At 42.3% G+C, this 60948-nt stretch overlaps 4 protein-coding genes across 4 annotated transcripts in view; all 4 read left to right on the top strand.

Annotated features, from left to right (window-relative positions):
• Positions 1-434: 434 nt before the first annotated feature.
• On the top strand, positions 435-7253 carry scamp4 (secretory carrier membrane protein 4). Its single transcript, XM_072660275.1, has 7 exons — positions 435-507; positions 2675-2691; positions 2796-2924; positions 3073-3229; positions 3321-3422; positions 4574-4691; positions 5916-7253. Exons 2-7 carry the CDS (start codon positions 2685-2687, stop codon positions 6096-6098), a joined length of 696 nt encoding a protein of 231 aa, XP_072516376.1. The 5' UTR covers positions 435-507; positions 2675-2684; the 3' UTR covers positions 6099-7253.
• A 2806-nt stretch (positions 7254-10059) lies between these two features.
• pias4a (protein inhibitor of activated STAT, 4a) lies at positions 10060-17126 on the top strand. The gene is made up of 11 exons (XM_072660841.1): positions 10060-10086; positions 11296-11680; positions 11819-11903; positions 12039-12080; positions 12194-12284; positions 12620-12748; positions 13069-13174; positions 13400-13473; positions 13784-13944; positions 14619-14767; positions 15120-17126. The coding sequence occupies exons 1-11, from the start codon at positions 10060-10062 to the stop codon at positions 15383-15385; spliced, it is 1515 nt and encodes a 504-aa protein (XP_072516942.1). The 3' UTR covers positions 15386-17126.
• Positions 17127-22810: 5684 nt separating this feature from the next.
• Positions 22811-38346, top strand: map2k2a (mitogen-activated protein kinase kinase 2a). Its single transcript, XM_072660670.1, has 11 exons — positions 22811-23573; positions 23660-23870; positions 24220-24366; positions 24684-24761; positions 26364-26415; positions 32316-32440; positions 32660-32873; positions 33968-34032; positions 34155-34216; positions 34498-34543; positions 36376-38346. The coding sequence occupies exons 1-11, from the start codon at positions 23488-23490 to the stop codon at positions 36484-36486; spliced, it is 1197 nt and encodes a 398-aa protein (XP_072516771.1). The 5' UTR covers positions 22811-23487; the 3' UTR covers positions 36487-38346.
• Positions 38347-52068: 13722 nt separating this feature from the next.
• The window catches only part of zbtb7a (zinc finger and BTB domain containing 7a), a 12101-nt gene continuing 3221 nt past the window's right edge, over positions 52069-60948 (top strand). The window contains exons 1-3 of the mRNA XM_072660227.1: positions 52069-52527; positions 53208-54124; positions 60487-60948. The exon at positions 60487-60948 is cut by the window's right edge and continues 3221 nt beyond it. Coding sequence (XP_072516328.1) covers positions 52069-52527; positions 53208-54124; positions 60487-60928 — 1818 coding nt within the window. The 3' untranslated portion in view covers positions 60929-60948. The remainder of the gene's footprint in view (positions 52528-53207; positions 54125-60486) is intronic.

The raw sequence follows: 60948 nt of genomic DNA, 5'->3' as shown, positions 1-60948 counted from the left end.
TCAAATCGGGTTTTGTATATCAGCACATATTTTTAGCTGACTCAAGTGTTGTAGAGCGGAAAGCAAGGGTTGAAAGGAAACACATGCTGGCATTGCACCACATTCAGCTTTCCATGTAAATAGTCCATTTGCTGGAACAGGCCAATCACTGTGTCCTCTACACTAAACACCTCTCTCCGGTGAAGAGATAAAAGGGGATCTGATACGTGTTAGAAGATTTAACACGTTTGCGATCCCGTGCTTAAACGATCCAGTGCGAACTATCCTTAAAAGCTCAGACCAAACCAGCCAAGTTGCCTCTGTGGTGGTCACAAGCGCTGTTAACACACCCTTCGTTGTCTTGCTAATGGGACTTGTAGTTCTTTACGGCCACGACGCTACTGAACACAGTACGGTTTAGGACTCTATGAGAACTACATTTCCCATGAGTGTGACGACAGCGACATCGTTTTTTCCCTATCCACGGGACCGCTAGGACACTGCATCCTAAAGTTAGCGTCCTCTCAGGTAAGATATCACTGAATGGGGTTCATTTTCTTTCATAAACAGAATGATTTGGGGAAATATTTTTATGTTTATCTATTCCACAGCAGAGATTACATGCGCTGGACGATCTGAACAGCGGGTTCTGTAGTGCTTCGTTCAGCTGGCGATAATGCAGCCGTTACCTGCAGCATATCCGACAGGCCAACTTATCTAACTTGGTTTTCTGAGAGTTTTGGTCTGTCTATGTGTTGCAGACCCATATTGAACATATCTAGGGATGTCCATGCTTTAACACAGCCAAATTGGGGCCATAAAAGTGCAGAGAATGAGAAATCTGCTTGCCTTTATGTTGGAAATGAACCCGGACTGTGCACCATCGGGTGTTTTAGTCTAATCTTCATTATTGTAGTATTTACTCTGGTGTATGAAGTCACCCATTGCTGCCTCAGTGTAGGTAGGCCGTGTTGTAAACTGCTGGTATGTCCGATTTGTCTGTGGATGGACATAAGCAATAAATCCATGTCCATGCCCTGCAGTAAAAGTAGCCCTTAAATCAAAACACTCCCTCAAGAGACCACCAGTATCAATAATAAGGACACTGGATTAGAAAAGTGATCAGCTCGGTTAAACATGTTAGTTACGTTAACAGTGATCACTACTGAAAGCTTACACACTCACACTAGCAGTTGTCAAGTCTCTTGGCGTCTAACTTAATCAGCACCATCTGAGCTACAACCGGCTCCTGCTGCTATTAGGTGCCATGTCTTTTACTTGCTAACAACGAAACTAACAGTATGTTATTACTAGTTAGAGCACCAGGCTATTAATGACAGGGTTGTGGGTTCGGTACTCTGGCTTGATCAAGGCCCTTCACCCTCTCTGTTCCCCGGGCGCTGCAGCGATGGCTGCCCACCGTTCTGGGCATGTGTGCTCACTGTCACTGTGTGTGTTTAAACACTAGTGTGTATGTGCGTGTGTTCACTGCACAGATGGGTTAAAGGTCCAACACTAATGGTGAATGTGAGTGTCTTTGTCTTTGACTCCAGGCTACATATTTCTGAAAATCAGCAAACCATAGTTACATTTACACCAAGTAATGTGGTGCTAATTAACAACTAACATTACCAAGAACATTATTTTCACCCTTTCTTTCAATTTAGTTGATCAGTCGAGACATTTTCTGTCCGAAATGAATTTCTTTCTTTTTTATTTTGCACAAAATGTCTAATGTAGCTTTAAAGCAACCTCTCTCAAAGTTCACACTTGTGGTGATTTCTTCTTCCTGTGGTTTCTGAAGTTGTAGAAGGGTGTTCTCAAACACTTCCCAAACACTACATTTAAGCAGTGCGGAGTTAGGTGTACTGTAGGTCACACAGTGGGACATGTTGGTGATATTCTGTTGTGCTGTTTTGGAAATAAGAAAGTGTGACAATGTCAATCAGCCACAAAAATGCAGTTATCTGCTCTACATGCCTGCAGTCTAAATGTGTGCCCTGCCACTCCTGGAAAATTCAGATATATGCCACAGTATGCACAGCAGTGAGAACTGACCCCAGGACTGACCCCAGGACAATACTAAAGAACTGAAAACTGTGTGAATTAGATTTTTCAGTAAACCATTTCTTGCGAGGCATGCGCTATAGATTCAGATTAGTTCTGTTTAAATAAGCCTTTAAGCTGTTGGATTGCGAGAAAGTACAATATTAGCAAATAATAACATGTTTAACCTTCCTCCTTTCCCACCTCTCATCAAGGACCAAATCCTCAGCTAGCTTAGAGACTTGTTTCTCATGGAAATAATTCACGATTGTGTTACAATTTGCAGTTTATGCTTTTAAGAAACTCCATTAGTCCAGTTTCAGAGTTATGTACAGTACTGTAAAATACTGATACTGTGAATAAGATGGCCAATAGTTATTTTTATTATAAAATGGAATAAAATAATGGATTTATCAGTTATGGTTATTGTCCATTTAATATTTTTATTAAAATTACAGTACAAAGTACTGCCCTCTGTGAGCTTTTATAATGTAACACCATTCATGCTGTAGCATAGATTAAGGCTATATCAATCTATCTATCTGTCTGACTATCTATTTATCTGTGTATATGTATATGTGTACATACACATGTCTTGCTGTGATGTGATTGTGTTTGTTTATTGAAGTTTCTTTTTTTCACTTTTCAGAGATCTAACAATGACTGGTGAGTCCCCTGCTTTATTATATCGAAGGTTATTATTCTTTAAAATATAAGAATTATTAAAAGTCAATCCAACTGTCAGAATGATGATTTTTCTCTGTTTTCAGAGCGAGTTAACAACTTCCCACCTCTGCCTGCCTTTGTCCGCATTAAGCCATGTTTCTACCAAAACATTGATGAGGAAATTCCTCCAGCTCATTGCCAGCTTGTTCGTCGAGTTTACAACCTTTGGATCTGTAAGCAACTCCGATTTCCCACAATCCACTTACCTTACATAGCTTCTCCACTTAAACTTTGGAGCCATATTTTCAGAGTAGCTTTCACGTTTAGCAATAATTATGGAATAATAATGCACACTGATGACTGATATTTCTGCGTTCATAGTGTACTCCATTACGCTATGCGTCAATGTGGTGTCTTGCATAGCCTGGTGGGCTGGTGGCGGCAGCGCAGTAAACTTTGGCCTCGCTCTCCTGTGGCTGTTGCTGTTCAGCCCCTGCAGTTACACGTGTTGGTTCAGGCCTCTTTACAAGGCATTCAGGTAAGACCACTCCAGAGGGAGGAGAGAATGAGGAGGTTTGACAGTTGCTTCACCTAAAAATGAGAACTTATTGGCTTATCTCTTTCCACAGGGCTGACAGCTCATTTAACTTCATGGCATTCTTCTTCATTTTCTTCCTTCAGTCTGTTCTCGCTTTCATTCAGACCTTAGGAATATCAGGTTGGGGTGCATGGTGAGTATCATCCGAAAACACTGAGGATACGGTTAGGTCTTAGGTTGCGTCATCAGCTTATCGTACAGTATATAGACATGACCTCAATTTTATTTTCCATTGTGTTTACATAACTGGAAGAGCCCATTAACGTTACTGTGTTGGTATTTTGAGATAAAAAAGAAAACAACAAAGAAACAATGGTTTTAAGATATTTTTATATTCCAACGTCTGAATATTCTCAATAATTAAACATTCATTGCTCTTTAATGAAGTGTAATTGCATTAATTTGCTATTATATGATCATTATTTGAGTGTCCAAAAACGCTCTTAAAATTACAATAATATTATTTGTTGCAATTATTTCTGGCACAATATATCATCCTAAATAAATCGTTTTCGTGACAGGCCTAGATACATACATATTTATTTTTTCCAGAGCAGGGACTAATTGCTAAAAATATAAGTTCTTCAAATGGTACTTTAAGCAGTGCCATAGAAGAACCACTTTTGGTTTTATAAAGAACCACATTGGAAACAAAGATGTGTGAACATCCTCTAAATCAGGCGAAGGTTTTTTAGACCTCTAAAATGTTCTTCACACTCACTAGAGACTAGCCTCTCTTGACCATGCCTATTTGAGAGTTGTCCAGTGCCAGTGGCTTTAACCATCTTTCCTCATTACACGTCTTCCACTGGTGTATTTGCATGTATTTGCAGAATCAAAGATAATTTTGCTGTCATATCAAAGCATGTAAATGAAAGTGTGAAACTACAGCAGTTGCAGTTTAGCTACTAACAGTGATGTTATTGTGATTGTGGCCCAAAAAATATAGCCCCTACTTCAAATAATCAGTTTGAAATCCCACTAGCTTTGATATTGCTCTACTTAGTTGTTGACAATAGAATCCAACCACCCTCATACACTGACTCTAAAGTAATGGCCCTAATGTCAGTAAGTGAGGAGTTTTAAGGAATTTCCTTTCAGTTAACCAGAGAAGTCATTTCAGACAGTATGTTCAATGATATGGTCACTAAGTAAGCTCAGCTTTTCCTTCAGAGAAGATTGTGCATTCTGATTGTCATCACATGATTCAGATATATAGGTGAAAGATACAAGGCCTGGTAATGACTAACCCAGTTTACCTCTCTCCTTCATATCTCGCTCTAGTGGTTGGATAGCAACGGTGCTGTTTTTCGGCACTAACGTGGGATCTGCTGTGGTTATGCTCTTCTCAGCTGTGCTGTTCACCGTAGACACAGTGCTTATGGGACTTGTTCTTATTAGGGTGAGTCTTACGCAAAGCACACGTTATACCTGTACCGATCAGCCATAACATTAAACAATAACACCTCGTGCCACCAAAACAGCTCTGAACCGCCAAGGCTCGGACCCCCCAAGACCTCTAAAATTGCCCTGTAGTATCTAGCACCAACATGTCAGCAGCTTTTAAATTCCTTAAATTGTGAGACGAGGCCTCCATAGATCACATCAATGAGCCTTACAAGAGCTGCCTAGTGTTTTGAAGATGCTCTGACCCAATTATCTAGCCCTTCACTATTAAGCTCTTGTCAAAGTGGCTCATGTTCTTGCGTAGAATTTTCAACTTCAAGAACTGACTTCACTTGCTGCATAGTCTTGAATCTCCACCCCCTGACAGGTGTTATTTCAACTTTCAGTGGTTTTAATGTTTTGGCTAATCATTGTAAACAAGACACACCTTAAAGGAATACTCCAGCTCTTCCTTGAGCTCCTGGCCATTGGTTACTTATAGAAGTGTGTTATGCTGGTTGAATAAGGGAGGAATGTATCTAATAGACCCCATTTACACCTGGTCACTTCATGTGACTAGTATCTGGATTATATCCTGATACGATTTTAGCCCCATGCGTTTACAGTTGGTAGTCAAATGTGATTCCGGTTAGTCAGGCTGAAATTGGATTGCTGTGTGCTGTGTCGGGGAGGGGCAAATGTGTTTACACTGCTGTGACGTGGCACAAATGTGTCTCGGACCACCTCAGATTTGAATCGGTGTGTGTTTTCACTTGCACTTTTATGTGGCTTGGCTTAATGCATATAAACTCCAATGAAGTGACTATGTGCAAATGGGGTCATGGATTTTCCCATTCTCCAAGATCTATTAACATATGAATACAGTAAGAAGGAACTGCCCATTGCCTAGTGTGCAGTTTAAAGACGTTGGGATGTAGGTATGTAACCTCCCATTCAATAGCTGGCTATCTCTTAGCAGCAATAACTGCACCACTTTTTGTATATGTTAATTAGTGTCTCACAGCACTGTGGAGGAATTGTGGCCCTTGTGCTTTTGCTCAGTGACCTTTATTGACCTTCGAACATGAACTGCACATTTCATGTCCTGCCACAACATTTTAGTAGGATTCAGTTTGAGACTTTGACTAGGTTGTTTCATTTAGTTCCCATAAACTTCAATATTGCATATTAGGAGTTAAAAGAACTGCTAAAAGCTGCATATTTCCATGTCTCGTTTCAGGTTCACCGACTTTACCGTGGTGGAGGAGGCAGCTTTCAGCGTGCCCAGGAGGAGTGGAGCACCGGTGTGTGGAAGAGTGCCCCTGTGAGAGAAGCTAGCTTCAACGCCATCGCTGAGACTGGCCCAAGCCTTCCCCAGTACCCTGCTGCTGTTCCCAGTTATCCAGAAAGTGGCCCGTGGTGATGAACCATTCTGGACTCTAGGTGGAGCCAGAGTGCTCCTTTTTTTCACCCTGCTCATAGCAGATAGCTCAATAACTTCATGCCTCCACATGAATGACATAACAGCAAAACGGTGAAACGTCTACAGAAAGGGGACCAAAATATCCCCTGTAGGAATCCATTGTACTTTTGTTTACAAACCGCGTTTCCAAAACGGTTACATAAAGACTCGAGCCCATGTGGAGGAATGTAAATAATGTTACTGGATGAACAATCATGCTGATAAGGTACTGCTCACACTCAAGTTGTGGCAGCTTCCAAAATCTTTTATTGGAAATGTGAAAAAAAAATAATTGCACCGCTGAGAAATCGCACTACTTTGATTTCACTAAGTGATTCCTTACACCACATGTGCACCTATTAACTGTGCAGCAGACCTTATTTGACCTTTTGTTGGAAATGACTTGTATTTTAAAAGAAACTGACGAGTTAAAGGTGTTCCCTGTATTTATCAGAAACTGATATGACTGGCAGTTGCTAGGACCTTTTATACATTACAATGTGCATAGGAGTTGCATGCTTTTTAAGTTGCCAATAATATACTTCTCTCAGTGCCATTTATGCCTTTTCTGTCTGCTGCTTTGTGCCTGATCTCCAAAATTGACATGCGCCTTAATTTTCCTAGCATGTGCAAAGAATTACCTTTCCAGCTGCCTGAAAGTTATGCATTTCTGTGAACGGATACGTTCTTATTTAGTTATTATTATTAATTTTTGGTGAATGCAGTTCTTACTTTCTGCTTCCTCCTCGATAACCACTGCTTTTGATTTCAGTGCCCTGCTGTTGAAGTATAAGCATTCCTTAAGCCAATCTTTGTTCCAGCTCTCATATTTCAGTGTGTTCCTATTTGGAGCACAATGTTTACAGAGTGGCCATTTGAACCTAGGTTTGAGATATTGTGAATTTAGGACTTGATGTTTTTTACTTTTTCATCCTCTGTGGGATCACATGAGGTTAATATTCTCATCTCTTCCATTTCATCTCTGAGCTTCATCTTGCGTGTAATGATGACTAACAAATGAAAATGAAATAAAAATGTTGGATATGACTGTAAATGCATTGAATAATGTGTTACTGAGACAGCTAACTTAATAAAAACATTCCTTTTCAGATTCAATGTCTTTGTTTTTGTGTGTTATCAGCAAAACATCCCTAAACATTATTGGTTGGCTTTCATATTCATAAAGAACCACAGAGGAGTCCACAGCCTGGACAGTTCTGATCCTTGTATGTACAGACCAATTATTCCATCTTTCAGGAAGCTCTTTTATCCATGTTCTGCTGATTGCCAGTCTGTGTTATTTCTTACGTTCTTAAAAGCCAAGTTTGCTAAAACAATTAAAGAAACGTATTTTAGGTTTGTTCTGGTACAAAACATTTACCCCTGAATTCTTTAGAGCAGTGTTTCTCACCCTGGTCCAGGAGGCCCACTGCCCTGCACATTATAGTGCTTTTCCAGCTGTAACACATCCATTTGAACTTAATATTGGTATTGGTACTTAATATCAGGTGTGTTGGGAGCTAAAAAGTGCAGGGCAGGATTGAGAAATCATGCTTTAGTCACTTCTCAGATCCAAACAAATGCCTCAAGTCAACTAGTATTTTACAGAGCAGCATTTTGCTTATTAAGGCAGGACTAAAGGAAAAAAGCCACCTGACACAAGCAGAACCTAAAAATGGCAGCATTGCAGCCATAGTAGAGCATCACTAGGGTGGATTGCCAGCAACTGGTGCTAAAAATGCAAAGAATAGAAGTATATAAGTACTAATTATTAGGGTCTCCTTAAACAAGCAAATCATCACTAAATCATTAGTGTGCAACTGTCCTAAAATCTGAAAAGGTAAGATATTAAAAGGCAAGGGAACGCTACAGATAGAAGATAGCCATGCGCTTTCAGATTGCAGTTTGTACATTGTGAACTGTTATGTGGAACTGTGGGGGTTAAGATGAGATCTGGAAGACCAAGAAAACTCAGAGAGAACTGCTCATATGCTGGTAAGACAGGCAAAGCCACATATGACTTCCAAAAGCCTGCATGAAAGTTCAGCTCTACAGTTCCATGGGACAAACATAATCTTCAAGGAAAAGTCATAATAAGGAATAAGGAATTCACCTTTGTCACACAACACTATGTTTAGAGTATGCTATAAAACAGCTAGATGAGCCAGAGGAGTTTTGGAAACATTTAGAAAAAAAGGAACTACATGTCATCAAAAGCACACCTTGCCAACTGTGAAACAAAAAGGTGGGCCTGTTATGCTTTAGGGTCGTGTTGCAACCGGTGTGACACCGGTTGACAAGCCAAGATCAAGTTAAGCAGGAGCTGCAGGTATTCTGTACAAAATTGGACCTGAACTTTAGGCTTGGTGTCGGGAAAAGTGCTGCTGTTCTCAGTCAGTGGAGCTGTTTTGAACAGTCCCATCATTCATTTAACGTTAGCCACTACCCAGCGGCTAGGTGTGACACCGGTTGCAACACAACCCTAAAGCATAACAGGCCCACCTCTTTGTTTCACAGTTGGCAAGGTGTGCTTTTGATGACGTGAAGTTCCTTTTTTTCTAAATGTTTCCAAAACTCCTCTGGTTGGCAATACTGCACATTGGCAATACTGCACAAGTGAAGGGAAGAATGAGTTACTAAAAATACTAGCAAATCCTGGATGTAAATTTCAAACCACATGTTAAAGGCTGAGCTGAGAGGATGAGGATGATGATCCAGAACACCCCCTGAGATTTTTGATATTCTGAACTTCATCAGCTGATAAGACACTTTTTAATCTGGCACAAAACAAGTGTTTGCAAGCTGATTCCTTTCAAAATGGGCGTTACTAAGATTAAAAAAGCCATTCTGCACTTTAACCTTATTGCCACAGCTGCACTTGCTGGAGTACAGAACCACAACTCCACAGTATGAAACACCCCCACACGTCTGCACCAGGACAGAGCTTGGGTCAACCCTGTCCCTATACACTGTTCCTGAATGAGCGGATATTAAAAATAGCCACAAACACACAATCCAAGTGAGTCTATTGATTACAATGCATTATCACTTATCACATCACCAAGGATAAAAGAACACCATTTTTGCATCAGCCTTGACTAAATGCATTTGTGTGGCCATGAAAGTGGTGAAAGTTAGATCTGTTGAGTTGTGTACGTCCTCAGTGTGTGCTAACCAGATTTAACATACTAGTGGTGACAATTCATGGCCCTGATTCTTTCACCCCACTGTTCAACATTCTCTGTCCTCCCATCCCCCACCATTCGCGCTGAACAAGTAAAACACGGCATGGAGTTGGCTGCGGAATGTGCAAAATTGATTTTCCATTTTCCTGGTCTGGTATTTGATCAGTGCAGCTGATTAAGAAAGCAGTTAATCCACACCTTAATTGAAAACATCAACGTTTTATATTGACGAACATATTCGTGGCTGTTTTAATATAGGGGTGTAAAATAACCAGGGAGAAATTAAACAAAGCGTTTATTCCTCAATGTTTGGCTCGCCACAAGTCCCGGCATGGATTTTCCACCACGGAACGGAGCCGACGGAGCCATGCGCTCCCTTCCACTTCACGCTGGACGTCCTCTGCTCGCATTGAACCTGCACTGAAAATACACCGGGCTTTCGCCCTCACTCCAGACTATTAAAGCGGGCAAGTCAGACGATGGAATTCACACAGAGTTTGGACAGGTTTACCACAACCAGCGGCCTATGAGGACGAATAGACCTGCCTGCAAGTGCTCTTTTTTTAAGAGCGCTGTATCTTTAAACTCTCGAAACCACGCCTCACTCCGGACACGACCGCCTCTTTTTTGACGTCCAGGGCGCTGATTGGACGCGCCGTGCCGTCTCCGAACGCGGTCCGCGCTTTTCATTGGTCCGCTGCCGCCGTTCGCCTGAGGACTCTCGCTACTTTGTGAAGATGGCGGCCGAACTGGTAGAAGCGATGGTGAGTGGATGTGCGCTTTTGTTTTTCTTTGCGGAAAATAAAAGTGCTTTCCAAGACCAAAGAGAAGCCGGTTGATGTTTATTTCAGCATCAGCAGAAGCAGTGAGCAGCGTGTCGCGGTGGTTTTATTCCCGCTCTTAGTCAGTAAACTGCGTTGGCAGTTGGGCTGAAGCTAAGCTGGCTAGCGGCTAACGTTAAATGAATGATGGGACTGTTCAAAACAGCTCCACTGACTGAGGACAGCAGCACTTCCCCCGACACCGAGCCTAAAGTTCAGGTCCAGGTATTTACAGAATACCTGCAGCTCCTGCTTAGCTTGATCTAGGCTTGTCAGGCTGGTAGTCTGACAACAAGAATTAAAGCTAGCTAAGAAATGAGAGGGATCTGCTCAGCTCATCCGGTGCCCCCTCCGTACTCGGGAATAGCCTCCATAACACCGCTCCATGCTGCTCCAGTAGCCGTTTGCTAGCCTGCACAGTACAGCGTGTGTTTATGATGGGCTGTAGTGGGCTGATAAACTCGTGTGGTTGGTGATAGTAGAGTAGAAGCCGATGCACTGGCATTACGACTATTTTGTGTGAACGGATGGACTGGTATTATGGTGGGCTTGCAAACTGGCGGGCTAACGTTGGTTTGAAGTGATGCATAGGGGCCGTGCTGGACCATTGTAGTTATATGATGCTTTTATGATGGACTGCTGTATTGGGGGTCTGGCATAAACTGTTATAGTCCATAAGATGTGAGTTTAAAACCTGCCTGCATTGCATTATAAATAAAAAATAATAATAATAACAAGTAGCTTGTTAGATAGGGACAGTATTTCCAGTATTTTTGTGAAGGGTGGCATCATGACTGGCACAGTATTGTGATGGACGTACAGACTGGCAGAGCAACATTAGTGATACATTGGGGTTGTGATCGACTGGTGCAAGAACTGTTTGTCGACAAACAGGCTTTGTAGGTGAGACAGTTTCTAATGTTCTTGTGTAGGAGATGAGATAAACAGTACAGTTCGTGAGAGGGTGACATCATGTCCGGCTCTTTAATTTAAGCCCTCAACTCTAATGAAGTGAAATGAAGACTCCTCTGTTTCCAGTCCACTTTCTGATGGAGGACATAGCATGAGCAAATGACCCTTCATAAATGTTCCCTTTGTTTCTCTGACTGTTCTTCTGTGTATTTCTTTTTCTTTCTCCACTCCTGTGGTCAGAACATGGTGAAGAGCTTCCGGGTGTCTGACCTGCAGACGCTGCTGGCCTCGATGGGACGCAGTAAAAGCGGGCTTAAGCAGGACTTGGTGGGAAGAGCCTTGAGACTGGTGCAGACGGAATACAGCCCGGAGCTGCTGAAGAACGTTCGGCAGCTCTACGAGACTCGCTTTCCCAAGTCTTCTGGATGGCTGGCTGCCCGTCGCCCTGAAGGCGTCTCGGCAGTCTCCTACCCTACCCTCAACACCTCCCCCCGAGGCACAGCCCAGGGCACAGACTACCTCAATGGCATGCCCAAGCTGGCCGCTCCGCCAGCAGCCGAAGTTAAACTAGTGCCCTTGCCCTTCTACCATAACTTAGAAACGTTGTTGCCACCTACAGAGCTAAGTAAGCCATGGTTTTGTTTGGTTTGGTTTTTGTTTTGTTTTTCACCAAATGTCACTGGTTTCTGTTGTTGTGTTCCTTGACAATTAGAGGTTAAAAAAGCTGATGTTAGACCCTGTTCAATCTTGCCATGCTTTGCAGTTGCCCAGAACAGTGAGAAACTACAGGATAGTCAGTGTGTTTTTGAATTAACACAGAGCCAGGTGGACCAGATCCGAAATTCCGGGTGAGTAATAGCTGAAAAGGGGCAAAAAAGACATAAGTCTCTTTTATTATAGGTAGTTTGTTTACAGTATTTTGTGTTTGCACATGTATTGCTTATGAACTAAATGGAATGGGGAAATGTTTTTTGTGTCCTCAGTGAACTTCGTGCAGGGGTGAAATCAGTTCAGGTGGTTCTTAGGTATGTATCAAAGCAAGTGGGTTTTCTTTTGTTGTTCTTCAGAGCTATTGGACTGACTGACTATGTCAGGTGTGCTGTATTACATTTTTGTTCTTCCTTATGGTATTTTTCAGAATCTGTTACACAGACTCCATTGGTGTTCAGGAGGACCAGTACCCTCCCAACATTGCTGTCAAAGTGAATCAGTCCTACTGTCATGTTCCAGTAAGTGCATTAATTTCGGTTCACTGGACTTTATTGTGTTTAGGGGACGTGTGTATGTACATGGAATATACATGTTCTTTAGCCAGCATGCATTATTAGAATTTGTAAAGTAAACTCTTTACTTGTAACTCCAGATAATGTCATTTGATTGATTGAAATGGGAAATTATTAGCTTATATTTTCCTTTCTTTGAATAGGAATAGAATCCAATAATTTGACCGCAAATGTATCAATTGTGCTGTGGCTATAAAAAAAATAAAAATAAAATAATAATAATAATTATTTGTTGGTTTTATTTATTTTTGGTGATTTCTTTTGTCCACTGTCATTTCCAGGGTTACTACCCTTCAAATAAACCAGGTGTGGAGCCTCGCCGACCCTGTCGCCCGATCAACATCACCCCCTGGCTTCATCTATCTACAGCCACCAACAGAGTCACCATCACATGGGGCAACTTCGGAAAGGTACGTTATTCAGACTGAAAATATTTTCTCTCTCTCTCTCTCTCTCTCTCTCTCTCTCTCTCTCTCTCTCACACACACACTCACACACACACACACACACACACACAACGTTACGATCTGTTATCTAAGCATGCTGTTCCGTGAACATCTGAGATGTTATAAACACATTTGGGTGTGTATTATCAATTAATTGATCTGTTACAACAGCGCCGGATAATAGAACCAGGTTGATCTTGGTTAACCTGGTGGTGAAGAAAATGAATTGGCATAATCTGTTACGCTTTAAGAACATATCAAATGTGGTGTTTTCCCATGTGTAGCGATACTCTGTAGCTGTGTACCTGGTGAGGGTCTTCACATCTGCAGAACTCTTCAACCAGCTCAAGCACTGCTCGGTGGAGAGTGCAGAGCGATGTCGTGAGCGCAGTAAGTTATCTGGGTTTTTTTTTGTTTTTTTTATTATTTTTTATATATATATATATATATATATATATATATATATATATATATATATATATATATAATTTATTTATTTTTTAAGTTCGGCACCTATGACCTAGGTTTTGTGGTACTTTATTTCTTGTTCTCTGTAAAAAAGAAAAGCCTGGCTGGGTTGAGTTTTTCACTCAACTTTTGTGTTTTTGTTTCCAGTTCAGGACAAGTTACGTTTTGATCCAGAGAGTGAGATTGCCACTACAGGACTGCGAGTGTCCCTCATCTGCCCAGTATGTCTTTGTACTTTATTTTTTCTTTGTTTCTGTTTCTTCTTTTTCTGTGATGAGCCTGAGAGCTTTGTAGACTGCTGGCCATAACCCAATGCAGTGCAAGGTTTAACTTGTATACATGAATATAGTTAATGTTCACCCCAAAACCTCTGCATAAACCCCTTTACTGCATACTGTGTTTAGCTGAGTTTTATTTCATTAAAAAAAGTTATAAGCTGCCTTCAAACTGTCTTCCACACACTGATTTTAATAAATCAATCTTTCTTTGGAGAAGTATTAATGACGTTCATATTTCTCCCCATCCCTTCAGCTGGTAAAGATGCGTCTGGGAGTGCCGTGCCGGGCACTCACTTGCGCCCACCTGCAGTGTTTTGATGCAGTTTTCTTCTTACAAATGAATGAGAAGAAGCCCACATGGACCTGTCCTGTGTGTGACAAACCTGCTCCCTTTGAATTGCTCACCATTGATGGGTAAGTTAAGGGCCTTTGTGATTCTACTGCAGTATTTGGCCTATTTGAAATTGGTGGCACAGTTGGCACAATTTTTGTTGTTTTTAAACAAGGAACTTGTTTTCAGTTCCTGCCCACTAGACTCTATCTGTCACACAATTGCCTCTAGTGCTGGAAAGGTGAAGGCTTCATCTGCTTCCTCAGAGATGCATGTAGTGCCACTGAATCTTTTGAATCAAACTGCTCCTAATGTAATGTTATTGGGCAGCTTAACATGCTTGGAGGAGAACACTAACTATTTGCTCAGATTGTTTAAATAACTGACGCCCACAATGGCTAGCCTTGTGCTAATTGATGAGGGAGAAGAGGAAGAGTGTGAAGCCAGTAATGCCGCCAGGGACTTTGGCCTTATGAGATAATGAGATGTTTTTAACTAAAATACATTACTTATGATGAGAATCTAAAAGTATACCATTATGCTGCACAACCCCACATCACAAAATATGACCTCCCACAGACTGAGTGCGTGGTATTTCAGGCTACATTTGTTACAGCATTGGATTGAATTCTTTCTCCACCCCACCACCAGTGTGTGTTTGCCATATTGCAAGGCACATGGCCAGCATATAGCGATTATAAGAAAGGATGGTTGAAATACTTGTACACCTAACTGGTGCCTGCTTTTCCTGGTCCAGATTACTCTCAGAGATCCTAAAGGAGACGGAGGATGTGGAGGAGATTGAATATTTGACTGACGGTTCATGGAGACCTATCAGGGACGACAAGGAAAAGGAGAGGGAGAGGGAAAACAGCCACACTCCAGAATATCCTGTTGTGGATATATGTAAGATTTTGTTTTTCCTTCTAAAATGGGAATGAGAACCTGGTGGAGTGTTTGCAATATTAGCTGTAGATACACACCTGTACAGTACTAGCTTTAAAGCTTTAAAGCTAGTACTGTACAGGTGTGTATCTACAGCTAATATTGCAAACACTCCACCAGGTTCTCATTCCCATTTGTGGAGTAAGTGTGTTCACTCTTACTGCGTGAATGAATCATTTAAATAGTTCCAATCTTAGTTTTCTTGGTTACCTTAAGGCGTTTGCACAATACTGTACTATACTATTAATAATAGTAGTAATAAATAATAATTAAAATAATAGTTGAATGCTCCTTTGACACGTTCTCCTCTCAGGTGTCCCTGAGGCGAACGGGCACTCCCCAGCGCACAGCAGCACGAGCCAGACGGGGAAGTCTGCACAGGGCGGCCAGTCGGCAGCCACAGGTGGGGCCAGTGCCGCAAACAGCGGGGCGGTGGTGGACCTTACTCTGGACGACTCGTCAGACGAAGAAGGGGGAGGGGGGGCTGGGGACAGCGAGGACACAGAGGACAGCCAGGACAGCCCCGCGCCCAAGAGGGGCCGATACGATTACGACAAAGACTTGGTCACTGCATACTGAGACAGGCTGGAGATACGGACTGAGAGGGACAGGGGACGGGTTGGATCTGAGCCGTGGAATTTCAGAAAAGTCCCCTTCCCTCATCCCCCCCATTGTTTCCTTTCCTAAACCATGTTTCCCCCAAAATATACATGCAGACACATGAACACATGCACAAACTAAAGCTGTTGACCTCTGGAGCAGGTGGGCATCCTCATGACATCACTGGAAATCCACAGATGCCCACTAAAGCCATCTTCTCTCTCTGTCTCTCCCTCTCCCTCTCTCTCTCCGTCTCTTTTCCTCAGCATCTGAACATTGTATTCTCCCTTTAAAATGACTATGGAAGAGTTACAACCACCTTCATTGACTTATCTCTTTCCTTCTCCACTACTTTGTTTTCAGTCTGAACCACTCTGCCCCACCGCCATCACAGGCAATCTAGGTTTCCACCATAATTGAGTTCTGTGAGGAGATGATAAAAAAAAAAAGATGCTGCTCTACTCCAAACATGGGCAATATCAGAAGGTCCGAAACAGCTGTGACACGTACAGAGACAAACTGCAGAATCTCAATTCAGATTTTTTTTTTTTTTTTTAATTAGTAAAGAGAATAGAACTTCTAACTTTACCACCCACGATTCATATGGAGGCATTTTCATTGGGCTTTGATATTGTGGAGCAGCAATCATCAAAGCCAAAATAACTGTTAGCTGTATCAGAAATCATGCATGGTCAGATTTTGAGAACTAAGAGATTTTTTTGTTTTTGTTTTCCATATATTTTTGTCTCCCCCTCTTTCTTTTTTGTTTTCGCCTGTTTTCCACATTAAATTGACAACCTACCTCAGTCTAAAGGCAAACATAACCACAGCTTGAAAGGGTAGTTAACCTGACTTGATTTGATGTTATTTAATTTTGTTTTTATGCACATTAACACTGGAGGAAGAAAAGAAAAAAAATCTCATTCACTGCGTTATTTGTGACACCCCTGTCTCATTGAAACAGCCCTGAAGGTTATCAAAAGCAATGAATTTCCAGTCAGGTTTTCTCAGAATTGCTGAACTACTCCCAGCTCAAATAAACATGGAGTGCTTTCTCATCGTTCTCTTAACACGTAGAACTGTCAGGACTAACAGTTAGTGACACTTTTGAAATTGATGTTCCTGCAGGTAATTACTGTACAGTAGGATGTAATCCTCATGTATTAGAACTTCTTAACGGATGATTGCAGGTCTGTATTCTCACTTTTGCAGGTTGGGTTGTGTGGTGCTGTGAAAGAGAGCAACAACTTGGATCAAGGGGGTCTGCTGTGATTTAAAAACCTTATCTGGCCATAGGAGTGGGGAGTGGGAGATGGCGTTAATAAGAAACCCAGAAGATGCCAAGAAGTTTGTACATCCGTACAACATGGGAATGGTTGGCTTGTAGAAGTGGTGGAGTTGTTGTCAGCAATGGCCAAGCTTTAGTGTCTGAATTGGGAAGTTATGACGTGATCTCTAGTAGGCAAGGAGGCATCTGACTTAATGGTTTCTTTTCAGGTGTCTGCAGTTGCAGTTTTTTTTCATTGGAGTATGATTGAAGACTCTGTTTCCACTGTGACTCAGATGTGCTGTTGGATGTTGCTTGTTTTGTCTGAGTGGCAATGGCTGGGTACGTTTGCTTCATCTCCTGATGTGGAGTCGTGGTGATCATAGAAAATACAACATTCTTTTAAATTTCTTTTAACTTTTTTTTTTTTCTTTTTTTTTTTTTTGGGGGGGGGGGGGGGTTGACTGAGTATTTATTGGTTTAATTGTTTCTCTTAATAGCCTTTGGTATTATTTGTACATATGAGGCATTTGAGAAGAGTGCAGTGCTATCTGAAGGATTTCAATTTTTTTTTTTTTTTTTTTTTTTTTTTTTTTATATATATACACATATTGGTCAGGAACTGAAATGTGATCAGGCTGGGTTTATTTGCACAGACTCTTGGCTGGTTTTGATTATGATCAGAGGTTTTGCCATGTCTCGCAACCACTTCTTTGTAGTCTACATCGCATTCAGAACAGTCTTGTGTGGGAGTCTTAAGTGAAAAATAACACTGACAACTTGTTTGACTTGATCCTAATCTCAAAGCTCCTGCTCCAGGCTGCTTTTTCAAACTTCCACTGATCTGGGATCTGCTGTGCTTGGCAAATGCTAATACAGCTGACTGTAGACCAGCACTTTGATTACATTTGATACATGTGCTCGTATCTCTAGGCCACAGATGAGTTGAGCGTAAGTTGTTTGTCCTGCTTCGTTGCTTCTCAAGACTTTCAGGTGATTCGAGAGTCTTTGTTCCTGGTTGAGCATCATGTACAGCAGCATTAGCTTGATTTTTGCCTCTCAGCTGGAAAAAATAATTAGCAGAACTTTATAGTTGACAAATAGTGTTTTTTTTTTTTTTGTTTGTTTATTTGTTTTGTTTTTTCCTTCTCTTCTTTTTCAATTTGGAAAACTTCTTCTGAGAAACCACTGCATAATGTCCACTTCTCCTGGTGGCTTTTTCTTTCCTGTAAAGGCATCCTGAAATCTGACTTGAAGACACTCAGTACTGTATCCCATCTGTGCAAGGGAATGTCTTAACAGAAGAACAACGCAATTAAGAAATTCAGTGTCCCGTTTGGATCTGTGTGTGAATCGGCATGGTCTTCCTTGTATTGTCTCTGCAATACACCCAACGTTTCGCTTTTACGCTCTTTAAAAATAAAGGAGCTTTAACGGTTCTTTCAACAGTGCCATAGAAGAACCACCAAGTTTGATTCCATAAAAACAATCACATAGTGAGTGTAAAGAACCTACACTAAATGTACAGGTTCTTCACACTGACAAATCTCAATTACAAAGTGCTTATTCTATGGTATCGCTTAAAGAACCTTCTAAAGCACCCTTTATTTAGAAGAGCTTAATAAGGGGACGAGTGCTGAGTTCTCTTCACGAGTCTCTGTTTATACTTTCAGAAAAGACCACCTTTTGGGTGGTGGTCTTTGTATAAAAATAAAGGAGTTGTTACATGCTGATCTGCAACAGGAATAAATTTGAAGTGTAAGACTGATGTTAATTGGCGCGCACCCCCCCCCCCCCCCCCCCCCCTTAAAGGTTGGTCAGCAGTGAGGAAGTTAAGGTTGAAATCTGGGGTTTGACTTAATGTTCCTTGGGACTGGAGGAGAATCTTCTAATGGTGACATCCCTTCTTCGTACAGTGCTTAAGATAGCATGGGCAGTGGCTTGCAGTCCTTGATGTAAATGTTTCGTTTGTTGTGTCTTTTTATATGTTCATATTAAAAGCCAATAAAAAAAATAAATAATATTTTATCAAATTTTGAATTGCCTCCAGTTGCTCTAGTGGGTGGTCTTAGAAAAATGAGATGTTGATGGATAGCTATTGCCACTTTCATGAGAAATATATAAATCAGAAATAATACTGTCATGTCCTCAGCATTGGATTTGGCTTTAGGAACCAGGTATTCAGTGGTCCCTGTTTTGAATGGAAAAAGTAATGTAAAAAGTTTAAGGAAATCATACTCTAACGTGTCATTTATGTGTGCAATTAATTAAACTGATTTTAAAAAAAGGAGGATTTTGTCTTTCACGTGTTTTTTAAACCCGTATTTTAAAGTAAGGTCCAGTTCAGTTTAAGGTGCGACTGTTTTGTTGAAGATGCCTCATGGAGAGTTAGTCTTGCTTGTTTTGCCTGTGTTGGTGTCAGAATTACTTGATCTCACCACTAGATGTCACGCTTGATGCAGGATCACGGCTGCACAAATAGGACCAAAGTTCATATTTACATCCATCCCATATTTATACAGTGAGTGATAAATATGGAGTATAGGATGTGAGGAAACTGAGGAAAACCTTAGTGTGCTTTAATCTTTCATTTTTTCCCTTTATTTTACAACTTTGAAATATTTCTGTATTCATATTCAAGTGTTTTAACCACAACAGAAGCATGACTTTAGATCTTGATGTTTTGTCCACCTAAATCTGAACACTTCACAGGCACCATTAAATGCATTTTTTCAGTAGTTTTAGGTTCTTTAATGTATAAATATTAAGTACTGACTGAGGTGAAAAATGCCCAGGTGTCTTAACAAGTCTATATACCCCCCTGTTATTTGACCTCTGAATGAAACTCATGTTGGGTTAAAGAAAATGATCAGCTCTGCTTTTATAGACGGGTTCAAGTCACTGAGACTGCTCACAGCTGCTTAGCCTAGCATAGCTTTTAAAGCTGTAACAATAACATATTATATTAGGTATTATTCCTGAGTCTTACTGGGTAATGCGGCTGGCCTCTCTGGGCCCTCTCAGTGTGCAGCCGTCATGGTCTCCATTTGCTAGCTGAAGAGATTGTAGTAGGATCAGCTAGGGTTAGCTTTAGCCTAGCACCCATTCGTTTCATTGACTTCCACACAATGCATGGCTCTGTCTCTTATACCCCCAGATACCTACAACGACGACTCCTCCGGTCTGCCCATCTCTGCCCTTCTTCTCTAGCCGCACTTCCATATTCTTCTGAAGTAGATGTTGCACTTAGCCTCAAATGGCTTTCACCAGGTGTCTGGGTAATGTTAATTATTGGGGTGTACAAAAATGAGTCAAGACTGTTATGTAAGGGTTTTGGGGATCTTGGAATTGGCCTGTTTTACAGCAGGATTTTACTTGGGTAGGAGGGAAGGAGGTATCTTGTAGCTTGGTTTGTCTCTTCCAAGTACTGAGCTCCCATTATGGCTATATACTGGCATATTAACTATGCCAAGGAAAGGAGTTTTGCTTCTAGGGCCTCTTTAAAATTTAATAGCACATATTGGATAATAATACATATCCTAGATGAACAAGCATCACTTTTCCTTGTAGTAGCTGAGGAAAAATATTCCAATACACTAAAACACTACGCTGGTTCTAGCTAGCTCCAACACGTTTAGTTTAGCCCAAGGAGGACTTGTTTGTTAACTAAAGATATAATTCAGGTGCAGGTGGAATTTTGAAACACTCATATATGGCTGCCCTGCCCTACTCTGGGAGATCTAACACACCTGGTCCAGTTACTCAAGATGTTTAGTGGCATCTTAATATTAAAGGTGAGCGTTTTGGAACAGGAGGGGAATGGGGTTGGGTCCAGGAATGGGGTTAGGCCTTAACTGATAGAATCCCAAGAGAGAATCGAGACTGCGTCTGTGCTTATGATATGATTTTATTTAACCATGCTACAACCATGCCTTTTTTTTTTTTTTTTTGAACAAACCACTTACACTTTTAATATGTGCATTCGGTCCCCAGTTTGCACAGCCAGTGTACAGAAATTGAACTGCAAAGGCCACCTGCTTTGAATTCATTGTTTTTGTGATATCACAAAAACCAGTTCATTTACATATATCTGCCTATTCAGCCTAAAATTGGTGTTTCACCCCTGTCTGCTGTTTGACTGATGGTTATTTGCATATATCAGTCTTAAAGGCACAGTAACAGAACCAGACAGTATAATTCTAATGGACAAACAGTGAGCAGTCACAGCTGTTGTTGGTGCATAATTGTTATACAAATAAATTACAAGATAAATAGTAAATGGACCCTTTAAATGAATAATTTAGGATATTTTTACCCCTTGCACCATGATAATACATGAAAAAAAACATGATGTCATCCTAGATCAGTACTCTATCTTTTATAGAGCTAATAAATGTGAAGCCTCGTGGGCCTGATTCACTGTACCTTTGACCCCTAACTCGCCTGCTGTATGTGTTTCGCACAACCAAACTAAATCAAGTGACTTTGCTCATGAGTTTGTAAGGCTGCACATGAGATCCTGCGATCTACACATTGTAGTACACTACATTTCACCGCACCACATCAACTACAAACTCTGCCTTACAGTAAACCAACTTACAAAAATACAGTGGTGTACAAAGTTCTCTTCTATCGCTACTTGAGGTACAAGTACTAACTTTTACATGTACTTAAGAAGAATTTTTAGACAGTGCTTTAAGCTATTATGTTATTATATTACATTAATTATGTATAATATAATGCATTTTGTGCATGACAGCAATGACACTTTACATAGTGTAGTTTCCTCCCACTTTGCTCATAGAGATACTGTTGGAAGTGGTGGACATTTTACAATGTACTGGAGATAAAGAAAAAGTCTGAGAAAATGGCAATGGGAAATGTTCATATCAAGAGACACTTTTATATCACTTTTATATCAAGAGACACTGTAATTGATCATGTGACACAGGTAGGCAATCAATACCTAATCTGCTATAGGAAAGGTGGTGTTGTTATCCACTACACTACACCACCCATTAGCTAAACAGGTGTATTATATACTTGGTGAAATAAAGAGAGTCTGTTTTTATAATAAATAAATGGAATACTGACTAAAGGTATGTGCTTCATGTTAGCTTTATGTATTGCCGTCAGCACTGGTTTGTTCCTGAAAACCAGCTCGTAGCAGTGTACAGTGAACCTGATCTTTATTACTGAGTGTTACATTAAAAACCCCCTTCAGCTGAATGAGTTTGTGTAATTGAGAGGTAGGTTGCTAAATGATATAACCAGCCTGAAATAGCCAGTGGAGGTGGAAAAAGTGCAGTGTGTACAAATTAAGAAACCACTATAAAACATAGCAGCAACACTGGAAAAGTGGACGAATTACATTAAAATCGAGGCCCAAAACCAGAGCGGTGCCAATTGTTGGCACATACCACATAGTGATAGTGTGAATGTATGCAAATGTCACATGGACACAGTGCTGTGAGAAAGTGTCCTTTCTAAATTCCTACATTTGTAGGAACATTTTACAACTAAATTATGTCTTTACTTTATTTTCAGATGTCAGAAAGTCAGTAATAAGCTATTTAATGGAATCTATCTATCTATCTGTCTATATATGGATGATATGGTAAAAAATATTCTATCAAAATATATACGATCTGCGATATTTATTGCGATACACACAGACAAAATACATCAGATGCGACAGATTCTTACAAAAAATACTATTCAGATACTCTTCCATGCTGCACTTCTCCAGTTAAACCAGATTAATTACACTCTCTGTAATGAAATATTAAGTTGATCCGTGTTCCTTAAGCAGCGATAATATCCTTGATATGCAAAAACTGTGCCTCTCCTAAAAGGTAGCCTTTCAGTGAAGGTCAAGGTAAAAAAAAATATGCTATTTCAGGTCACTGTGGGGCATTTGCACTGGTCCCTTATCATGACCTTTTGACACTAGCTACCAACTATTGATCAAACTACAAATTGTGCTATTATGCCATATTATTGTTAGGAATCGATGTGAACTTTATGAATATCAGTAATAATAATTTTTTTTTTAATTAAACTGAATTTCTGTGTCAATAAACTAAACGTTTACACGACCTGCCAAGCTATGTTCTCGCGATGACTGGCGAATGAAATCTCGCGACGCTACGGAAAGCTTCCTCTGTGGTTGGAGAACTGCTTCCTGAACTGAAATTTTCCTTAAAAAATTTGCACTTTCTTATATTTTCGGTGCAAATTTGAGGACGGTACCGCATCGACAGAGACCCATTTACTGCTGCGGACTCTTCCGGCTGCAGGACAGGACCGAGAACCGAGGCCCGAGCTGCCGTTGGTTGAGCTGTGTGCGCAGGCAGGCAGGCAGGGAGGCAGGCAGGCAGGCAGGCAGGCAGGCAGGGAGGCAGGCAGGCAGGCAGGGGTTCTCTCACTGCTAAAGCTAGCTCAACACTTACATTAACGGTTAGTGGCATGTGTTCAGCAACACGTTCGTCCTCACGTTTGTTAGGCTAAAGCGCTTCTGTGAGGGTTCAGACCGCCACATGCCCTCTCGTGTACGTGGGCAGGAGTTTCTGTCGCCTTCTCGTCGTTAACGTTACTCTTACCCGCCGGGCTGTGTGACATATTAACGGCCAAGAGACATGACAGCCTCTTCAGACTAAACCTAGATAGCTACCACCTTCTCCTGACGGCTCATGACACTTAGCTAGACAGTAGATAGTTAGTCTGAACCCTGTGTAGACCGAGTTGACGCTCAACAGTTGTTTCGTTTGTGTCCAAAAATAATCAGCTGCCGCCTGTACCAACATCTTCAGCCATGGCACCGAAGAAAAGACCCGGCCCACTCAACATAACACCCACTGGAGAGAGCCAGCCGACCACCAACATTGATGCTGCTTCAGAGTGAGTGTAGAAGTTAATCATGCTGGGAGTTTCTTAGATTGCTTTAAGAGCTGCTCTGTAAGGATGTGGTTTTCATGGGTCATCAGAGCTAACCTGGAGGCCTTGCAGAAGAAACTAGGGGAGTTGGACCTGGATGAGCAGCAGAGAAAGCGCCTTGAGGCTTTCCTTACCCAGAAAGCCCAGGTGGGCGAGCTCAAAGATGACGACTTCGAGCCCATCTGCGAACTGGGAGCGGGCAACGGAGGAGTGGTCCACAAAGTCCGCCACAAACCTTCGAGACTGGTCATGGCCAGAAAGGTGAGGACACTAGCTGCATGTATACCCCCCCCCAATCATCACAACTCCTTTATGCTCTATGAGCAACTTAAGCGAAAAAGCAGTTGTTTTATGCCCCCCTTTGCCCACTTACTCTTTTAAAATGCATCCACAGGCTTAGTTTTGATGATTGACGGTAGTGTCTAGAAGAAATGCCAGCAAGAACATGTGCATCTGGTTCGAACATGTAGTTTTGTTTATTTTTTGGATACTGGGTTAAAATCTTTACACCTTTATCTACCTGTGGGGCTTATGTTCGACCTGCTGAATCCATGTGGTTACAAGACCACCAATAAACCAGAGTGACCCAAGTTTTCATGCCTTACTTCAGCTCATCCATTTGGAAATCAAACTGGCCATCAGGAACCAGATTATACGGGAGCTGCAGGTGCTGCACGAGTGCAACTCACCTTACATCGTGGGCTTCTATGGAGCTTTCTACAGTGATGGAGAAATCAGTATCTGCATGGAGCACATGGTGAGTGAGTGGACGTAGATAAGTGTAATTGTGCATGACATCTGAACAGGTCTTAGTCTCGGGGAAATACAGGATGCTGGATTCAAGGAGAAACACAGTAACTAATGCCTCATTGCCTTACGAAAGAACTGTATTGTGAAACCAAAGAAGTGGATTTGAAGAGCGATTCGCTACATAACAGCTACACTTAATTGCGTGACTGGCTTTACTAAGGCAGAACTGTTGATGTTTGTGAAATTAAGGAGATGGTAGTTCTCCTTTTTAGACTTTTTTTTTAATTTTGCAGGCTAACATTTTTCTGCTTTGTTCTTTTTCAGGACGGAGGCTCCTTGGATCAGGTGTTAAAAGAAGCTAGAAGAATTCCAGAGGAAATCCTGGGGAAAGTTAGCATTGCGGTAAGTCTTAATTGCTTCTTCATATTAACTGTGACAGCAGTCAGCATGGAACTTCTTCCTTTTTTTATTGTTTTGCAACTGTGGTGACTGCTGTGAATCATCTTTTTGTCTGTGTGTTTGCAGAGTGTCAACTTTACAGGCAGCTTAGCTGTCAAGCAAACACTGTGTTATTTTGTTAGTGAACATCCCAAGGCAGAAGCTCCCTAAAATATGGTTTATTTACTTAAAGACTGAATAAAGATGAAGAGGTGATAAATGTAATATTTGATCAGTACTTAAAAGCATACTATGCTGTTCAAATTTCTTTATTCTTCATTGTTCCCCTGGTAAAAGAAATAGGGTGAAAACTGAAGAGAAAAGCCAAAAATACACAAGTATATCGTCGCTGTCCAATGAAAACCATATATTTAAAAACAGCAACAGTACAGGAGGAGGATTTCATTCCAAGTCAGTTTGGAACGTTTCTATTGGTCCAGTCGTCCAGAAATATCGGTGCAGTGTACAGGGCAGCTACAGGGTTTAGAGGATGGAGAAAACTAAAAACGTCCAAAAATGGAGATGCTTGTTTTTCATTGGACAGCAGAGATACAAAAGGAATGATTGGAATTATATGATAGATGTGGTATATATTTTCAGTAATGTAGATGGTTGTAACTGAGTAAAAATTCCTGTACTAAGTTTGGGACGGTATTAGAATAATATTTTATTAGAATCTGTTGCTACTGATGCATTTCTTCTGTGATTAAGTGAGTTGTGATAAATATCGCTTATCATGAAAATGTAAACATTGTAATATTTTTTTACCATATCACCAACCCCTAGTTTATACCCATTGTTGCACTGTGAACGAAACTTTTTTGCCACTTAAGTATGATGCTAAGTTAATGCTTAAGAATGTTGATACATTAATCATAGTAATTACGCTGTAATTATGCAAACAGGTTATGTGTTGTGGCCAGCAAGCAGCACTTTGCAATGTATATTCTTCTGCTGGATTCACTAATATGCTGCATACTATTCATAGATACCCTCAAACTAACATTTAATTACTCACATGTTTTACCACGCCTGTAGATTTCAGCTTAATTTGTCACATTGTGTTTCGGTACAGAGATTTAGATGTGTTTTAAGATGTGTGTGACACATTTTCTGTAGTGAAATATATTCCTCAGCATTCTGCAGTTAATGATTGACTTAGCCTCTATACGCTCCTGTCTTTTTAGCAGGGATTTTACTGAATTATAATAAAATAAAATAAAATAATTCAAAATAATGCCACTGTAAAATTACTTTGAAAGATATGTAGTGTTGCAATTGAGGACCCACTGACAGGTCCGTAATGTTAAAATAAATAGTGGCTTGGCTTCCTGAAAGTCAATATTGGTATCATTCATGAAATGAAAGGTGTGTGAAATTTTACACACCCTTATGCACCACACTATTCACTAATAAGTTAATACTCTGTTAATTGTTTAACTCATGTAATGCTGAATAAGGAATACTCTTCAAATTGTAAGGAAAGGGTGACTATATTATCATGTGGTTTTAATTGTATTTATTTATTTCTCTATTGATTGATTAATTTATTACTTTTTTTACCAGGTACTCAGAGGACTTGCCTATCTACGAGAGAAGCACCAAATCATGCACAGAGGTAGTTTCAGAGCAACATTCCAAGCTGATGTTAATGAACCTGCATGTGTGTACATGCGCTAGTCAACCCTTTACTGCTACAGCAGAAAATCTTATTAATAGAGCTACTTTAGTCCTGTAGATATCTCATAGTATCACAATATTCATTAGTGAGTGTTGATTGGTAGTATATTTGCTCTCAGCTTTACAGGAGAAGGAAAAAGCTTTCTGAACAATGGCAATGTTCATTCATCATGAAATTATGACAAAATGTAAAGGACAGCTGTTAGATTCGTGTGTATGTAAATATCTGTATATGTGTGTACACTCCGGTTTGGACTCCACGGGTCAGTAAGAGTACGGTACAATGGGGAAAAAACACAAGACTAACCCAGGTTTCAAAAGTCTACAGTTTCCATAGCAATGCTCCTAAACCACTACACTTCCCTTCCCACAATACCATACAGTATCCAACAGCTTGCAGCTTAAGGTTTCCAGGTGGCATGTATACTTGTGAAATTATCGTATTTACCCTCATAGTGCAGGCCGTGTATTCTCCATGTGACTGCTTGCACTGAATCTTGACCCCCAAACTGTGGCGATGGGGCACAAATAAATGTACAGCTACCAACAGTAACCCACAGATCATATTTCTTATGATTCCCGAACCAGACTTACTAAGCTGTTTTACTTTACTCAAAAAAATCAAATTTACACAATTTCCCTCTTACCCTAAATACTAAATCAGTTGAACTGGACAACACTGGCTTATTTGGATTGCACGGCAAACTTGTAGCACAAATTGTACACAATTTCCCTCTTCACTCTTTATTTCAATGAAATATGTAGAACTGGTAAGTCTTCAGAGTCAAAAGCTTTGGTTGCTGCATACAAAACTACATCAAAGCCAGTCAGGAGTTGCACCTTTACATTGGAACAGTTCCTGATTTCTGTGGATCCTGTCTGGTGCTTTACTGTAGGTCTGATTGCCATGTAGAAAAACAAAAGTAGTTTTTCGCATAGTTGTTGTAGTGGTCTCAGAATCATTGTAAACAGGCATGAAGCTGTTGGAGACAAAGTTGGATAACAAACTTTTGGCCTGCAGGTCAAAGATTCACTGCAAGTGTGGTGGTTTTGACTGGAAAGCTGTAGAAATGGAAATCATTGCAAATGTTTAAGGCTTTATTTCTGTGCCTTCATCTTTATTCTTTTTCTTTTTTCTTCCATCCATTCATGGGACTCCTTTTTCTGAGTGTGTTTTATTCTGGTTTTCCATTTTTCCATTTTTTAACATAACTTCTGACCTTTTCAGAATGATTGCACAGAAGATTACAGTATTAAAGCTTAAAACAGTTAAACTGGAATTAAAACATGTTTTTTAAACTTTTGCACACAAACAGGCAATTCACTTTCCTTTGGTTCATTCTTGTTCTCAATTTCCCTGTTGTAAACATTAGATTTTTTGGGTAAACTTAGGCAACAAGCTATATGTCTATACACCCCTTTTTTCCTCTACATTGTGACTTTTCTTGGTTGATGTAAATATTTTCCCCCACCAGTCATTTCTTATAATCATCAGACTAGAACTTAAATGAATGATTCACCCCAAAAAATTGGAATTAGACATTTTCTTTCCAGACATTTTTGCTGTGTGGGAGGATTTAGTGTCAGTTTTATGCTGGAACTACAAGGCTGATATTAAGTACCTCATAGCTAACTGTAGATTATTCAGTATCTGCTGGATAACTACATAACTATAGAACTAATGTATTTATGGGAGTAAGGTAGTGTGGGCCCATGTACAGTCCTTTAGGATTTAAGGGGTTAAACTACACTTTTAAACAAGCCTGACAAAAGGTCTTCATCATGCTGTCTAAAGGACAGTTTATTTGCTGCACCTACTTATTTGTCTGCACATTCTCATTCATTCTAACTAAGACCATATAAGAAAAAGGCAGGCTGTGACTATTTAGTAATATTATTAAATTGACTTCTCATTATTTGGCAGCTGTTACCACTAACACACTAACAAAATGGTTAGCAACAATGTGTGAATAAACAGCTACAGAATCGCTGTGGCAGCCGTTTCAGCTTTTTTGAGACCGAGTGTAAAACTGAGACTAAGAGTCGTCCCAAAATGGCTGTCTGGAGGTCAGTTGGGCTGTTTGAGGCCCTGGAGGAGACAGGCTGGAGCTGAAGGAGCTCATGAAGGAGACTCAGGGCTGTAGTTGTGCTGTTGTGGCAGAGAATGCTAGCGAGTGAGCAGTGAGCTGTCTGGGAGCCTGACCGGTAATTACGGCCTCTCAGATGTGATTACATGGCAGCCGCACCCTGCAACCCCCTCTGTTCTTTTTCTTCTCCCTCTTTTGCTTCACCTTTCATTCCCTCTGCCTCACTCCCTTAGTCCCTCCAAGCTTACCCAGTGGGCAGCTGTGCTGGAGAGGGGCTTCTGATGGAAAGGGTCTGACTTAGAAGGGCGATGGCCTGACCTTTCACTAGCCTGTTCTTCTATAAAATTCACATCAAACAGTGCTGTGCAAATGCTGTAGGCACCTGTGAAAATTATACACAAAAAAAGAAAAGAAAAGAAAGTTATTACTGGCTCACAAAACTCTAATATAAAAAAATGATAATACTGTAGTGATTTTATGTGTCTGTGTTCTAGCTTATCCATTTCTAAACCTCTGTTTGAGGAAGCTTAGTATTGATTGTAGTTATCATTCAAAATCTGGTTTAATCAGTCCTTCTTTAAATAAACTCAGGTTTGCTCCTGGTGGCATTCGACAGATCCATACAGTGACTGGATTCGCTGAAGAGTTGGCAGGCTTGTAAGGAAAGCAAACCTGTGTTATTTGAACTAGCTCACAGAATCTCAACTACCTTTTTTAAAAGATAAATGCTCAGTTTTGTTAAGAGCTTAAGTCTGTATTCTTGGTATGACTTTCTATACCCATTCTGTTGCATGAAACTAGACGCTTAAAGTCATTTAAAGGGGCTCTCTAACCAAACTAAGACCCCCTTTATCATAACCCCCTTTTTCATAATGTGTCTCGAAGTTGAGCTACTTCTGTTTTTGGCAGGATTTTGGGGGCAGACCATGTGAAATGTTTTTAGCCTCCTCTCTGTGACTTTATCTTTGTGGCTTTGTTCTGCATTTGTCAGCTAACCAAAATAACAAAAAAACAAAACACATTTCGAACAACCACCCCTAAAAACATCCACATCAAAACAGTTGTGGTTGGAGGTCCTTTTACCAAGGCTTGGGTGGTGATGTAAATGTAGAAGATGATTGTCTGTTGAACTTTCGCTATTAATCATATTATTGTGATGCGAGTTCAGTGCAGCCGCCATGGGAGAGTGATGGAAAGTATGGGAAATGAATATAGTGTATATATAAGGTGTGTCTTGTATATGTATTATATAAGATATAAGATATGTGAATGTTAACTATGGTATAAAACAGTGCTGAGTTTAAGGAGAGGGGTTGATGCATGTATAGTAACCAGTAATTACTAATTTACAATAGTGCACAAACTGAAATAGATTTCCAGTAAAAATATATTACCTGTCCCTTTTATTCTTGTTTTGGTGTTTGTAAAAGTCTTGCTAAATACCTGTCCCTTGCTTGTTGTTAAAGGTTCTGTACATGATTTCATTACAGTGCCCTTTGTTTTGCGGTTAGCTGGCTGTTCAGGAAAAAAGACTCAGCCCTGGCCATGTAAACAAAAGGTAAACAAAGTAGCTTACAACTCTATTCCGGCCAATCAGCAACACGTCTCTATCTGGCACATGCTACATGTTGAACTACACACATTGTCAAGGAGAGATGGCTGAGAAAAAATACAAAAAAGGAAAAGATTTTACGAACAAAAGCTGAACACAAGTTCGCAGGACGGGCGAGGGTGAAGACGTGTAAACATTGCTGTCGTGTTTGGACTTTAGAGAGACCTCCAGTGTTAAATGGCATGAAAAAGAATGGGGTAGTTCTATTCCTGATTGATAGGTGGGTAACGTGGACTTATTTTCTCTGTTTCACAGAAATGGGTCAGTAATTATTTGTCTAGTTTGTGAATGTTTGTGATAGATGATCACAGCTGGCTTGATTAGCAGCAGCAATTGTAGCAACAGTTTGCTAACCCACAACTGCAAGCTTAGTGTCGTAACCCTTGGGGGTGGGCTTCTCAAGGAGCCCTGAGGAGATGGATGTGTTTTGCAGTGGAGTTCAAATATTAACAGTCGTTCTCCTGAATCATATAAAGCTCCTTTAAAAATGTATGCAAAAGCAGCTTGTGTGCTCATAGCGACCCCTTCCCCCTGCTGGAGAAACTTCACACTGCAACAACAAGCAGTACTTTTCCACATGCTGAAGTTCACACCACATACTGATAAACAACATAAATGGGTGTTTTCACAAATATAGCAGAGCCACTATAGATTTGTGCTGTGAATGCCTATGGGAAACCATTTTACGACTGATCTGAGCCATCAAAACACTAAAGCTGTGAAAGAGTTGCTGAGACAGTCGCACTGCCCCACAGATAATCTACTAAGTGTAATCTACTGTAGCCTAACTGTTAATTGATGCCTAACTGTGTAGTGTTCCACTGTTCTAACAGTTACATAGGATTACATTTTGCATGTAGCTACTTATTATTTAATATTTTTTTAGAATTCTATGTTAATTTGTCATCTCTAGTTCTCCACAGTTTTGTTTTCCAATACAGCAATCATCAGTTTCAGCTCTAACTCCTCAGAACTCCTCAGTGGGCCCCATTGGATCTACCTGTGTCACAGTCAATGTATCAAAAATAAGCTCTTCTTGACCTCTGATTTGAATGTAGCCAGTCAGACCACTCTTCAAGCACTGATGTTTTTCTCTGCAATTTCCAGTGTTTTTCCGTGTCTGAATCCTCTGTACTATATCCACCTGTTGACCTGGTTGTGGCCGCCCACTTCTCTGTGCTTTCCTTCCTGAGGTTTCCATATAACTAAAGCATCGTCAAGCCATTTACCCAAACATATCTGGCTATGGGTATATGCTGGCAACCATACACGTAACATAACAGACCCTCATTTATAGAATTGTTTACTTGGAGACCCTTTCTTGTTCCGTCTCAAGGGCAGGGGCAGACCTGCTTGTTTAGCAATTAGCTAGAGGGCACAGAGAGGTAAATGTAGAAAAGTATTGAGGCTTTTAGGCTTTTTCCATTGAAAGAGAAATACCGTCTAGGACTAGACTTAATCTCTGTCTGGAAAACCAAACCATAAATGCTCATAAAAGCTGTACACAAATGGTTAAATGGATAAAATAAATGATTACAATGGAGATGCTGGTTTTGATTAGACACATTCCACAGAAAGTGAGTATATAAAGATATAAGGTTAGTCTATATATGTTTGATTAAATTCATGCATATGATTGAATAAAGACATATATGTATAACAAACATTACCATAACGTTAACTGGCCCCGTTATGTATAATTATATATAATATGTGTGTATATGAAAAACCAATAGCCGTTTTACTAAAACATATAGAGTGCTTTATTTCTAGGATTAAGACCAGTACCTCTAGTTGTATCAGCACATCTCTAGTTATTTGACACTCAGTAAGGAGGTGAAAATGTGGGTGTTCGTGTCTGCCATCAGGGGCAGTTTTGCGTTCTGCTAGCTAAGTATGGCTGGTAAATGCAAGGCTGCTTGTGAAATGTTTTTCTGGTTGAATACTTGGCATGGAGGAGGAAGAGGAGGACTGGAGTGAAGCTGAAGGCCAGGTGGTGGGATTTGGGCCCTGGCACTCTTAGCCTCCCGCTCCTCTTATCCCTCTTCATCCCTCCATCTCACCTGGTCTCTCTCTCTCTTCCTCATTCTTTCTCTCTCTCACTCACTCTCTGTGTCTCTCGTGTTTTGGCCCCTGAAGACGTCAAGCCCTCCAACATCCTGGTGAACTCGCGTGGCGAGATCAAGCTGTGCGACTTTGGTGTGAGCGGCCAGCTCATCGACTCCATGGCCAACTCCTTCGTGGGAACACGCTCATACATGTCGGTGAGTCAGTTTTCTCTCTCTCTCTTTCTGTTTCTTTCTCTCTCCCTCTCCCCCACCTTCCTGGTCCAACCCCTGCCAGGCCCTGAGCCCATGCCCAGCACCGTAGTGCGGGGCGCATAGGCAGCTGCTGCCAGCTCGGCCCACTCCTCCACATTGGGCGTGCCACTCCCGCGTTTGACGCGCTTTTTACTGTTTTCCTTTTTTTTCCTCCCTCGACAGCCGGAGAGACTCCAGGGCACTCACTACTCTGTGCAGTCGGACGTGTGGAGCATGGGCCTGTCGCTCGTAGAGCTGGCCATCGGCCGCTACCCAATCCCCCCGCCCGACGCCAAGGAGCTGGAGGCCATATTCGGGCGACCCGTACTAGACGCAGCCGGGACGGAGGGCCACAGCACCTCTCCGAGACCAAGGCCTCCAGGACGACCCATCAGTGGTTAGACCACATCTTGGTTCTTCTGAAATTCTTTTGATGCCATGCTGAGGAAGGTTAAGTTAGACTTTGACTTTAATACAGTAATTGCTCAGTAAATAATTACCATGAGAGTAAGTGCTGCAGGCATTTTATGAAGGTGCGTTCCATCAGCTGTAGGTGTGCACAGGTTGTATTTGGGTTACTGAAGTTAGGGTGACTGACAGAATGATGTCATAGCACCGCCCTCTGCCGCACGGTAAAAAGTGCACCTCCCATTTTTGAGCATTTTATGAAGTTGTGCTAGGTGTGGAGACGTCAGAAATAATTGATTAGCAATTTGGGCTACTTAGAATTAAATGTGCAAAATGGCAACTTTACAGTTGAAGGAAAAAACCTTAACTTTCAATGAAAGTCAGTGTAAAAATTAATTGTTCCAAGTAATTTTGGAGCATTTCTATTGGTCCATTCAATTTGAAATTTGGACCTGATATGTGAAACAACTGCCAGATTCACATTATGTCAAAGTGAGAATCGACAAAAAATAGAGACGTTTTTTTGTTTGACATGATAATTATTTTGAAGTAATTAGCTGTTATTAAATTGGTTAATTACCCAATCCTCACACTTTGCCTCGTCATATTGCCACCATCGAGACTAGCAGTTCCTTTTTAATGGTTCAGAGTCAAACAATAGAAGCCAAATTGTTTACAGTACTTGTTGTAGTGTATTGCAATCTGTCTGCATGGCTGTGAGGATAATATGAAAGTTATTTTATTTTAAGTAAAAGATGTTTGCTTATTCCACAGTCACATCATAATCCTCCATAAACCTCCACGACTCATTGTTGCAGCCCCATAAGTGACATTTACACATAATTTTGCATTAGCAGGTATGATCCTGAGCATTATATGAAGGTCTTAGTGTTGCCTGCAACTCTAATGATAAATCATGTTCCTAATCACAAAGATTTTTTTTCCCATTCAAGGTAAAATACCAGTGTTGCTATCTATAGGGCACTCCGCAGAGATTTCTCTACCTTGGAGAATATTATAGAGACTATGGCCATGAAATATAAGCCATTTTAGTTGACTCATGTGAAATGCTTTTCCCCAAAGGACATGGAATGGACAGCAGGCCGGCCATGGCTATATTTGAGCTACTGGACTACATTGTCAATGAGGTCAGAGAAAATGCTTAGTACACAACTTTGTTCCTTGTGTTTTTCATACTCTTTATTTTTTGCAGAGCTCCTCGATCTCACCTCTTTTCCTTTTTCTCCTTCTATCCCTCCATTTTCCACAGCCCCCACCTAAGCTGCCACATGGTGTGTTCACCTCAGATTTCCAGGACTTTGTGACAAAATGGTGAGTCCTGTTTCGTGTCACAGCCTCTGCCTTGCCTGCATGCCTGCAGTTTTCCATAGATGGATGTTGTGCAAGGTGGCTAGCTGGTAGTATTTTCCTTTACTTTCCTGTATTGTCTTAATCTTACACATAGACATGGGATCTCACACTTGAATGAAAAAGCCAGGTACAGGCTTTTGTGTGTCATCTATTTTTAAAAATGATAAAAAGGATTTAAGTTCGAGGTCACATTCCTCACCACCTAAGGGATTTTGAGTTTGACTTTGTTTGTTGTTTCACAGCCTCATCAAGAACCCTGCTGACAGAGCTGACCTGAAGATGTTGATGGTGCTTGTTGTCTCGTTTCTTTATTCTGGTGACTGTAGATAAGGATGGATTGTTAAAAAAGTGACCCATTCATTTTCATTTTCAACTTAAACCATTTCCATCCTTAGACTCAGTGCTAACTTTGGGTCCCAGGAATAAGTCTTACTTTGAGATTTGAGAACTTTAAAGCGATGGTTTAGCCATAAATCTAATTTAATGTACTGATCTCTGTAAAAATGCAAAAAGCACATCTTGAAACTTCAGTTGTGTCTGTAATTTTGTACATTTTTACAGATGTCAGACATTATTAGAACTCTCATAAACAAGTCCATTTGAGATGACATATCTTGACCCTGTTTGCGGCAAGTGTGTGATTATTTAAGCGTTCGTTTTGCAGCGTTAATGGGTGACTTCAGTTACATTTTCTAATGTTACATTAGACTTGTGTCTTCAATGGAAAAACTGCACAACAAATCTTATTTAGTACACTACATTGGTCTTGATTCTAGATCACAGTCACAGGTCAAAGTTTGGTCCACACTACAGTTTGGACCTCACGGTTCAGAACGAATTTGGTACAACAGGGGGGAAATAAAGCAAGGAAAGTCATAAGGCTAACCTAGATTTCATTTGTATGAAACAGACCCAAACACAATAGTGAGAGGTAGAAAAAACGGATAAAGGAAGAAAAGAAGACTGAACATATGTCAGTCATTCTACATGAGAGAGAGAGAGAGAGAGAGAAGGAAGAGTGACAACAACACTACTGTGACCATATCAATAATATACATCCACTACAATCTTCCCATAATTCCATTCTGTGAAATGTGGTTCTGCATGACATTTAGAAATCTTTGTTCACCACATGAACACTTCGTCCAAAGCTTTCCACATACCATGTATACTCCATACGACTGCCTGCACTGAACTGTGGCGTCTGTACTAGTACAAAGACCCAACTTGATACAGTACACATATTTTGATACAGCAAAAATATAAATTGCCTGAATGTGTGCCGTAATATGTTAATATAATATTGTATGTGCACAGTTTACTTGCACACACTTAAAAATAAGGGGGTTACATGCTTCTCCCAGCGATGCCATGGAAGAACCTCTTTTAGTTCCAGAAAGATCCATGTTTGTAATAAAGATGTGTGAGTGTGAAGAACCCTTTAAAGATCTAAGGAATCCTTATTGGGTATTAAAGTTCCTTACAAATGTAAAGGTTCTTTACACTCAGACATCTTTATTAAAACATGGTTCTATTGTGGCATCACTCAAAAAGCCCTTTGAAGCAGATTTAAAGCGGGGGTGTACTAGGGGCATAACAATGCACACCAGTGGGGTGGTGATAATCATCCAACATCCTGACCTCACTAATGTTGCTGAATGCAGTCAAATTCTCACAGCAATGCCCTGAAAAAGGACTTTTTAAATATTTTGGAAGAAACAATGAATGAGCAGGTGTCCTAATCCTTTTGTCCATGTAGTTACCCCTATTATTACCTCTCCCTTCCTGCCCACTATACACTTTACTTTACCCAGAAACCTAGTTTTGATTGCTGTTAGTGGTTTTGTGATAAACGAGAAACCCTCAGAAGAGACTGAGGGCTGTATCAGTGATGCAGTTTTTATTTTCCATAGATTAAAATGGTATCGAAAATAGTATAAAAAACATTACACCCTTAGAACACACGACTGATCCACCACATTTGGGATAATCTTATTTCAGGCCGAACCATCGCTTTAATATAACTGCCTTTTCTTACTTTACTCTTTAGTAATTATTTGTCAGTCTGTAAGTGCATGTGAGGCGTTTCTCAAACCCTCCTCCTCTTTCCCTTTTCTCAGGGCCACACATTTATCAAGCGTGCGGAGGTGGAGGAGGTGGACTTTGCCGGCTGGTTGTGCAGAACCATGGGCCTGAACCAGCCCAGCACTCCCACTCGCAGCTCGGAGTGAAGCACAGCCCTGCAGTCCGGCTGCTCGCACCATAAACCTCTCTCCTTTCTTCTCCTCCTTTCTCCTTTTTCTCCTGCGTTTCTTTTCTCCTCTCTCCTGCTCGTTAAGCCCGGCTCCTGCCTCTGCACCTCTCCCCAGCTCCCTTCTTCGCTTACTCTCTCTTGTTGCTGCCGTGCTTTCCGCAGGTACTGGCTTATGAGAGGCGGTCTTCGCCGCTTGCACATCTGTCCGTTTGAACGCGTTTAGACAACAGGTTCAGATGGTCAGCAGGTTTTTTGTTGCTTCGCTTCAGCAGGACACCGACATGAGTTTTCAGAGCAGAGTTAATCAGGAGTGTTTCAGGTATGGCATAGAACACCTGGGTCTGTACTGTATACTGCATATATTTTCACTATAGTTTTAAGATGTATTGATAATATCATGTGCTTAAGCACCACACAGTGACCGTAAACACTTAACAGTGGTCAAATAGTACATGTTTCAGTTTAAGACACATGCCTATTCTGCTAATTAGTTTGTGTCTCAGTGTTGCAAACCAAAGAGGGCTACAGCGGATCACACTAATTCATTCTTCAGCTTCATTTGTTGGGACAGAATTCTTAGATCTGTCCATAAAGTTACTCAAGTGAACTCAAGAGGCCAAGCTGCCTACTCACTTATACTTGGGTGCAGGTCTGCAGGTAATGCACAGCCTCAGACGTTGCAGAGCCAACATATTTGGCTAGCCAGACATCGGTTATGTTGCCCGTTTTGAGGGCATACTGCTGTGCTTTTCAAGAGCTTAAAAAACTATTGAAGAACATATGAACTGATGAACTATAATATCCCTTTTCCTCAGAAACGGGACACTTTTTAGCTTAAGGAAGGTACTTGTTATTTCAGTCTGCCATGAGAAATGTAGTTTATGTTGCTCTGAAGCTATTTGGGCATGATAATGTGAGTTTTACAGATGGCCATTGATGTTCCTTTTTCTTTTATTCCCAAAATCATGGTTTTCTTCATGGCTGTATCTAATGCTTGAGTTGTTTCTATTATCTAAAACTCTTGGTTTATATTGACACTGGAAGGAGTTTCACCATGGAATATTTTGAATTTGAATATTTCTGTTTTACCCGAGTACGCAAAAGACTTAAAAAACCAGGACACGCCACATTATAGCTGAGGTTCCCTAGACCTTTGCATTAAAATGCATACAAACTGTACATGCTAAGCAAGCTCTGTTTAATATAAATGAATCGAGAACTTGCATGGTACATAACAGGTTCTTTTAAAAAGTGACGTGTACTATGCAAGAAAAATGTACTTACACAGAAACACGGCTACAGATACGACTATAAACGCACCGCCAGTCGTCAGTGGGCGGCTGATGTAGAGAAAAACGCAGTAGCCCGCTGATCGGCTCTAGGTTGCTGGGCGGTAATGGCGCTTGGCTGCCTGTCTTTCTTTCTCCTTTAACATTCTGGGGTTGGGTTTCGACAAAACGTCGACGGACGCTCATACTAAGGTGGCAGAGCAAGTATCACTTTGAACTGTCTAATGAATAGTGAAGATGATCCTCAGACTGTGATGCTTTTGAGAGACTGAACCCGCTAACGTTGGACCTGTATTGCTATCATACACTGGCATTCATCTCCGACCAAATGAATGCATTGCCACACGTATGTGTATGAAACTATATGTACAGTACTGGTGGTACTGTTTTGCAGTCTTAAGGAAATAGCCTTTTCTGTTTTTGTTTTATTTTGTTTGACTTTTTCTGGTGTAGAGAAAATGGGAGTCATTTTATTATCATATGAAATGTGTTGAATACGGTTCTAATACAAGAATAAAACTTATTTGTGAAGGAATGTTTATACTTAATGATCTGGGTTATCTTTTTATTGTTTTATTCAATTTATTTGAACACTTTTTATGTAATTACACCATGGGAAGGGTAGTTCTTGAAGATTGGGTCCCTTTTCTTTGTAGATTTGAAAGGGTCTAGGAAATACGTATATTTTTCAGCAAACGGATGACTTTAGTTACAATAAATGAAGCCATCTGTGTGAACCTAAAGTTAACGACCGTAATAAGAACGGGTATATTTTATGATATGCTTATTTTATGGTATGTTCTTTAATATGTACTTTCATTGCTGTGCTTCTGTAAGTTAATTCATTGAAAAAGAAGACAGACAGGTAAATGACCTGTCAGACTGATATTATGGCTGATATTATTCGGCTTAAAAGGTTCAAAATAAGTGTCCACGTCACTTCTAGCCCTCATTGTTTATATTTAGCTTTTATCTACTTCACTTACATGTGAAATAATTGTTTATAAAAGTGCATTGAAGGGGTCCTATGCATGGTAATGCCACTTTTCATAAGGAAATGGAAATGTTGTTAATATGTTGTTAGAGTTGTTAATACTTAATGTTACCTAAAATAAATATGTAGTTTTAACATTAAAAATGTATTAACATTTTATCAATCTGTTATGTAGGGGAACTGGAGTGTTTTGTGTTTGTGTGTGTTTGATAACTAGAATTGGTTAAATTGAAATTAGGGCCAATTCTGGACATGCGGGGGCTTCAAGTGTCCCCAGTTATATTATTTTTTTGAGTGTAAGCGAGAAAAAATGTTTAATTTATTCATTTATTTTCATTAAACATGTACAATTATGAGGAAAACACAGTCTAAAATTCAGTATATGTACACAAATCTAAATAACATTAGACAAAAGTAAGACTTTTTACAGGAATTTGTAAGTACACAAATACACATACCCTGGGGCCCTAAACAACTGCTTATACCCTGTCTGCGGTAGGGGGCTTTTGGACCTGTATAGAATCAGACACTGCATCTTGAAATTCACTTTGTCACAAAAACCTTGCTTCTCCATTTTTGCCGTTTTTTTTCAAACTTTTTGGCGTAATTTAAATCCATCAGTTATTCTTTACATTGTATTTGAATTTCATGATAAATGGACCAAGAGAAATGCTCCCAAATGACCTGGAATCAGTTTTTTTACATTGACTTCCATTCAAAAGTTTTTTTTTCTTCTTCTGTGAAGCCTTTTTTTGGGGGATGCAAGGTTTTTGCGCAACAGGGACAACATGTACAACATGGTGCTGCTTTCTGCTGAATTTTTCAGTGAACTGCCTATGTTGCTTCTTTTGGGGTTCTTTACATCCTATCAATAGTGGAGTGTCTGCTTTTTACACGACTAAGATACTTGATTTCTCATTTATGTATAGACTGGAGAATTCTATGATGATGGCTCCACCAATAGCATGTAGTTGCTGTGTGTGTTGATTGACGGTCAGATGGTGAGTGTGTTTAGAGACATTTTGCTATGTAATCTTTTAAGCCCATTCATTGGTTTAGTATTGAGGTTAAAAGTGAAGTGGACACGTCTGAAATTGATTGAGTGATTCAAATTGGCCCCCAGTGTGACAAGTGTAGGTGAGCGAATAGTGGCACCTTTCATTGGAGACAGTAGACCCTTGAGAGAGTGCATATTGTGAGCTGTGTGTAAGTGAGGGAGCAGTGTGTGTGTGTGTGTGTCTAGTGGGGGGGTGTTGTTGGCAGACCCTGAGTGTTTTGGAATGTGCCAAGGCTTGTTTCTGGGGTGGGACTCCATGACCTCAAGCTATGGGATTGAGTGGGTGTGACTGTAGCGCTCAGCCACTTCAGAAAGAAAAAAGGACGTCTTGCGATCATAGTTGTAGCGCACATGCTCGCCTCACTGTAAGTGTCACAGTGGGCTGACTGTAACTTTCAGAAAGATAAGACATCCACGCCTCTCTGCGCACCCTGTCACCTGCTTTGATGGTGAAACGATTGTTTCCACTCTCTTGTGGTAATGTAATATATATATATATATTTTTTATACTGTATTCCCCAGAGAGGTGTGGAGCAGGCCGGTGAGGGAGGAATGCTGTTTCTTTAAGAGCGAGAGAGGGAGAGAGAGTGAGAGAGAGAAAGGGAGGGACCTCTTTGCCCTCCAGAAACCAGGAAGGGAATTGAGTTGATCTGCTGCTGCCTGTTTAGCGCATACGGGGCTTTGAGAAGCAGGGACAGCTAAAGAGAGAGAGGGAGAGAGAGCTCCAGAGAGGAGGAGAGGAGAGGAGGGATAAGAGAAGCCACAACAAGCAGCACCACGGCCATCGCAGGTGAGTTTACACCCTACACCCCCCTCCCCAGTCCCTCTGCACGTCTGTCCAGGGCCTGTCGACCACAGGGAGAAGAGAAAGGAATGAGGGAGGGGGGCAGAAAGAGCACAGGGGCTGGTTGGGAGGGGGGGCTGCTAAGCATTTAATAGTTGAGCTGCTTTTTTCCTGCAGAGTTGCCTCGTTTGACTCACCTTTTATGTATTGCCATATCTTCGCCGAACTTTATTTCCATTCTTTCAGGCATTAGCACTCAGAGTTTGGCGAGAGGAGGAGGGGGGGTCGGCCGAGGAGGAGTGGGACAGTGTGAGAGGAAGGAGGAACCAAAAATAATGCTATGGGACAAGGTAGAAGTGGCATGTGACAGGCTTTACTTTTTTGGTTTGTTGTCATTACACAGGGACTCGGCTGTGATGGATTACTTGTGTCAGAGCTTTGGGGCTATGGATTATTTTTTGCTGCCTCTTTCCTGCTAGGTTGGAATATTTCACACTGGTTAAAAAGTCTTATTTAGGTCAACAGTCTTCAAGTTTTGCTGTTATTTTATACTATTCAGCCTGGCTCGTCGCATGTCAATATTGCAGGGTTGGTTTCAGTCTCGGAAAGCTGCTAATTTCTGTCTCATTTCGCTCTGCGCCTGGCCCCCGCTTGATGGCTGGTCTGTACTTTTAATACCTGGCATCCTGCTAGCAACACACTGTAGTGTATAATTCAGCTCAGAGTGCTTACGTTGAAGCAGGCTCAGAGGTGTGGGGGTGGCGAGAGTGGACAGCTTGGGACTTGTAGTTCCACAGCGGTGGCCTAGAACCAGGTGAAGTAGCTGGGAAGAACTCCACATCCCAGAGTGCCTTGCCCTTGGCCATACAGGAAAGGGAACAGCCGGCAGCCTATCCCAGTGGGGAGGTGTGGTGAGTGAGTAGCTGTCAGGCCAATCGCAGAGGGGGAAGTGAAGCCAGAGCAGTGGGCTGAAAATAGAGGGGTGGGGGGAGAGGGAGGAGTGGGAGGGGAGGCAGTGGGGGGGGGCTGTAAGTAGGTGTCTGCCTGTGTGGGATCAGGCAAGGGCTTGCCTATGTAACCAGGGCCACTCGGAAGTTTTCCCCTGTCTGCAGTTGCTCCACAGCAGGGTCCTGTCCAGACACGGAGGCTGGCAGGCAGGCAGGGAGGCAGGGGTAGGACTGAGACTGGCCCGAGAAGAGAGAGACACACTTCTGCCAGGCCGGTAAGCGCTTCTTCACTGCACTCGCGCTCTCACTCTCTGTTGCTCAAAGTGGAGAAGACAGGAGGAGAGAGAACTAGTGGGATCTTTAAGGGGAAAGAGAGGGAGAGAGCGAGGGAGAGGCTTGACTGAGCTGGGAGAGCTTGACCCAGTTGCAGATGGAGTAGAGATGGAAAACGGAGGCCTTGCTGTGCTAAGGTATGGCCTGAAGAGGTTATATCCTGCTCGACTTTTACAAGTTTGAACTTTTACTTGTGCGTTTTTGAGACGTTGAAGAACTTGTCCCATTCAAACTGTAAATATTTTCTTAGGAAATTAACATGAAGTTATGACAGAGAAGTTATGACACATCTGAGGAAATGTGGCAACTCCACGAGGCTGTTAAACTATTCGAATAAAAGTTACATTTACCTACGTGACAGTGGCGAGAATTGAAATCTCAGAACCCCTACGATACTGAAGCTTGTTGTCTCTTTCGTTGGCAGATGTGGCTGCTGTGTCTCTAACCCCTTCCTCATACTTTTTATAGCTCAGTCTCGATGCACATCCCCCTCACTGTTCTCATTGAGGGTCTTTTGGTAGCTTCTTGTCTCATGACTTGAGTCAGACCAGCAGTCTGCATGGGTGTCCTGTGCGTAAAGACATTGCAGGAAACTCTCTCCCTCTCTCTCTGTTCTATCTCTCTCTGCCTTTCTTTTTTTTTTTATTCAAGGATGTATGCGGATGATTTCCAAGCCATACTCGCTCAACTCGTTTTTTCGCTGGTGCGGGTACAGGGAGGGCGCAAGGGGTATTTTTATTCACTGATGACGCCCAGTGTCTGAACAATACACAGAAAAGGCTCCTTGTCTTGTCAGGGGTGAGGCCACTCTTTATTGTGCCTTACTTGCTGTGTGAACAACACGCATATCTGCGCCCACTTTAAGTGCGTGTACTTTGTATATGGGTAAATCACGCCAGTGGGGTCACACTGGGTCACAGCACCTTGGGCAGGAACACACTATTACGACTCGTTGTGTGAACATTAGAAGCACCACCCATTAGGTAAACACCAGTGTTGTTTCTGTTTCCAATAAATCAGAAATTGTTGGTTGTAATTTCGCACTTAAAATTAGATAATTTGGGCAGCTGAAGTGCAACCTGCCTAATAATCCAGGCAGTTATTACAAGGGCCTAAAATTTGTGTGTTTTGACTGCACAGAATTTCTTTGTTGACTAGGTCTTTTACACACTCATTACACTCACTCCCTTGGTCAACTGCTTAGCACTTGAGTAGACTTCACACTTACCTACTTTTCTCAGAATGCTATTCCAAGTCAGCTCCCTGATGATGGTAAACTGCTGCTGAGTGTTCATTTCTTGTTAAGATGACTATTTTCTCATATTCAGAAAGTTCAAACGCCAATCTTGCGTAAGCCGGGCAGCTGTGTGTTCATGTGTTTTTGAAGTGATAGACCTCAGAATGACTGTCTTAGTGGAGGAATGTCACTAAAACTATGCACAGAAGCTGGGACTGCGCTGAACCTTTAAGCGAAAGGCTTGTAGGCCATGTAGGCGTTCCAGCAGGCAGCCAGTCCTCTGCGTGTCCGGGGGCAGAGGGCTGGGTGGGTTGTTGTGAAGCATTTTTGAAGTGATCAAATTAAAGGCCGTGATGCTGGGAGATGGGCTCGCGAGCAAGTGAGCGAACCTCCCTATCTGTAATCAGAGAACTCATCTCATTATGCTCTCATTGCACTCTTTAAAGGGCCTTCTTCCACTTGTCCTTATCTGCGGAGACTCTGTCGACACGTTGAGCAAGGCCTACTTCTTAGTTTCCTTTACAGTAACGTGGAATCCGATTGCTGTAAGGTTGTTCTCTCTCCTGCCCCTGTTCGCCGTTACGGAGCTGGGCCTCGGGGCAAGCGGAGGAGAGTCCTTGACACACTTACCTTTGCATGATCGTTGAGAGATACGCGGATGACACAGCGGCAGAGGGTGGGAGGTGCTTCATATATATATATATATATATATATATATATTTTCTTTCGCCTCTTCAGCAGAGGCGGAAAGGAGGAAGTGGAAGCTGTGGTGGGCCCGGCGGTGGCCGAGCGCAGTGCAGTGTCTGGGAGAGCTGGTCATCTGATAACAGAGCGGGTTCTGTTACACCATCACCAGAGTCACGCAGGAAGTCATCTTCCGTCCATTCTGTTGGGCCTCTGCAGAGAAGGAGAGAGGCATGGGCGCAAGGGCACTGGTGATGATGATGATGCAGTTGTCTTAAGGCACCCCAGCCTTGCATAGGTTGATGTTTTCCTGGCTCTGAGGCACCTGATTCAATTCGTCAGCTAATTATCAAGCTCTTCCTGAATTAAAGTGGGTATGTTGGAGCAGAGAACACTAAAATGTGTTTGGTACTCTGGAAAGAGGTCCAAAAGAAATGTGTGTGATGTAAGACAAAGTGTCAGTAGAAGAAGAAGAAGCTGCATAGATCTTCTTTTCTTACTATTCGTATGAGAGCTTGTCTGTGGGCTGTGAAGATACTACATTGACCAATCACTGTCTAGCCTTGGTTTTCAGTGTTTTATCAACAAGCAACGTTTTAGAAACCTTCTCTTTTTAGTTTGTGTAGACCTGACTACCTCAGAAGCTCTACTAAAGCCCAGAGCCAGTGCTTCCTAACTCTAACATACCTGCTTCAACTGATCTGATAATTAACAACCCCTTCCCTAAAGGGTATGGGTGTGTTACAGCAATAGAAATTCTAAAAGGTGCGAGGCAGGACTACTCCTGGAGCAAGGTTGGAGGTAGGGCACTGCTCTAGAGCAACGCTGGGGCAGTTGCTGTCGTTTTTGGGGAGGGGTTTGCGTTGTTTGGTCTCTCTTCACTGGTTTCCTGTAAGCTTGGCTGCAGTGTCCAAAAAGACTTGCAGAAGTTGTGGCCAGCTCGTTGCCAGATGCAGGGAAACGGGCCTGGAAAACTTTGGTCAAACTATGAGGGGGCGTCTGACATTTTCACACTTAGGTCTAACCTCCCGATAAAGCCGCGGCTGGACGGGGAGAACTGTAAACACGTCATTACTCATTCAGAAGCGGATCTTTTACTGTACCTCTTCCCACGTTTGCCTTTTTTTCTTCATTCCACTGTGTCTGAGGAACTTGACGGACCTCCAGACCTTTGTATTTTTACCATAAACCAGAGCATGTCCATTATACTAAAACCTTTTACTGATCCATATGACATAAGATGAAGTGAGGTTATTTGTCGCAGTGGAGTGAAGACACAGGGTTATGCGAGGTTAGGCGCTGCTTTTATAGGTCTGCAGAAGGTTGGCAGCAGCTGAAACAGGCTGAGACAGAGTCGAGTAGACTCGCGAGTCATGTATGTTGGGTTTTCTAAGCGGCCTCACCCACTACCTTTTGAGGGGGCATTGTGAGCACAAGTCTGGATTTTTGGCAGCCTACTGACATATCTCCAGTGAAACAGCCCAACCCCACAACTCCAGTTTTATCAGTTGTTCGCCCACTTCCTGCTCGCGCTCCGCACGACCAATCAGGCTTCCCTAACCGCTGCTGGCAGGAGTGACTCATACGCAAGGGCTTGCTCAAAATCCTGTTCTTCTTGGAACTAGACACCCACCTCTCCATAGCGTTTCCGATTATCCGCTAATATCCTCTCGGCCCTGACCTTGAACTCTGCCGACCTGTACGTAGTGAATCCCCCCCTCCTCCCCCCGCTCCTCTCTCCAAGCCAGTGGCACTAATCACGCGCACACACAAGCGCTGAGTGGACACACCGGCCCGGGTATGCCTCTGCACACCCTTCATCCACGCTGCACTAGGTATATTGGAGCTGATGTGGACTGTGTTACCTCACATGCATGTCAGTAATCCTCTCTCTGACTGTGCTCTATCGAGGGATTCTCGATTCCCACGCTCACATTTTTGATCTCATCACTGTTGAAGGTGACAAGTGCTAGTGAATTGACAAGGTCTTAAAAAGTGCTAATATTAAAAATAAATGGCTTACTAAAACACAGAGGCCTCCGGTGATGAGCTTCACCGGAGGAACACCTCTGGTTGTTTTGGTTTATGTCATAAGTCGGTGTGTGTGTGTGTGTGTGTGTGTGTGTGTGTGTGTGTTCCTGGAATGCGTGGTATGTGCTTGGGTAAGAAGTTTCATTTTGAGGTGTCAGTTACAGTTCTTATAATGAATGATCTGACTTGGTTCTGAGCTGTGTTCATTTTAGAGTCACTCGAGGTGAGGAGGAGCCTTCTAAGAACTTCACTGGAAACATCCGACTGGGTTCATGCTCTTCACAGAAGCTAGCTCGGAGTTGTCTCTAGGTGGAATTGTTTGCATTGATCAGACAAGTCAGCGCAACAACTGGGCAATATCTGCTTGGTTCCTCAATGTAGTTGTTGGGTGAATATAGCTCCTGGTTTGTACTGATTACACAGAATTCATGCACATATTACATTGTTTACAGCAGCCAACACATCACGGCACAGGAACATGGCTCCTGAAAATAAAAGTAGTTGAACGTTTCCTTCAAGCATGTTTACTTTCTGCCTCTCAAAAGTGTATTCCAGCAGTCGACGTTCAGCTTACAGAGTTGGATTGTCAAACAAAACAAAAAAAAGAAACGATAACTGCTCTCCGCTTGGGTCGGGGCAAAGCAGGCATTGGGGTAAGGTGGGGGGAGGGTGTGGGGAGGGGGTTGGTATGGCTACTCGCAGTGAATTGTGGTTTGACTTGCAAAGCAGCGGCAGACTTGTGCGTGCGGCTGATGGCTGAGGCCTGCAAGCGAGCCGTTGGGGCCGAGGCACAGCCCCCGTCACCCACAGCCATGAATTAGTGATGAGGAATGTTTGGAGCCATGAGAAGGTGTCAGGATCAGGTTTGTTTGCAGTGTTTCCTCTTTCTCTCAGCCTGGACCCGGGTTTATTCTGGGACAGGGGCGGCGCTTTGTCAGCTTTCGGAGCCATCTATCTGGTTCATTCCTAGGTTCTTACGCCGTGTGTCATCTCTTGATTGGAAAAGGAGTAGAGGTGCGTAATGGACAGTTAATTAAATGTTGCTTTAGTAATGGCAGTTGCAGTAATATTGACCACAATGTTCAAACGAGGATGCCTCTGACCAGTCACAGAACTTTTGCGACGTTTCTGCAGCGTTCCTGATGATGAATGATGATGAAGGTGTAGATTGTGGCTGTCACACCAAAACTTTGCATCTTTATTTTTTGACTTGATCTGGCAGTTGTTCTATAGATTATGTTTAACTTCTATAATTCATTTACTAATAGATAGGCTGTTCAATTACTTAAAATACAATACTTTTGCATTGACTTCCATTTAAAGTTAAGGAGGTTTTTTCCTTTTGGCCTTTTGAAGATCTAAAAAACATAATTTCCAAACCGCTCCAGACTTGGATGTTAAAGGGAAAAGAGTTTCTGATTTATCTAAATAAAATTATAATATATCAGGATGGCAATATGTAGCAAAAAGAACAAAACATGTGACGCTTTGTCTTAACTGTTCATCCCTAATTAAGTGTATCCCCCTCTTTCCTCCGTAAAACACAGCATACGTTTGTCCGTTACTCCTCTGCCCCTCTGCCGGTCCTTTCCCTGGCCTATACAAATGAGCTCTAGGAGAGATAGTGAAATGAGTCTGCCAGGCGCATGGGGGTTTATCAGAGCTCCTAGGGAAAACACAAAGGCCAAGCTGTGGCGTTGAGGCTGAGCGTGCGGGTGCCCATCACCATGGCACAGGAGTTGAAGGAGACTGAGAGAGAAAGGCTTAAGCCCTGGCTTATGGTCATTACCACTAAACTTCAAGATGTGGTCTAGAGTGGAACTATTATTGGAAGGGCTTCCCTGAGGTGTGCTATATAGAAGCGTGTGTGTTGCATATGTGCCCTAGATTGAGCTATTCTTGTAGTTCTTAACATTTAGCTGCTACACCTACTGTGTCATTTATGTTAAATGTAACATAACTGTAGACATCATTGAGTATGTGGCATTTGGTTTGAATAATCCAAGCAGAGGGGGGTTTTAGGAGCGTTTACGCTGCGCTTTACCTAAGCGTGACCTCTGCAGTGTCCTGACGTTGTGCCAGCAGCACTCTAGGTGAGGAAGGAAGCGCTTTTGTAAGAGGGTGTGTAGGAGCGGTAAGGCGACCCAGGTCGAGCAGATCCTGCATACATACCAAGGGGCTTGATCTGAAGGAATGTCATTTGAATGTGTTGCTCTTATAGAGAATAATCCCCCCCTGGCCTCACCCCCTGCTGGGTCGCTCTGCCAGATGGAGGGGGGCGGTTTAGGCCGTTTGGCTTTCATGCACACGCGTGTGTTTGTGTGTGTGTATGTGCGTGCATGTTTGAACGGACAAATCGAGGAGGGTTGCCTTGCAGAGCCCCCCTCTGCTCCCCTCCCACCCCTGCCTGGGCTGCAGTCGATCATTTTAATCTCTCCCCCCCCCCCCCCCTTTTACACGTGAGCAAGGGGACAGGCCTTTCCTGAAACTTGGCACACAGTGCAGGGTGGGGTAACCGGCTCAGACCGGATTGACAACCTCCCTATTTAATACCGTTCCCTCACAGCCCTGCGCGTCTCCTCCAGCACTACCTCCTCCTCCTCCGGTGGGTTTTTTTCCACTCCAGCCTGTACGAAGCAGCCCCCCTGACCTCCCCCACACCCACCCGGCAGCAGAATGACATGCTATTGAGGGCACACGCCTCCTACTTTCTGTGTGCCACTCTCCTCTCCCTACACTCAGCCTGACCCACACATGCCCTCCTCTCTCTTCTCTGTTCTCCTCTCCCACTAGCCATGGAGCTAGCACGCTTCGTGCCCTCTCTCACCCAACTAGGGCTTAAGGCCGCCAACGCCCAAAACCGATCACGGCAAACGAGATGTTCTGTACAAGTGTTTGAGCGTGAATTAGGGTTGGAGCGAATGGTACGGATAGTATTTGAGGAGAGCTGAAATGGACTAGTGTAATCAAGTCTCAACAGTGTAGCAGTTGGAATAACTGGTGAGATGAAGTGTACTACAGAGTCATGATGTTTACTAGCTGGAACAAGCTGGTATAATACAGTTTACTAGTTAGAACTAGTATAGTAGTAATTAGTGTAATAAAGGCTGTGTGTTTGCATTTAACTAATGTGGCATACTCTAGGCAAATGAAGGGCACTAGTCAAGCACGCTGGTAATAAAGTGTGATAGTTGATATAAACTAGTCTAAATAAAGTGTACCAGTCGAAAGAAACAAGTGAAATGAAGTGTACCAGTCGGAATTAACTAGTGTAAAGAACTGCGCTAGTCAGAATGAGCTAGTTGAATGAAGTGCGCTAGTAAAAATGAAGTAGTCTAATGAAGTGTGCTAGTCAGGATGAGCTAGTCTAATGAAGTGCACTTTTCAGAATGAGCTAGTCTAATGATGTGCGCTAGTCGGAACAAGCTAGTCTAATGAAGTGCGCTAGTAAAAATGAAGTAGTCTAATGAAGTGTGCTAGTCAGAATGAGCTAGTCTAAGAAGTGCGCTAGTCAGAATGAGCTAGTTTAAGAAGTGCGCTAGTCGGAATGAGCCGGTCTAAGAAGTGCGCTAGTTGGAATGATCCGGTCTAAGAAGTGCGCTAGTAAAAATGAAGTAGTCTAATGACGTGCACTAGTCGGAATGAGCCAGTCTAATGACGTGCACTAGTCGGAATGAGCCAGTCTAATGAAGTGCGCTAGTCGGAATGAGCCAGTCTAATGAAGTGCGCTAGTCGGAATGAGCCAGTCTAATGAAGTGCGCTAGTCGGAATGAGCCAGTCTAATGAAGTGCGCTAGTCGGAATGAACCAGTCTAAGAAGTGCGCTAGTCGGAATGAGCCAGTCTAATGAAGTGCGCTAGTAAAAATGAAGTAGTCTAATGAAGTGTGCTAGTCAGGATGAGCTAGTCTAATGAAGTGCGCTAGTAAAAATGAAGTAGTCTAATGAAGTGCACTTTTCAGAATGAGCTAGTCTAATGATGTGCGCTAGTCGGAACAAGCTAGTCTAATGAAGTGTGCTAGTAAAAATGAAGTAGTCTAATGAAGTGCGCTAGTCAGAATGAGCTAGTCTAAGAAGTGCGCTAGTCAGAATGAGCCAGTCTAATGAAGTGCGCTAGTAAAAATGAAGTAGTCTAATGAAGTGTGCTAGTCAGGATGAGTTAGTCTAATGAAGTGCACTTTTCAGAATGAGCTAGTCTAATGATGTGCACTAGTCGGAACAAGCTAGTCTAATGAAGTGTGCTAGTCAGGATGAGTTAGTCTAATGAAGTGCACTTTTCAGAATGAGCTAGTCTAATGATGTGCACTAGTCGGAACGAGCTAGTCTAATGAAGTGCGTTAGTCGTAATGAGCTAGTCTAAGAAGTATATACTAGTATAATAAAGTGCGCTAATAAGAATGAACTAGTATGATCAAGTGTGCTACACGGGATGAAGTAGTCTAATGCAATCTTGTTTAGCTGTGCACTCCTGCTGTATAGTCTAAAGGACAATAAAATTCACTTTGACTTTGTAATGAAAGTACTAGTGTAATGAAGTGTACTAGCTGAAACACTAGTGCTTACATGTACTACTTAGAGTGGACTGGTGCAGTTGAGTCCTCTGGAACAAACTAATGTAATTATGTGTATTAGTTTTCAACCTGAAACTAAATAATGTAATGAGGTGCACTAGCTGGAAGGAGCTAGTTCAGTGAATTGTACTAGTGCACTAGTTGGAGCAAATTAGCATAATGAAGTGTTCTGTTCATTATGTGCATTAGCTAGCTGGAACTAATGCATTGAGTTGAACTAGTGAATAAAGTGTACAAGTATGGTGAGTGAAAATAAAAAGTGATAATTCTTTAATAAGAGCTTATTGAAGAATTTTAAGGCCTGGATCCCAGTCTTATCTGCAAGGATATGTGATTTTTGCTACAGTACTGGAAGCTGCTCTTTCTGGCCTGAGGCTCTTCCTCAGTCTCAATAGTTATATCATGCATAGGGGGCAGGGTTTAGAAAAGGAGATCAAATGGAGCTCCTATACATGCATGCTTTGTATGAGAGGTATAGTGATCAATCTAAGATGATGTATTTTTTTGGGGAGTAGGGGGGGGGGGTACAATAGTACTTCAACCAGTGTGAAAATGAGGTGGAAACACGGCTCTATGAAACTCCTCATGCACAAACCAGTGTATGGCATTTTCGGTTGCTGTTGTCTTTTTGTATGTGAGGACCTTGTTTTCCTCTTCGTCCTTATGCTCTCAATATTAGTTTCTGTCCATATAAACTTCATCAGTGGTCTTTTGACTTGCTGGGTTTGATAAAGGCAGCCGTTAGACCACTGTCTGTTAACTCTTCATCTTTGTCAAATTTGCATTTGCAGGCTAACGATAATACCTCCAAAGCTAGTGTGCCCCAAAAGGAAGTGAGATTCTAGAAAGAAACAGGTCTGAAGTAAGATAAACCGTCATTAGAAGAGGAAGAAGATTCTGCACAGATGGTCCTTTCACACTGAGGTTTTGTCAGTGGACCACTAAAGTGCTACGACTGACCAATCAAATTACTTTAGAATTTCTCTGCTCGCACATATCTACACATCCACTTCATCTTGTCAGTCAGCAGATAAAAAAGCAAAAGTAAGGGCTTCGTCATGGTCCTAGAGCAGTGGTTCCCAACCATAGTAATTAGTAACAGTTTCACAAACTCTAAAACAGAACCCTGTGGGGCACAGGGTCTAAATCTAGGGTTTACTGACTAGTTGAATCAGGTGTGTTAGAGCAGGAAAAACACAGGAGGAACAGGAGCAGTGGGTTAGAAGATCAACTGAGGTAGTTTGATCTATGCAGACATAAGGGCCATAGATGGTCTCTGAAAACCAAGACTCAACATTGTTCTCTGCAAAGACAGCAGAACTCGAGGAGCAGAATTGGAAACTAATGAGCCAGCCAGCTGGTTCTCTAGACATCTTACTAATGTAATTAGTTACTCAAAAGTAATGGTAATATTAACTTTAGATAGCTTCCTTTGGTTTCCAGCAGTTGTTGCACAGATCCAGAGATCTTGCATTAGCAGTTTTTTCTTCTCTGTTTCTGAATTGAAAAGTTGCTTCAACCTTTGAGTGAAACCACGGCCCATTTTTCTCTTTGTAGACAGGCAGACGGACAGACGGCAGGACGGACGCGCGGGCGGGGGCTGCGATTGGCGGCTCGACGGCAGGCTGGTGGAAGATGTCGTCGGGCGCCGGTGGGCGGGGAGGACGGCAGGGCCGGGCCTGCGGGGGCACGGGAGAGGCAGAGGAGGGTCCCGTGGGCATCCCCTTCCCCGAGCACAGTGCCGACCTGCTGGGGGGCCTGAATCGACAGCGCCTCAGTGGCCTGCTGTGCGACGTGCTGCTGGTGGCCCAGGAGCGCGAGTTCCCCGCCCACCGCTCGGTTCTGGCCTCCTGCAGCACCTACTTCCACAAGCTCTTCACCTCAGGCCAGGCCGCCGACCGCCAGAGCGTCTACGCACTGGATTTTGTGCGGGCCGAGGCGCTGGCCGCCCTGCTGGACTTTGCCTACACAGCTACGCTCACAGTCAGCCGCAGCAGTGTGGCAGACATCCTGAGTGCTGCCCGACTGCTGGAGATCTCACCCGTCCAAGACGTGTGTACGCACCTGCTGGACACCAAAGTGCTCTCCCCGCCGGTGGGTCAACCAATCTTTCAAGGGAAGAGTTAACACATTTAAATAAAACTTTAGCTACTGGCAGTTCAAACATTGGGTTTTACTGTGAACTTACAGGTACAGTTTCCTTCTAATGACTTGTTCTGCAGATTGTTTATGCAACCAACACTGCACAGTGGAAAGGTGCACCCCACCCATTTCACTCAGATACATTTTTATGCTGGTTCTTGGCAGTCATAAGGGCGTTTCTGATACCAGTGTATGAGCAGTTCTCTTCAAGAGCTTTTTTGGCCTTCCAGATTTCATCTTGACCTCCACAGTTCCCCAGAACATGTCTTAATAACAGTCTGCACTGTATAAACCACAAGCTGAAAAGGCTGGGCTATCTTCACTTACTCATCAGCTACTTTCATTTTCAGATGTTTAGAGGAGCCCTTCTAAACCTGAAGACTCCCATATGAAGCTTGCTGGACATTCTACATTTGATGAGCTACTGAAGCTGTGCCTGCAACTTCTCAGTTTAAAAATGAAAGAAGTGTCTAGTTTGGCCAAGAGTGCCTAAACATTTGCATTAAACTATGTATATTAGATATGTAAAATAAATGGTAATAAAATAGTGGTTAGTTTTTGTGGTGTTGTCAGCTTTAAATATGTGGCTAAGTTGATGAGTCTAATTTCGTGCTCCCGTTTGCTGTTCTCAGGCGGGTAGTGAGCAAGCAGAGGACGAAGCAGAGGAGGACGAGGAGCACAGGAGGAGCGGAGGAGAAAAGGGCAACCGACTGCGCGCCCGCGAGTACTTGGAGTTCTTCCAGCGGGGGGCGCACTGGGGCAGCAGCTGCAGCACGCCAGAGCTCAGGGACCCGCCCGCACACCTGCACTTTAGCCAGCGAAACGGCAGCGCTGACAGCAACGGCACGCCCCCTGGACCGGCTGCCTACTTCTCCCCCCTTGCCCAGGTCCTGGCTCAGCAGTCCTCCCTGCCCCCCGAACCAGAGGAGGACGACGACATCCTGGAAGAGGAGGAAAAGCAGCGGGACAGCGTATCTGCCGATGTCGCCAAGGAAGCGCTGATGTGGAGGCGGGGGAATGGCACCGACGCTCTTTCTCACTTCTACGCCCCATCCCAGAACGGACACTTCTACCTCCATCAGCCGGAGCCCAAGGCCGAGCGGGACGTAGAGACCCCCGTGCAGCGGGAGTCGGAGAGGGGGCCTGCCAGCACTCTCCTGCAGCAGATGATGGACTCCATAGAGCGGCAGAAGGACCGAGTTGCAGGGGCAGAGGACGACGGGCCGGATGGAGAGGAGCCCGATGTGGAGTTTTACTTGAAATACTTTAACAGTGCGCAGCAGGAGGAGACGGGCAGTGCTGCCATGGCGCAGAGCCTTCTGCCCCTCTGGTCTGTGCGGGGCAGCGGTGGGGGTGGCGGGGGTGGCGGGGGTCAGTCGGGAGGAGGGGGCGGCAGCAGTGGAGAGAGGAAGATGCGCTCCAAGGCCTTTCAGAAGTGCCCCATCTGCTCCAAGGTCATCCAGGGGGCCGGCAAGCTCCCACGCCACATCCGAACGCACACGGGAGAGAAGCCCTATGAGTGCGCCATCTGCAAAGTGCGCTTTACCAGGTAAGTCAGAAGGGTGATTTAAAAATGTATTGAAATAGCCATAGTTCTGATTTCTTCTTTTATGGTGCAACAAAACATTAGTAGCCATATTGCCCCCTATGCTTCCTGTTGTGTATTGCAGTTTGTGGGAATTACTTTGTGTGTCATATTTTTGATACACTGCAACACTGAAATATATGGATAAGCAGTAGTACTCATTTTCCCACAGTCATGTGGTTATAGATATCATATAGAAGAGAGACGGCTGCATTAATCTTAATACTATATACAGTGCATAGCTTACGTTTGATTGTAATTTTATTCCCTCATCTCCCCACCCCCCTTCCCATGGGGTATATTGATGCTCTTCAAAGTCCTGTATCGAAGCTGTATTGAAATTCCAGTGTTGGGATTAGATTATATAACATTATAGAGCACTTTTTTATGTCTTTCTTTTTTAGGATCACAGTCTAACAATGACTGATCATCTTTGTTGACTGATTATTGCAGCCGGCAAAATTGCTTAGATTTAGAAAATGCCTCTCTTCTGTTCATTTTGTTCTCATTGGAGATGTAGCAATGCCTCAAGACATTCATCTCGCCATGCAAAAATGGAACCATGTGCATTGTGGACATGTGACAAATTCTGACAATGCATTGTGCACAATTTGTGCTTTATTAGTTATGGTATCTAATGCAACTGCTTTGTATAAACACCTGAGTTTGCCACCAACCAGCACCAGTTTAACATTAACATCGGCATACCGTCCTCCTCCCATTGCTTTCTCATTAGTGGATTATGCAGAAACTGGATATAGTCATGAGGTTTGGTTCATTTGTAAGGGGTTTGAATTGTGAAACAGTTACCATGCATGAGTATATTGCTACAACCCTAGTATACCCTTTATTATTGAAATTGCAACTTTCTGAGCAGGTGTTATTATTGAGTGTGTTGTCATTGAATGGGAAGGACTCTGAGTGTGATGAGGAAATGCATACACTGATAAAACGGAGGTGAATCAGTTGCATCATACACCAATCAACCATAAAATTAGTACAGGTGAAGTGAAAACCATTGATTATCTGCATCTTCAGTGGTATCTGTCAATGGTGGGATATATTAGGTAGCAAGTGAACAGTCCGTTCTTGAAGGTGACAAAATGGGCAGGCGAAAGAATCTCCAAAACATCAGGCAGGTCTTGTGGGTTTTTTCTAGTCTGCAGTGGTCAGTACCTATCAAAAGCAGTCCAAGCAAGGACAACCACTGAACTGGCGACACGGTCATAGGCACCTAAAGCTCATTGATGTAATCCATAGAGGCCCCACCTCACAACTTACAGGCCTTAAAGGATCTGCAGATAGCGTCTTTTCTGCCAGATACCACTAGACGCCTTCAGATGTCTTTTGGAGTCTGTGCCTTCAATGGTCAGATCTGTTGAGGGACTTAACAGTTTTGCTTTGAATGCATTGAAGCACACCACAGTACTATTACATTTAAAGAGACTAGTAAATGGGGTCATGTAGGGAGGTGTACAGCTACCTAACCAAGACTAAGACTATTTAGATTGAAATGCTATGGGCAGGTACTCTGTATGCTAGTGAGGAGGCAAGTGGGCTATAAAACAACATTTTATTTGACAGGCAGCCTGCATGACAAAGTCCTGGAATGTTAACAAGGTGGATCCAATAAAAACGGGCTGTGGTTGGCATGGCCTGGCTGTGTCTTATCAGCGATGAGGCCGCTATAAACCGCCCCATGCCGATATTGAGAGGGATTACTGAGTGGTGCCCTATCTGTGCCAGTGAGTTATTTGAACTTGTGATCCTGGGTGTTACGTTGATTATTGCCCCCAGCACACGCGGCCCTCTTTCAGCCGGCCTGGCCACTGAGAGAAAAAAAAGCCTTTGTGCGCTGAATGCAGGTTAGCGAGCTGCTAGGGGGGTGGCTTTCGCTGTACTTAAGGCCATCACCTCTTCCATGAAACTATCCCCTTAATGAATTAATCAGGGGACTTGCATTGGAAATAGATGCTGCACTGAAAATATCCGGGAGCCTATTTGTGCTAGGTGGATCTAAACATGGCAGGCAGTGGGAAGGGGGCATTGTAATCTTAATCCTGTTTGATCAGGGTTAAGAACGTGTCTCTCTCACGCTGTAATAAATCAATCCCGTCCTTTAAATAATTCAATTCTGTCAGGGCACCACTTTATTACACTGTCCCATGGGTTTGTGTGTGTGTGTGTGTATGCGCCTGTGCAGGCCATATATAGTTTTACAGTGCGTTTTTCATATGTGTGAGATTAAGAGGGTGAGAATACACTTGTGAAATGAATACGCATGCTTCAGTGTTGCAGTGCATGGGCGTGAGCTTCTGTGTGTGTGGTTGCGCATGTGTGGGTTCATTTTTGAACGCTAATTACCAAAAGCTATGTGTTTCTTATTTTAAAAAACAGTTCTCTCATCTTACTTTACTGCAGTAAATTAACATTAAAGTTAGGTTTAGGCTTAAAAGATCCTGTTCAGTATAGGTACTTAAATATGTATATAAAGCATACCCCATGTGCTGACGGTGTATATAAGCAAACCTGTGTGTTTGTGTGATTGTTTATATATCTGTGACTTGGTGTGTGTTTGTATTTATATACGTAAGTGTGTGTGTGTGTGTGTGTGTGTATGTATGAATATGTGTGTGTGTGTGTGTTTGTGTGTGTGTGTGTGTGTTTGTACAGTAAGCCTCCACAGTTCCGGGCCGGCCAGCCGCAGTAGTTTATTTAGCTGTACTCTGCCCTGGTCACAGGCAGGCGGGTGGGGGAGGGAGGATGAGGGGTAAATGCGTGCAGAGGTCTACCAACACAAGACCTTGCACTTTATATCGCAGCAGAACTCCCTTACTGGCAAGTTCACACCGCGCAAATCTGTCATAGACCCAAACCCCCTCTCTTTGGGGGAACATTTAAGCTCAGATCACATGCCTAGATAGTGTCTTTTCCTTAAATTAAACTAACTTCCACTATTCACAGAATTGCCAGAGGTCTAAGCCTCATTCTTGTTACAAACAAATAGAAATAACAACTCAGTTGTTATTATTATTATTATTATTATTATTGTTATTATTATTATACTACATATTAAACCTTAGGATGTGGACGTATATTTATCGCATGTAAATATGGAAATATACAGTATATGCATTATACACTCCTCTTTATAAGCAATGCAATAGAAGAACTACTGTGTGCCTTATTCAGCAGGTGTTCTTAAGAAGAAATTTCATCTGGATGTATATAATACAGAAATACACAAAATATGTATTATACACTCTTCATAATAATGGAGCTTCAAATGGTTCTTTGAACAGTGCCATTGAAGAACCACTTTTTGTTCTATAAAGAACCATGAGCCTCATTTGCCAACCATTCTTAGGAAGACTTTTCTTCTTAGAACTGTCTTCTCTACTGTAGTTTTCATGAAGATTCTGATCTTCACCAATGTTTCTATTTAAGGTTTGTTCAGTTTACAAGGACAGTGGGATCCATCACTGTAAGAGCTGAGAACACTTTAAAAACACATCATGAATCTGCTGTAAACGCTTTGTTAGGACTTTTCTCTAAGAACAAATTTAAGAACATTTTTAGGAAGATACTTGTGGATGAGGCCCAATGTTTGTAATAGAGATGCGTGAGTGTGAAGAACCCATTTCAAAGTATGGGTGTGAAAAACCTTCAAATTGGTTAGGGTTCTTCATGCATCTGATCACCAAATAGTTCTTTGTGTGATGCCACAGAAGAACCACTTTTGGTTCCTCAAAGTTTGGTTCTTGAACAGGAACATGCTTCTTTATGGAACCAAAAGTGGTTCTTCTGTGCCACCGCTCAAAGAACCCTTTAAACACCTTTATTTTTAAGAAACAGTTTAATTGGACTTCTTTTGATTACACTATCTTGTCTTTGGCAGTGCGACAAATACGGGCACCGTTTGAAGGTTGAACAACATTCCTCAAAACATGTTTCTCAACACACAGCGCATTGCTTTTCCTGGTTTTGATCACGGCTTTTGCATCAGCCAGGTGCTCGGTGTTGATCCCACTTGTTCTTTTGATGTGACGGTAGTTTGGTGAAAAAAATCTCCTGATCCGATAAAACTAAAAAGCCTCCATGCAAGTAGGTGAAGTGGTGTAGTTGATTGCTATCATGCACTGTAAATCTCCGCTTTAGTACACTGATAAAACGTCACCCCCTTGTCACACTCCTTTGGGAGTCTCGGAGCCCACTGAAGTTGAGTGGTGAACATTGAGCCCTCCAGCGCCTCATTGACTCACAGAGAAATTATAGAGATAAAGATTCCAGCTTTATGGCCCTCGTCCCCAGATGACCCAGTCCCTTACGGGAGCAAGCAAACATTGCGAGATAATCAACCCTACTTCTTTTGACAGAAGGTGGATTCCTTATGGGAGTAGAGGTTATAGCATTGTGGATTATTTACTAAAAGCATGATATCATACAGGGATGCACTGATATAGGAATTGTGGTATTCAGTATTATTCAGTGCTGATGTTCACAATTCACTTCTTCAGTTCAACTCTTTTCAAATGTGGTGCTTTCAAAATGAACATCAGTTTCATAGACCCTAACATATAACCCTGTGGGACACCACAAAATATGCTAGAGCAAATGGTTACCAAATGATTCATAGTAGTTTCTGCATTATGATTAATAACAGAATTATGGCGCTAGGGTTCAAAATGTTAATCTATTTGTGCTCTTCTGGGGTATGGTAAAGACATCATTAAATACTGTCCAAATCTAATCTGATCTGTTTTATGCTGATTTCCTTTTTTATTTTTTTTTATTTTACATTTTTCTTCAATGCAATACAGTTTTGATTCTGACATCATCATTCATCTCTACCCCCTAATATTGCTTATTAGGCGTTAAACGTGTGCTGCTGCTTGTTCCAAGAAAGAGAGTTTACTAAACCTGACAGTTAGAGATATAGATTATAATACATTTGTTTTACACTGTTGTTATATTTTATTATGCTTCTTTAGGTCCACTTGGACCAAAAACAGTTCAAACTAATTTTTGCACGGTCATTGCTCTGAAATTTTCAGAACAGACTATTTTTTTGTTTGAGATTACTTACAGCAAGAGAACTCTCTGAAATCTACAACATTTTCAAGCACATACTCTTTGTAGCATTTCTTTAAAACTAATGATTTAACAAAATTAACCATTTTATGACAACAACCTAGCTAGTGCGCCCCGTAGAGGTCAAATATTCAGTTGATGATGAAATATTGAGGATTTTTCCCATTGTTATGTAGAGGTGGGCAGCGACCTTCTGAATGCTGACACTCCCACTGGCTGCCGCGACGATGCTTGAAACAGAAAAGCTTCTTGTTGACTCCACATGTTGGGTATCAGCTTCCTAATGTGCATTTTACAGCAAGAGACCCGCTGATACTGAGGGGAGATCTACACGTTAATAACTTGGTGTGGTTGGAGACAAGCGTGTGATTACTTAGACATGCAGTGTGCTCAATGGTAATCTGTGTACATAAGCTTCAATTACTTGCTAGCTGTTTTACCCTCATAGCTCCAGTGCCCCCGTGTAAAACTAAGGAATAAAGTTAAGAAAGAAAACATTTGTCCCACTCCAGGCATAAAATCCTTACTAATATTATCTGTTCTATTCTGACATGACGAGCCATATTTACAATAAAACGTGACTGGATGGTAATTGCATCCTACAATGGCTGCAGTTAATGTGGTCAAGTTCCGGACCTAGCAGACACAGTTACATTTTCTTTGCATTAATAGTGCAATGATTTTAATGAAACGTTTGTCTGTTTTGCATGACATGGTGGTTGGGTTGAGCTTAACTGACCTGAAAACATGAAGTACAACAAATAAACAATGAAAAAGTATATTAGAATTTGTTGGCTGCTCCAAAGGCTCAAATCATGTCATTTAAAGCAACAGTACATTATTTATAGACAAATGAAATAAAATGAATAAAACTTCATAAATATAAATGCACAAAAAGTACTGTTTTAGTACTTTTTTGTATGTTTGGTAAAAAAACACTATTTATTTGGGGATATTCTGGATGCAGTTGTCATGTTGGTCAGTACGCATGTAAAGATGGACCATATATTTATAAATCTAAATAGTAAAAATAGCATGTTAGGCTTTAAGAAAGCAAACCGCACCCGTTTTGTAGAATGACTCGTATATATGAAAATGAGAAAATAAATTATTTAAATTCTGTTTATTTATTTATTACTTTCACTTCAGAGTGGATTTATTGGTTGATGAGATTTTTTGCTGAACTGTCACTTTCACCTCTAAAGCTGCTTATGCTTTTTCTCCCTCTTTTCCAGACAGGACAAGCTCAAGGTTCACATGCGCAAGCATACAGGAGAGAAGCCTTACCTGTGCACGCAGTGCGGGGCCGCCTTCGCCCACAACTACGACCTGAAGAACCACATGCGCGTGCACACGGGCCTGCGCCCCTACCAGTGCTCCAGCTGCTTTAAAACGTTTGTGCGCTCGGACCACCTGCACCGCCACCTGAAGAAGGATGGCTGTAACGGGATCCCGTCGCGTCGTGGCCGCAAGCCCCGCATACGGGAGCACGAGCTGCTGGAGGGGCCTCTGGAGCCCCCTGTCCCAGGGCAGCGCTCAGCTCGGGCGCGGCGGCGTTCGGAGGGGGGTGGTGGATCCCCCGTCCCGGAGGACGCTCCAGAGAGCCGCACGCACAGTCCAGACGGAGATGTCCGGGGGGTCGGAGACGTGAGGCAAAGGGACTTCGCCACGGCGTAAATGAAATCAGACACTGCTAA

This window comes from Salminus brasiliensis, chromosome 17 (assembly GCF_030463535.1).
Source record: "Salminus brasiliensis chromosome 17, fSalBra1.hap2, whole genome shotgun sequence".
NCBI classification, from domain to species: Eukaryota; Metazoa; Chordata; class Actinopteri; order Characiformes; family Bryconidae; genus Salminus; species Salminus brasiliensis.
Note: the sequence above shows the minus strand (reverse complement) of the source record. Positions and strands in the feature narration are given on the sequence as shown.

What these genes read in the sequence shown, in the direction of transcription:
- pias4a (XM_072660841.1), top strand. Translation starts at nt 10,060, where the DNA reads ATGGCGGCCGAACTGGTAGAAGCGATG. An exon ending in AGTCCTACTGTCATGTTCCA is followed by an intron (nt 12,285 to 12,619) that starts GTAAGTGCATTA and finishes TGTCATTTCCAG; the next exon opens with GGTTACTACCCTTCAAATAA. An exon ending in AGAGCGATGTCGTGAGCGCA is followed by an intron (nt 13,175 to 13,399) that starts GTAAGTTATCTG and finishes TTTTGTTTCCAG; the next exon opens with TTCAGGACAAGTTACGTTTT.
- scamp4 (XM_072660275.1), top strand. An exon ending in ATATCAGGTTGGGGTGCATG is followed by an intron (nt 3,423 to 4,573) that starts GTGAGTATCATC and finishes ATCTCGCTCTAG; the next exon opens with TGGTTGGATAGCAACGGTGC. An exon ending in TGGGACTTGTTCTTATTAGG is followed by an intron (nt 4,692 to 5,915) that starts GTGAGTCTTACG and finishes GTCTCGTTTCAG; the next exon opens with GTTCACCGACTTTACCGTGG.
- map2k2a (XM_072660670.1), top strand. Translation starts at nt 23,488, where the DNA reads ATGGCACCGAAGAAAAGACCCGGCCCACTCAACATAACACCCACTGGA. An exon ending in TGGGGAAAGTTAGCATTGCG is followed by an intron (nt 24,762 to 26,363) that starts GTAAGTCTTAAT and finishes TTTTTTTACCAG; the next exon opens with GTACTCAGAGGACTTGCCTA. An exon ending in TGGACTACATTGTCAATGAG is followed by an intron (nt 34,033 to 34,154) that starts GTCAGAGAAAAT and finishes CATTTTCCACAG; the next exon opens with CCCCCACCTAAGCTGCCACA.